The sequence below is a fragment of the Ochotona princeps genome, chromosome 2 (assembly GCF_030435755.1).
Source record: "Ochotona princeps isolate mOchPri1 chromosome 2, mOchPri1.hap1, whole genome shotgun sequence".
NCBI lineage: Eukaryota > Metazoa > Chordata > Mammalia > Lagomorpha > Ochotonidae > Ochotona > Ochotona princeps.
The window spans coordinates 22,849,588-22,910,535 of record NC_080833.1 but is presented as its reverse complement, the minus strand read 5'-3'; the positions used below and the strand labels follow the sequence as shown (position 1 = coordinate 22,910,535).

Genomic DNA, 60,948 nt, shown 5'->3' with positions numbered 1-60,948 from the left:
TGGACTCCAACCTTGGCGCCACCTGTGATAAGCAGACCCCGATCTTGAATTATTTATTGGTAAATAAGGCTGGGGCCTTGATTTATGGGGACTGGGGCCATTAGCATTAAAGGTCGCGTTGGCACTAATGGTCACATTAGGCCTGCAAGCTCACGCAATTTCTTAGCCAAGCAAGTAAAGCAGGTACAAAAAGAATTGCAGTTTGCAATGAGCCATGTTTACTCCATTTTGATTTCAACTCTACGCTTCGGAGCTGGAGCTAGCAGGGTGGTCAGCCCAGGGGAAAGCGGGGCTCGAGCACAAGTGTGGCCAACGTATGGAGCAAGAAGCACAACTCCCAAATTAGCGTGTTTTTGGCAGCTGAGAACCCTGAGACTTAGAGTGCTGAAACAACTTGCCCACGGATTTACATCCCACTTCACGTCAACTGTCACAAGTACTTCCGCCATCGCCCGTATCCCTTTCAGGAGGCCTCACTCAGTTCCCTGTTGTCACGGCAACAGACCTGGACCTCCTGGGCGGAAACCTGGAGTGACGATAAGTACGTCACTATCATGCGTCCCCCTTTGCCAGGTTATAATATGGCCACCTCAGCTACGCACGAACCAGATTTCTCAGGAAACACTCGGGCTTAACCATCCTTGGAATTGACTCCAAGTCAAAAAAGGGAAGAACACACGCGCCACGGCACCCACCCGGGCTTCCGGAAACCTCCACCTTGCCCTTAGTGTCTTGGGTTCGTCAGGCAGTGGCCCCCACTCTTGGCGTCACTTCCGTCGGCCGTCACGGTTTAGGATTGACTACTGCGGGAGTCCAGTCAGAAGCGGGCTCGCCCTCCAGGTCCGGGCGAAGGGCGGGTTTGACAGCAGGAAACCCCGCCCATCACCGGCGGGTGACGTTGGAAGCGCCATGGCCAGCTATCCGTACGGGCAGGTGAGTGTGTGAGGGGGCCTGTCGATCTAGGTTCGGGAAGTGACAAACCCAAATCCGGGGTCCTCCCGGTTCTGCTTCCTCTCCGCTTTCACCGCGTCCCTTCCACGCTGTCAGCAGGGGAAGGGGATCGTCGGTCGCGCCCGCTCACGTCACGCGGGACTGCGTGTTTTGGGATGTCTTGTCGCGCTGGTCTGACGTACCCCCCGGCGCCCCGATAACTTGGGGGACCGTGAACCCCGCCTGGGCTTTGCGCCCTGCTTCTCCGCCCCGGCTTTCGCGGGGGACCTGGGCTCCTCAACCTCCACCAGACGTTGGGAGCGCTGTTTCCGTTGGTATCATTGGGGGCGTGGGCTCCTCAGCCTCCACCAGACGTTGGGAGCGCTGTTTCCGTTGGTATCATTGGGGGCGTGGGCTCCCAACGCGGGTTCCCGGATCCACCTACGCGCACTGCGTCCAGAGCACGCGGGAATCTGCGGCTGAGCTAGTTTGACCACTGTGCAGCACCTGGATTTCACAGAGCGAGAGGGCAACGCCAAAGTCACTGGGCGGGGCGGTTTAGGTAGCCCTGCTGAGGTCTGCGCTTGCCTCCCCCGCACCTACACTCCCCCTGCAGCGCCCCAGCAAGGCGACCCTGTCACCAGAACCCTTTTTTGAGTGACAGAATGGCGGATGGATGAAAACAGTTTGGAGTCAGCGGTGGGTTTGCACCCGACTCCAGCAGTAATTTTGAGCCCTTGAGCGCAAGAATGTTGCCTGTCTGAGCCAAAGGGGCCTTCTCTGAAATAGCACCGGATAGTGGGGTCTGGTCATCCAGCTGTTAGCAAGAGCGTGGGATGGTGCTTGCAAAGCGTGCTGCTGTTGGGTGCTTTGCTTCCTTACTGGACTTCTGGCCCCTCACTTTACAGAGAAAGTCCAGAGAGGGATCCTGGCTTTCTTTGCCCAGGACCACTCTGCAGTGGAGGAGATGAAAACCCCCATGCAGGAAGCAGCAGGAATGTTAGGGAGCACGTGAGTGTAGTTTCGTCGCATGCCAGAAGATATAGTCAGGGACACTACAGGGTGTGCATCCCTTTGTGGCTTACACAGCCATGGAGGCCCTGAAGGCAAGCAGGGGCTATTACCACCCTTCCCTCCCTTTACAGCTGAGGGAAAATAAGTTGAGTGGCTTGGCAGAGGCCAGTGCTAGAACATAGCTTCTCCCTGCGCCCAGTGCCTGGCTGGCAGAAGTAGGAAGGAGAGAAGCCGATGAGGGCTGGGATCAGGAGGACGTGTGATGACGCAGCCGTGTTGGCCGGACTGTGTTCCTTTGCTGTGTTGCGAGTGTAATAGAGGAGGACCCTAGGGTCAAGTAAGAATGTCAGGATCCTCTGTCGGTTTTTAACATTATTTTCAGTTCATTGCAAAGGCAGAAAGAAAGAGACATTTTCTACCTGATGCGGGCTCACCTTCCGCTAGTGCCCACAGCAGTCTGGGATAGGCCAGGCCAAAGCTAGATACTCAGAAGTTCCAGAATTCAATCAGGAATCTCCCAGGGGTGTGGCAGGGCCCCAGGTACCTCCCAGGTTGTGCGTCAGCAGAAAACTGGAGGCCAACCTGAGTGGCCAAGACTGGAGCCAGGCACTTCCATACAGGTGTCTGAACCAAGGTTTAACTGCCTCCCCTTTTTCCTTGTAATGACTGGTCGTTGTTTTGGGGACTTTAGGATTCCTGAGTGACACAGTTTGGAGAAGCACAGCCATCACACACTGATGCTCAGAGGTCGGTCGTAAGTGAGAGCCTGTTCAAAGCGTACTTTTGGGGTCCCCTCTCAGGCTTGCTTGGGGCCTAGACATGGCCCAGGCAGCTGCATTTTAATGAGCTTTAGGGATAATTTTGTATGAGTCTAAGAAGCTATGATAGGTTAGGCAGGGATGGGCTAGAATCCCAACTGCCATGTGCCTTACGCAAGCTCAGGCCTCCAAGCCTCAGCATCTTCCTGTAACTGTGGTGGTTCCTGTCAGAAGGCTGGGGCCAGGGGGAACTGTGCTGAAGCCTGCGGGGGACTTGGTGCACTGTTGGTGCCCAGTGATGCCAGGGTGTGGCGGCAGCTGTCTGTGCCACAGGTGCTGTTCTGCTGCCATGCTGCCTGGGCTCTTCCCAGAGTGAAATCAGGGAGCTGTGTCTGGAAACGCTCCTAGTGGGAGCGGATTGCAGATACGCAGATCGGGAACTGGGTGATTGTGGTTAGGTGGATGTGCAGGTGCTAGGCATACCTAAATGGGCCTAGGGGTGCGAGGAGTTGTTTGTTTTTTTAAGAGGATTTTTTCCCATTTTTTATATTATTTTATGATGCAGTTCATCGGCTCTGGGATTTCCCTTACCCCCTTCCCAAGCCGCCTTCCCCGCCATTGATTTCCCCTATATTATTACAATAGTATAGTTCTTCATAAGCAGTCATATGTCCATCATTGCGGGCATGGGCAGTGGCAGAGTCCAGCATCCTATTGTAAAGATAGAGTTAACAGTTTCATTGGGAGTCCATCTTTGAAGTGATAGTAGAGATGCATACGGCATTGTATCCTCACATCTGGATATGATAGTCTCCATTACACAGTTACTATACATCCCCTTAAATGAAAAGCCACAAACAAAATCAACAGGAAGAAAAATAGAAACTTACAATGCCAGGAAGTTAAATAACATGTTACTGAATGATTAATGGGTTTCTGGAGAACTGAAAAAAAAATCAAGAACCTTCTTGAAGAAAATGATGTAACTATGATCTACGAGTTAGTGAAGAAATATGAGAAAAATATGAAAAAAAACTTTGGAAGAAATGAAACTAAAAACAAAAACATCAAAATTCATGAGATATGCTTTCCGCTGATCTTTGTTGGTGAGATGTATCTCCTGTAGGCAACAAATAGATGAGTTTTGTATTTTTTAATCCAGTCTGCTGATCTATGAAGTTTGATGGGTTTAAGCCATTTGCATTCAGTGTTAATATGAATAGGTGGTAATTTGGCCCTGTCCTTTTAGCAGTGGGTTGTTCATTGTTTGATTTAGTCTTCTGTTGTTATTTTACTGGGATGCTCTTCACATTTGCCTTTGGTTTTGGTGGATGTTATAAGAGTTATGGGAGTTCCAGAAGGTTCAGAAAGAGAAGCTTGGTTTAAAGCTGTATTCAAAGAAATAATAAATGAAAACTTCCCTAATATGGAGAAAGAATTAGGAAACAACATCCAGGAGGGGCACAGAACTCACAACAGGGTAGACCAAAAGTAATCTTCACCACAACATATGATAATCAAACTCTCTCTAATCGAACATAAGGAAAAGATCCTTACATATGCATGTGGGAAAAAAATCAATTGCCGTATAGAGGAGTGGCAATCAGAGTCACAGCTGGTCTGTCATAGGACACTCTGCAGGCCAAAAGAGAATGGAGCTACATATTCCATATTCTAAGATGAAAAAATTGTCGACCCAGAATAATGTGCCCAGCAAAGCTTTTCTTTGTCTTTGAAAAAGAAATAAAATTCTTGGGTGGTAGGGACCCAAGCACTTGGGCTGCCTTCCACTGCTTTCCCAGGCAGATCACAAATGGAGCAGCTAGGACTGGAACCTGCTTTTTTTGTTGTTGTTGTTAAGAATAACCACCTCCGGGCCCGGCGGCGTGGCCCAGCGGCTAAAGTCCCGCCTTGAAAGCCCCGGGATCCCATATGGGCGCCAGTTCTAATCCCAGCAGCTCCACTTCCCATCCAGCTCCCTGCTTGTGGCCTGGGAAAGCAGTTGAGGATGGCCCAATGCATTGGGACACTGCACCCGCGTGGGAGACCCGGAAGAGGTTCCAGGTTCCCGGCTTCGGATCGGTGCGCATCGGCCCTTTGCGGCTCACTTGGGGAGTGAATCATCGGACGGAAGATCTTCCTCTCTGTTTCTCCTCCTCTGTGTATATCTGGCTGTAATAAAATGAATAAATCTTTAAAAAAAAAAAAAGAATAACCACCTTTATTACTCCCTTCCGGGCTTTGATTTTCCTTAGGTAGAACTCTAGTTCCTTGCCCTCTAGCACAAAGCCATCTGCTTGGCCACGCTGACCGCGGCCTGATACAATGCAGCCAAGCAGCCTTCCCTGCTGGAACTGCTCCTCCAGAGGACTGCTGATCTTGGTGGTCTTTTTCCTTTCATCGTATTTCCTCTTTTTGTTTGAGACTCCTCCCCCTCAGGAGTCAGCTTGGCCCCCTCCTTGCGGCCCAGGGGCAGTGCTTAGTGAGACTCCCAGTACTTGTAGCAAGCATTGTAGATGACCTCGATGAGCCTGGTTTTGTGAGTACAAGTCGGAGCCCCAGAAGAAGTTGCCCACATCCAGCCTCAGGGCCCAGTACTTCTTGTTGCCACCCCTTGTGCACTGTATGACTGTGGCAGAGGCCGATCTTAGTGCACAGCTCATACTTGCACTTCTTGTGGCAGGACTTTCTCTTGTGCCCAGTCTTGCGGTGCTTGTGCCAGTTGTCCTGAGAGATACCCATCGCTTGGTGCTGGCTGGAAAGAGTGGAACCTGCATTTTGATACAGGATGCCAATGCTGGGCCTAGCCCACGGTGCCACCATGCTGGCCCTAGAGAGAATTCTTAGATGGTGCTTAAGCCCAGAATTGCCTTACCAGTAGGAGGCAGCTGGGTGAAGGCAAAATTGTATCCCAGGAGAGGAACTACTGCACAAAAACCAGGCAGCAGGTCAGAGCCTGAGAGTTGGGAGGGACTTGAAGGAGGCCAGTGTAGTTGTGATGAGAAGGAAAAGAGATATGATACAAGACTGGAAAGGGCAACACTCAGCAGATGCCCCCGGAGCTCATGTGCTTCTGGGGAAGGCTGCTTCATCCCGAGCAGACCAAGGGAGTGGGTGAGAGGGTTCGTCACATTTGTGCTGCTGCACATGGGGGGAATTTTGAAGCTCTTGAGGGGAGGTAAGTAAGGGTGCCTAACCGAGGGTCTGGGAGGGCACTGGGTGAAGAAGGTCCCGCTCCCTGAGGCGGAAGAGAGAGATAAATAACTTTGGGAAGAAGGTGTGCAGGCCGGAGAGATGAAGCAGGAGCTGGTACAGTGGCGGCGGCCACTCAAATCTTGGGACATTCTGAGCTTGTTGTGTATTGATTGTGGTTCTGTCTTGTAAATACTTGAGGAGGCTCTGCTGGTGCATGCCTGAACCTTGTGTCCTCTTAGCTTGGACTCCTGCCTCTTCAGCAGGCCCTAACATGATAATCTTGGGGGCACAGACTGTCTCGGCCTTGTCGTTTCCTTCCCTTCCTCCCTCCCTCCTTCGGACTTGGCATGGACTGTGATATCTCTGGCTTTCACCAGGGTCTTGGGGGCAGAAGGAGGAGGCCTTGGTGCTGAAAGAAACCAGAAGGGTCTGGAAGCAGTGCATGCCCCACTGTTTGCTGGAGTGCAAATGGAGATCCCAGGGATTCCATGATCCCCCCAGAGAATGGACAGAAAATTCTTTGAGAGTTTGTCAAACTGGTGAGGTGCTGGGGCAGAGTGTAAGTCAGCGTTCTGAGACTCCCTGGCTTCTGGGCATGGAGCCACCACCTACTGCAGCCTTGCCTTTCCCTGCCACTTCTGTGCAATTTCATGAACTACAGCCCCTGGCGCCCACACAGGCTGCATACTCACTGAATGGACAGAAGGGGGTGTGCAGTAGGGTCCTGAAGACCCCGTTTGGAATCCCCGCTCTCCCATACTCTTACTGTGAAATGTCGGACCCTTCAGTCAACTCTCCGCACCTTCACTTTCTCTTCTGTTAAGTGGGAATAATAACACTAGCTCCCAGGACAGAGGATCGGTGAACTGACTGAGCCAGGATCACTGGCAGAGTCCTTGCGCCAGTATACCAGACGTAGCTCATTGGGAATCAGCTAAAGACCTACAGAGTTTTTCTAGGATGCTTTGGAAGTCGTGGCTACTGAACGCATGCTTTCTCCTTCCACAGTCTTGTGTTAATATGAAATACTGTTGGAAAGACTCGGAAGGGTTGGCAGCCTGGGTTGGTGTAAGGCCTTGGTTGTCTTGGTTGACTCAGACTTTTGCTAACAAGTCAGTGGCCCTGGGGACTCTCTCACTGTCTCCCCCAACTTCCTCCCCAGCCCTGATATCGCCTAGCTTGGTGGCTGTCCCTGCTGGATCTTGTGTAAGCTAGAGACCTGAGTCATTGTAGATACTTCCCTCCCTCCACTCCCCCTCCATCTCTGCTAATCTAATTAGTTGCCAGGTCATGTCTAGTCTATCTCTGAAATAGCTTCAGAATCCAGCCCGTTGTTCCAGCCCCACGCCTACTGTCTGGGTCAGGACCTGCCTGCCCAGCGCCTGGGCTGCTGCCTCCCCCCAGGGGCTCATCTTGCACCGCCACAAGGCCCCGATCGCGGTCCCCTCCCTGTCTGAAACTCTCCATGGAGCCCGAACTCTTTAGTGTTGTGTGCATTTGTTCAGATATATTGTGGAGACCTGTGGGTGCCAGGCATTATGCTGGGTCCTGGCATACTGGGATGATTGGGGTCCTGGGAAGGCACTGGTGGGTGGGGGACTGTGGGCAGAAGCCACTCTCACTGCGGCCTGGAATGCAGCAGAGACTGCCTGGCCAGGGCCACATGGAGACCTCTGACCCTCATGGGGTTCTTGCTTCTGCCCTTGAGCTTGTTGCTGACTGCTCTGTGCATGCCCCTAAGCCTGTGCCTTGGTCTTCTCTTCGTGGGGAGTGCCGCTCCCTCCCCATCTTTTGGGGAATGCCTGTGCACCCTTCAAGGACCAACTCCCAGAGTCACTGCTGCCCCTTCCAGGAATCAGTCCTTGACTCACTTCATGCATTATTCATCTGGTTGCTCATTTATGCATTCGGCAAACAAGCTGAATTCCTGTGTCCACACTTCCTTCGTGGTGTGTAAGCAGGTTTGCTAATGCCACTGATTGCATCATAATTACCCGTGGGCTCCCCGGAGGACAAGGACCTGCTTGGTTTTGTGCACAGCATTGCTGTGCTCAGAATCTGCTGAATGAGAACGTTCAATAACTGTCCATTTCTTTTCTTTCTTTCATTTTTTTAAAAAAAAGGTTTATTTTATTTTTTTGAAAGGCAGAGTTACAGAAAGGAGAGACAGAGGGAGATCTTGCATCTGCTGGTTCACACCATATACTTGCATTGGCTGAAGCTGAGCTTTTTGGAAGCCAGGAGCTTCTTCCAGGTCTCCCATGTGGATGCAGGGACCCAATGATTTGGGCTATCCTTCTCTGCTTAACAAGTAGAGAGCTGAATTGGAAATGGAACGGCCGGGACATGAACCAGTGCCCATTTGGGCTGCCAACCCTGCAGGAGGAGGCTTAGCCTTCTAGAGCACAGTGCTGGCCCCACCTGCTTCTTTATCTGAGAAATAGGCCTACTGATGTCTTCACCTTTTCAGTAGGGAGATTGTAGGCCACGTTGTGCCAGTTGTGCTTCTGTAGGTAGAAGTACTTTCAGCTATTTGTGGGCTTATTTTTTCTGTGTATGTATGTATGTGTTTTAAAGGCAGAGCTGTCGAGAGGGAGAGATCATCTATCTGCTGGTTCACTCCCCAAATGCCTGTGATGGCTCAGGTTGGAGCATGCCAGAGCCAGGAACCTGGAACTCCATCCGGGTCTCCCGTGTGAGTGAGCAGCTCAGGCATTTGGGCCATCATCCCCTGTTTCCTCAAGATATTGGAGCTGGATCAGAAGTGGAGCAGCTAAAGCTTGGACTGGCGCTCATATGATATGCCAGCATTTCAGGCAGCGGCTTAACGTGCTGTGCTACAATGCCTGCCTTCCTGGAAACTTCAGTGCAGGGCATGAGCTACTGCCAGCTCGCAGCCGACCCAGCATACTCCTGGGATGTGACAGCAGGAAGGCAGAGGGCCTGCCTGCAGCACCTGGAATTGCATCCCACATGGGAAAGTCGTGCTGTGGGTGCTCTGTCATCTACAGAGTTCCCAGGGCTTGTAAGGGGCCAGTTCCTCCTGGCTTGTTTCCGGCCAGAGCTTTGGGTGATGCCCAGACCTGCAGGGTTCCCCCCACCCTTTTTTTTTTCATTCTGGGATCCTCAGCGCTATTGCCTAAAGTTAGCAGCTCAGTGATGGAATACCAAGGGCACCACTTGGTGGGGGTCTGGTGTTGGGGACTAGCCCCAGCCCTGTCTCTGCTTCCAGTTCAGTGTGACTTGGCCGGGTCCCTCCCCTGATTTTCTCCTTGGCTTTGTGGTCCCCTAAGTGGCTGGTGTATCTGTGTTAAATACCTCTCTCTGTGTGTACTATTTTATTAGATGCTAAGGAGAGTGTGTCCTGGTCACAGCAGCGTGGCCTAGCGGCTAAAGTCCTCGCCTTGAATGCGCCAGGATCCCATATGGGCGCCAATTCTAATCCCGGCAGCTCCACTTCCCATCCAGCTCCCTGCTTGTGGCCTGGGAAAGCAGTTGAGGACGGCCCAAAGCCTTGGGACCCTGCACCTATGTGGGAGACCTGGAAGAAGTTCCTGGCTCCTGGTTTCGGGTTGGCACAGCACCGTCTGTTGCGGCCACTTGGGGAGTGAATCATTGGACGGAAGACCTTTCTCTCTGTCTCTCCTCCTCTCTGTGTATCTGCCTTTCCAATAAAAATAAATTCTTTAAAAAAAAGAGAGAGAGTGTGTCCAGGGCCCTTGTATTAACTGGGAGCTCCTTCAGCATGTTTCACTCTGCTTTAGCAGCCACCCCCCACCCCTATCCCAGGGCCCTGTTGATAATGTATACTGTTAACGCTGGCAGCTATGAGTCGGTGTGCTCACTGTTGGAAGATGTGTATTTCTTTTTTTTTCTTTTTAAGATTTATTTATTTATTTTATTGGAAAGGTGGATACACAGAGAGGAAAGACAGAGAGGAAGATCTTCCGTCTAATGGTTGACTCCCCAAGCGGCCGCAACAGCTGGAGCTGAGCCAATCTGAAGCCGGGAGATTCCCAGTCTCCCACGTGGGTGCAGGGTCCCAAAGTCTTGGGCCGTCCTCAACTGCATTCCCAGGCCACAGGCAGGAAGCTGGATGAGAAGCAGGGCCGCCGAGATTAGAACCGGTGCCCATATGGGATCCCTGTGCGTGCAAGGCGAGGATCTTAACCTCTACGCTATTGTGCCAGCCCGGAAGATGTGTATTTCTTGTGTCAGTGGTTTTCTGTGTTTTTGGATCACTGTGGCATCCTTCAGAGCCCCCTAGACCTAGCAGGGGAAGCAGAACCCTTGTCAGGGCCCTGGTACCCTCAGTTTGCTTCAGCTGGATCAGCTTTCTTCTATTGGTTATATTTATCTTACTTCACGGAGGAGTTATTTAGTTAACATGTAAAGTGCAGACTTTGGCTGAGTTCATTTCTTGCCATCAGGTGGAGAGGGTACTGTTTGTTTGTGAGGAAGCTGGAAGCTGGCTCAGATTAAGTTCGTGTCTGGGGAGATCAGCTTTGAATCGAAACCGTGACTTCACTGTGTGCCAGTTGGCTGTGGCAGCTTCCAGAGGCAGAAGGTCCCATGATGCCCGTGCCCTCTCTGCTCCCTTTCAATGAGGCGTGAATCTGGCCTTAAGCCTGAGGTGCACTATCTTGGAAACAAGCTAAAAGGAGAGAGCCCCAACTGTCCGTCCTAGATCAGTGGGTCTCCTGGTGATTGATCTGAACGTGTCTTGGTGACATGGACCTCAAGCTGGGCCATCTGCCCTCACTGCCTCCAGCTCGTTCATCTGCTTGGTTCAGTGCTGGCCTCTGAAGGTGGTGGTAGCAGAGACACTGAGCCCCAGGGAGCCCCAGCCAGGGGCAGAGAAGGTGGACATGAGAGGAAAGGCCCCACGTACCCTGCAGTGCACAGTTGCTCCGGACATGGAGCCGGGAGACCTGGGAGCTGTGACCAGCAGGCCGTGTGTGACCTTTGCTGTTGTCACTGGTGGTTGATGGGCACTGAGTGCCTGCGCTGTGCCTGGTCCCGTATCACAGTGCCTCCCACCACTGCTTCTGACTCACTCACATAGCAGCCCCAGACAGGCACTGTTTGTTATTAATTCCACTTCACAGTAGAAGATGCTGACACACAGGGACAACAAGGTTTGAACTTGAGCTTTATTTTTTTTTAATTTCTGTGCTCATTTAAAAGACAGAATGGCAAAGTTCTTCTGTCTGCTAATTGACTGCCCAAATAGCTGCAAGAGCAGCTTGGACCAGGCCAGGCTGAAGGCAGGGCTCCAGCTCCCTGGGCCATCCTCTGCTGCGGTCCCAGGCACATGAACAGGGAGCTGGGTCAGAGTTGGAGCGGCCGGGGAACCCCAGCCTGCTCTCACATAGGAGGCTTCTGTCGGAGGCAGTGATTTAACCCCCTTTACAGTCCTGACCCCTTGAACTGGTCCTTTTAGCCATTGTGCTGGTTAACCACTGCCTTAGGAATCCATTACCCTGCTTGTCTCACAGGCAGTGTGGCTAGGGAAACGTTTTTGCTCTGTGAGGTGAAGTGGGGTGAGGAAGTTGTGCTCAGAGGAATCTGTGCCATGGAAACATCATTTGTGATTGATGAGGATGTGTGGCAGAGCCTATCTGTGCTGTAAATTCTGCAGACAGAGATGGGGATGCCTCGGGGTGAACATTGGGAATTCTGTCTGATGCATTAGCTCTTCCAGCAATGAACACAAAGCAGACAGCCTTCCTGTGCTGGGAGCTGGGGCAAAAGTGGCGAATTGGACATCCCGGTCCTTATGAAGCCCTCGGTGTGCCGGAGAGGGGAGTCAGGCAGGAGGCCATCAGTGCTGTGGCCCCGTATAACTCCTAGCTCCTTTAGCAGGCTTGGGCTGCCTCCTTGAGCTGTGGGGTTGTAAGGTCAGTGGGATCGTGGCCTGTCTGAGCAAGGATGGCCGTGGAAGTGCTTTAAAGCTATGCAGTACTGCCCACTGCTTAGGTCTGGCATGTTCCTTCTGACTGGTACTTCTTTCCGCAGGGCTGCCCAGGAGCTGCAGGACAAGCGCCCGGAGCCCCTCCAGGTGGCTACTACTCTGGACCCCCCCACGGTGGAGGACAGTATGGCAGTGGGCTGCCCCCTGGGGGTGGTTATGGGGGTCCTGCTCCTGGAGGGCCATATGGACCACCAGCTGGTGGAGGGCCCTATGGACACCCCACCCCAGGGGGCGTCCCACCTGGAGGACCCTATGGTGGGGCAGCCCCAGGAGGCCCCTATGGGCCACCACCTCCAAGCGCCTATGGAGCCCAGCAGCCCGGGGCTTATGGACAGGGTAAGTAGGGTGCCTCTGACCTGGTTCTGCATGGTCCAGAGCCAACCCCTGGCCATCCTGTGAGTATGCAGGCACCCTGGTCCCTGACGCCATGGCATTATTTTTTTTTTTTTTTTTAATTTTAAACATCTCTTTATTACCAAAAATTTAGCATGGCATTATTCTTTCAGCATCAACTCATGTCAGCAGAACAAGGAGTCTGAGTTGCAGCAGCATTACTTTTCTGTTGTTTGCTTGTACATGTGTGCTGCATGCGTGTCGGCAGCTGCAGTTGGCTGCTGAACTTCTCCGTGTCTTTTCCTTCTGTACCAGGTGGAAGGAGCAGCCCCGTTTGGCATGTTGTCCTTGTGACAGGGTAGAGCAGGAAGCAGGTGGGAAGGCTCATGCCCACTGAAAGTCCTGCTCTGACACACCAGGCGTCTTGTCTGCTCACAGGCATTTGGCTGAAGCACATCGCCTGGTCAAGCCCGCCATCAGTAGCATGGGAGTGGATGCTGCTGTGGAGCGAAGGGTATTTAACAGCTAACCTGCCCGAGGGGAGTTCCCTCCAGGGGTGGGGGCACCTGACTGCTGGCTGCAGAAAGACAGCACAGTGTCATCATGGGAATCCTGGCCTTTGACATCAGACCTGACCAGATGACTGTGAGCCTAACATCCTCGTGTAAGATGGGGCAGTGCTGCCACCTCACAGGGTTGTTGACAAGGATTGAGTGAGAACGTGCAGGTCAGCCCTGGGCACTCTTTGGCCCGTAGGAAGTACTTAATCAACAGCACTGCACCAGAGCTCTCAGCAAAGAGGGACTTGACATCTGATGTGATGTTGGGCACAGCCAGGGCATTGGCACTGTGAGATGCGGAGAAAGGCAGGTGGGAAACTGAGGGCAAGGAGGAGACAAGGGAGGTCCTGGGCAGGATGGCAGGATGGCAGGGCCAGGGCTCAGGTCACAGTGGAGACTTCCAGGCAGCTCAGACAGAGGTGAGGGGAAGCTAGTGTCTGTCCCTGCCCTGGCATCCCCCGCTCATTTCGGCTAGCTCCTTCTCAGGTGAGCCTGGGAGCTCCAAGTCCTAGTGCACCCGAAGGGCCTCCAGAAAGTAGCATAGCCCTCTGTGCACCCAGGCAGGGGCCCAGAGAGAGATGCTCAGCTGCTGGCCAAGCTCCGCAAGCTGGTGGCATTTATCTTGTTGGTGCCTAGAGCGTCTGGCCATTGGCTCAGCAACTTCAGGGTGGGTTTCCTCATCCCTTTAAAATCTTGTCCTTGAGCCTCCGTGCAGTCACTGTAGCAAAGCAGTCTCCGACCCTGAGGCCAAAGGTGATTTCCAGCGCTGGCGAGGAGAGGGTGGCTACTTCTCAGACTGAGCTGGTTCCTGGTCCTGCTGTTGCTGCTTTCCCCCCTCACTCCATCCCACAGCAGCCTTTCTTTTTTTTTTTTTTAAGATGTATTTATTTTTATTACAAAGTCAGATATACAGAGAGGAGGAGAGACAGAGAGAAAGATCTTCCGTCCAATGATTCACTCCCCAAGTGAGCGCAACGGGCCGGTGCTGCGCCGATCTGAAGCCAGGAACCAGGAACCTCTTCCGGGTCTCCCTCATGGGTGCAGGGTTCCAAGGCTTTGGGCCATCCTCAACTGCTTTCCCAGGCCACAAGCAGGGAGCTGGATGGGAAGTGGAGCTGCCAGGATTAGAACCGGCGCCCATATGGGATCCTGGCACGTTCAAGGCGAGGACTTTAGCCACTAGTCCACGCTGCTGGGCCCCCCACAGCAGCCTTTCTTAAAGCACCTGCCATGAAGTTACCTGTGAGGTCTGAGGCCCCACCCCACTAAATCCAAATGTAAAGGATGTGACCATTTACTGCCGTGCTGTTCTCAGCAGAGGGCCTACAAGGCCTCTAACCTCCTCCACTGTAATCACCTCTCAAGCCAAGCCTCCTTGGGGTGCTGGAACCCCCACTGGCTACCTTCACACTTTGCCACATGCTGTTCTCCCCACCTCAGCTCTGTGTAATGAGGCTGTCCTCTGTGAAGACCACACGTGGTCTTGGCCTTTTCCTGTTGCCTCATTGAATCTTCACACCAGCCTTGGGAAGTGGTTCTGTTTGGCAATGAGCAGTCAGTACTCGGGAAAGTATGCACTTTGCCTAATATCACACAAGTGAGTAAAGATCACAGGTGTTTAATTCCAAACCTGAGCTCTTCTCCTCACAGACCACAGCTGACACAGCACTTGTGCCTGGAGCAGTGGGCCTTGTCCCCTCACCTCCATGGCACTGCTGATTTGGGAGGGTGAGTGGAACCTGGATTTTCCCATCCTGGAACATCAGGCAGGCCACACCATGGAGCGTGGGTCGCTGGCTCTGCATGGCTGCCCAGCTGTCCCTGGCTGTCTTTGATGATTTCCTGTCTGAAGGGGCCTTGGATGTGGCCTGTCAGCTCGGGGATGGGGCTATAGCAGGACCACTTCACTTGGGCCTTTTCCTCTGGTAGACGGGGTGCTGCTGCTTCACTGCCTCCACCATCCTTTCCCCGTCCCTAGCTTACCTTCTCCTGGCAGTTCCTGATGTGCTGGAAGGGACTGGTAGGACCCTGTTCCTTAGCAACAACAAGTTGAATAGAGAAGTGACTGTACAGAAGTCTAAGGGAGCCTTGGTATACATACCAGCTGCAAATGCACGTTTGTCCATGCAGAAGGCTGGCAACTGACAAGAGGCAGGGCAGGGAGCCTTTGCAGGCGAGGTGGGTAAGGGTGATCCCGGGGCCAGGAAGGCCCTGAGGGCTGCCTGTTCACATGGGCGGTGCCCCAGTGCTGTCCTCTCTTCCAGGCGGTGCCCCTCCCGGTGTGGATCCTGAGGCCTACTCCTGGTTCCAGTCAGTGGACTCCGATCACAGTGGTTACATCTCCATCAAGGAGCTAAAGCAGGCGCTGGTCAACTCCAACTGGTCCTCATTCAATGACGAGACATGTCTCATGATGATCAGTGAGTTCCAGGCCTGCTCTCTGGGCTTGGGCAGGGCCAGAGCCACCTGCTGGTAGACATTCCCAGGACGCAGATTTTGGCCAGCGAGGCTTTCAGGGAGGAAGCTGGGTTCAAGACTGAGAATTCTTCTTGGCCCTGTCTCAAGTTAACCCTACTGTGGTAAAGGTGTCTCAGTTTTCCCTTCTGTAGAATGGGACCAAGGGCCTGGGGCTCAACTGCCAAGCCTGTGGGGAAAGTACAGTTTTGGATGGGGTGGGGCTGGGGTGGTGTCCAGTGGAGGAAGCTGCTGCACCTGATACAGATGGGACCCTTGGCCTGTGATGTAGTTTCTTAAACTAGCCTGGGGGAAGGGCCGTGTCCGTGGCTCCTGAGAACCTTTGGCCATGCCCCCACCCTGCCGTCTTGAAGCCTTCCTGTCCTCCTCTCCCTCAGACATGTTTGACAAGACCAAGTCAGGCCGCATTGATGTCTACGGATTCTCGGCCTTGTGGAAGTTCATCCAGCAGTGGAAGAACCTCTTCCAGCAGTATGACCGTGACCACTCCGGCTCCATCAGCTACACAGAGCTGCAGCAAGGTGGGGACCGGGGCAGGGCATGGTGGGGAGAGCAAAACATGTCCCTCTCATTCCACAGATGCCATGTGTCCACCTGCATGCCACAATGCTGTCCTCAGGGCTGACCCACTGCTGCCACCCTTTCTGTGATCTGGCTGTGGCACCAAGCCAAGATCCAGGGCAGAGAAACACTTAAACTCCCCATTGTAGGGTAACAGCTTCAATCTCTGGGAGCCTTGGGGTGGAAACCTGGTACCCCAGGGTACTAGTCAGTGTGTATGGCTGGGGTGGCTCCATCCCCTGCAGTATGCAGCTGATGGAATGGAACAAGCCCTGCCCAGAAACATAGGTTCTGTTGTCACTTCTGCCAAAAGCATCTCCTTGCCAACTCAGAGACCCAGCACCTTAAAAGCATATGGGTAAGTTGATCTGAGGCCGCAGCTGCAGGTGTGATTCCAGTGCAGCTGCAGGACTGGAGCCTGTGGCTTGGGCTCAGGCCCATGGGTGAGAGGACAGGTGGCTGGTGGGGTTATAGGAAGCCAACAGGGAGCATTGCCTCCTGGGAGCGGGAAGGAACTGCCTGGAGTGGACTTTGGTCACACCAGGGAGCTCTGAGTGGAGGTGAGCACTCTGCACCTGCCCCTGGTTGAAGGGAGAGAAGATGACTGGTACTCTCTGCCCACTCTTGTGCCAGTTTCTGTTCTGGGTGTTGGTAAGGGTGAAGCTTACCACAGCTGCTGTTTATGCACTGCTTTGTCATAAACATTTGAGTAGATTTATATAATTGATTCCCGTGTACTAGCTATGGCTACCATTTAGTATTTCTGGACCCTGTGATGAAGGGTTCCTTGCTGCTCCCTTCTGTACGTGAGAAGCTGAGACTTAGTGTAGGTGACTTGCCCAAGGGCCCCCGATGGGGAGGTTTTAGCCTGGGTGGGTCTGTGGCAGGGATGGGGAGCAAGTTAGCATCCTGGTGGAGGATGGGGAGCAGCCTCTTCTGTGGGGACCTGGTGCTGATTTTATCCAAGTAGCAGTCACTGATTGCCAGGCCCTGGGTTACTTGTTTTAATGATCCCTCCACTAATCCTCGCTGGCACCTGCCAAGCTGAGCATCATCCACACTTCAGGGTAAGAGAGAGGCAGTGAGGCTGAGCAGCTTGCCCAGGAATTGACTGCAGAATAGGCCCTCAGAACCTCTGTGCTGCGGCAGCTGCCTTAATGCCCACCTGCAGTGAGGTGGACCTAGAGGACTTAGACCTCTTTTTAATGTGGAGTCAGGTGACAACAGGACCTTATCACCTATGGGCTGTATGAGCTCCGGTGGAACAAACCACAGGGAATGTGGAGGAAGAGGGCTGTGGCCTTCTGGCTGTGGGAGCGCCCACCTAGAGCCCCACCTAGGAGCTCCTAATACCTGGGGCAGAGCGTTAGGGCTCCTCTGTCCTTTGTCCTGGGAGCTCCTGTGTGTCCCCTGAGCTGCTTGCCTCACGGCAGGTTTCTCTGTGTTCCATGTGTCCTTCTCCAGCTCTCTCCCAGATGGGCTACAACCTGAGCCCCCAATTCACCCAGCTTCTGGTCTCCCGCTACTGCCCGCGTTCTGCCAGTCCTGCCATGCAGCTTGACCGCTTCATCCAGGTGTGCACCCAGCTGCAGGTGCTGACTGAGGCCTTCCGGGAGAAGGACACCGCCGTACAGGGCAACATCCGGCTCAGCTTTGAGGACTTTGTTACCATGACAGCCTCACGGATGCTCTGACCCAGCGTGTCTGCCGCGTGGATTGCCCTGGGGGCCTCTTCTGGCTCCTTAGAGCAGGGGGAAGGATGTGGGCCTCTTCTCTTTTCCTGCCCCTCCTAGAAAAAGATTCTCCTTTGCTGATGCAGCACACTCAGAGAGGCGAAAGAGTCCTGTGTGTCCACCAAATAGTGGGGAACCTAGGTTGAGGCCACACAGTTAAGGACCTGACTTAGGAGAAAACTGAAGAAGGTCTGAGCAGTTGAGTGGCACAGCCTGGCCCCAGGAGCAGGAGCTGCAGCCACTGCAGTGTAGTTGGTATGTGGCCAGCTGGGCTTGGGCTCTGGCTTTCCCTTCCACACCCTGATGCCAGGGTAAGTGCACTGGTCTCTTAGCACTACTACCTGTTTCTTCCCCTAGACCGTCCTGTCAGATGAGTCCAGTTTTGCCAAAGTGGAGTTGATCCGGCATGATCATGGGACCAGTGGCTTGCACTGTCGCACCCCCACAGGTCCCTGTGAGTCAACCTTCTAGCTGCCTTGGGGCTGTTGCTGCCCTGGGAGCAAGAACAGGTTGCTCTGCACACCTTTGGCCGGGCTGTGCTCCTTGTGGATTGGACCTCTCCCTTTCCTGCAGGCTTTATTCCCCGGGGGGCAGTTGTCACCTCCCACTGCCAATGCTTTTTTGTTTGTTTGTTTCTAGTTTTTTCATTTGGGGCCAAAAGTCCAATGAAACTGTAAGCGTCAATAAAAGGATGAAACTCCAAGTTCCACATTTTCCACTGTGACTTCTCAGCTACACTTGCCCAGTCCATGAATGCTTAAGTCCATAGGATGTACTTAGCCATGCAGAACGCAGTGGGGAGCAGCAGGCCTGGCCTCCTGTGGTCATTTGCCAGCGCGAAGCTGCAGTGTCGGGCGTCTGGCAGGGAGCCCTGCCAGGTTCAACTCAGGACGATCGGGAGTTCAGCTCTGTGGGGTTCATGGCAGGGTTAGGGGTGGTCTTCTGGGTTGGAGGCAGCTATCCCGTCTCTTCACAACATGGCCTTTGTATCCTCCCCGGCCTTAGTTTTAACTTCCAGACAAACTCCATTTACGGAGTCCTAACCTCCCATTTTTATTAAGCACAGACATCTGTACCTGCCAGTCAGATCTCTAGATCAGCATGACACCCAGTCTCCTCAGAGCAGCTATAACGAGCTGACAAAATTTCAATCAAAAACTGAAGACACTAGCCATGCCCGTTTGCAGGGGGGCCTTATCGCAGGTAATGGTGTGATTATCCTTGGGCTTTTGGAGATGAAGATAAAAGCTCTGTATCCTAAGCCAGGTTCTCCCTGCACTGTGTAGCTGGGGAAGTGGTTGCAGCTGTTTGGCAGGTCAGGGAGGCCCAGTAGGCAAGTCGCTGGCGCAGCCGCTTTCCTCTGGGCTGTTGGAGTGCTGGAGTCTAGAATCAGCTGGAAGGCAGTCATCAGAGGCCAGGCTTTAGCCAGAGCTAAAAGCCCCCTGAGGGCCCCTTTGAGACTAGATGCTGCTGCCTCCAGCAGTAGAATTCAGTTCTGGGGTGGGTATTTGGCACACCATGTGGGATGCCCTTCGTCATCCCAATAGTAGTGCCTGAGTTCCAATTGTGACTCCACTTCCAGTTCCAACTGCCTGCTGTTGCACATCTGGGAGGCAGCAGGTGATGTTGGCTCAAGTGTTTGGGTCCCCACCACCCATCTGGAGACTCTCATTGAGGTCCAGGTTCCTGACATCAGCATGGCCCAGCCCTGGCCACTGCAGGCCTTGGGAGAGTGAACACCAGTGGATGGAAGGTCTCTGGCTTTTCGGTCTCTCTGATTCTTGGCCTTTCACATTAAATAAATTGAGAACTCTATTTAAAAAACCAAGCTGAGGTCTTTCCAGTAGTCCATTTGCTTCTCGATTGACATGCCTTTTGCTTAATGATTCTAAATCCTGCCACCTTGAAAACAGTGCTGTTGGCTCAGGCTTGGTCCCTTGGACCCTCTGTGATATACCACACCCCTTTCTGCACACCAGCCCTGTGCAGAGGGTCAGGCTGGCCTCTGCATCTCCCCTGGTGGGCTCCCCCCCTCGCCGAGTGCCACTGCTGGGCATCCTGGTCTCCTCCCCTGCATTTTTTCCAGTTTCTGAGACTTACAGATGGGTTGCCCTTGACTAACTGCAGGACAGAGCTACTGCTTGGTTTCCAAGGAGCTAGGGTATAGCCATGCCCATCTTTAGAAAGGTGCCAACCATTGTCCCTTGCCTTGGTGCTTAGCTGGACTTAGGAGCCCTGGACCTCTTGTCAGCCTTAAGCTGCCTCATTTCACACACTGCACCTCTGGGCTGGCTTGGGAGTATTGTGAACAGCTTTGGAGGCCAAGGCCAATGGGGGTGTGGACAGCCTGTCCCTTCTGGCAGCTGCTGGCCTGTGGGGAGTGGGTGACAGAGACCTTGCCCCCATGCATCTGCTGCAGGCAAAGCAGGTGCATGGGGAGAAGAGTGCAGCATCTGAACTCTCCTGAGCTGGACCCTTCCTGCCAGGTGAAGTCAGAAGGCACTCCTAGCTCCTTGGAGTAGGTGAAGCAGAGCTAGTGGCACGCCGGACTGCTCTGGCCACAGGAGCAGGGCCTCTGGCAACCCTGTAATCATCTCAGTGGCAGACAGAGCACGTCTGGCCAAGTCTGCGGCTTTTTTGTCTCATCCTGAGTTCACACAAGAAAAAAATACCCCAGAGATTTCCAAGAAGGTGAAGAGAATGGTAAATCAGTCCCCTAACCTGCTGAGCCTCCCTAACTGCCCACCCCCCCAGCCTCTGTCCTGGGTACCTTCCATAAACCACTGGACCCTGGGCAGACAGGCATGCCAGTGCTCAATGTCCCAGGAACCAGAGGCTTGGCATTGTGCCATGAGCACTTCCAGGCCTGCCTGTGAGTTCAGCTGGGATCTGGAGGGGTCAGCAGAGAATAGCATTCCATGGCCGCTGCTATGTCTTTTCCCCTCCTCCAGCTTCCGCACTTTCCTCTTAACCTTACGCGGAAGATCTTGTGCAATGACAAAGAAAGGGAACATTCAGTGCCAGGCTTTTAATTACAATTGCCCTGGGCTGCTGTCCTCTCTGCCAAATGGCCGCTTGAAGAGTTTTATCACACCACAAAGCTAACAAGGTCCAGTCTGTGGTGCCTGCATTTGGCACCTGGTAAGGGTGAAGCTGTGCTGGGGGCGCTCAGGGTGACACCAGAAAGGGGCTGTGCCCAGGTAGTACTGGGGCCCAGTGCAGCCCTGGGCTGTAAGGAACGGACTCCAGGGAAGGCTGTACTTGTTGGGGGGCGGTGAGGGGTGGTAAAGACTAAGCTGCAGCAGGATGATGCTGGGGGAGGGGGAAGTGACACTGGGGGTATAGCCATGGGTGGGAAGTACAAGAATCATGCCCATGACACTTCACACTTTACAGAGAGGTTTCTGCTTTCTGGGACATGCGTAATCCTCGCATCAACCCTGTGTAGGGCACACAGGCTCAGAGAGGGGGGGTGATTTTCCCAGAGGCACACAGGCAGGAAACCAGGACTGGAAAACCCCCTTCTCCCCAGCCTCTCGCTGCCTCCACCAGCGGCAGGGGCGGGTCCCTCAGGAGCTGCCAGGACAGGCCCCATTCAAGGCAGCACCGTGGTGACACTGGTGAGCACCACGTGCTCCGAGATTTTGGAGACGGAGCACCGGCTCTGCAAGGACAAAGACTTGTGGCTGGCAGAGGAGCGGGTCCCCAAGTCTGGCAGGCAGCAGGAGAAGGCAGCCTTAAACTGCTCCCGGAATTTGCCTTGGTTGAGAAACAAAAGACACAGCAATAAAGAGACAGATGCAGCCAGAAGAGGCCTTGAGCCCAGGGACACCCACGCATCTCCAGCCAAGCTGCCTGAAGGAAGGGGGAGTGGCTATGGAACCCCCCCTCCTGCCCTCCCCCCTCTGTGCCCTCCCCTAGGAGACTTGGGCACTGTTGTGGAATGTGTGGGAATATAGGCCTAGGGCAACAGACAACCCACCCACCAACAGACATCCCCCCCCCCCCACCTCATTGAGAAATGCAACTGTAATCTGATTCTTTGTGCTCAGGCTCAGAGCCTGGTTTTCTAGCTCAGGGGCCTCCGGTCACTTCTGCCCTCACCAACCCTGTAGGTGGAGGGTCTTGGAGCTCTCGCTGTTGCTAGGCTTTTCCCAGCTCTCCCTTGGGATGTTGGAGACTCCAGCAGCAGCAGCCCGTGGATGTGGCAGTCACTGTGCATGGGCCTGGTGCCTCAGCCCCTGTCCCCCAGAGCATCCCAACACCAGGAGAGATTGCAATCCTTTATCTTCAGTTCATGGATGAGCCACAGAGGGATATAGAAGCTTGTCCAAGGCCACCCAGCCAGCAACCTGATCCTGTTCTAATTGCAAACCCTTCTCTTAAAGGGGAAGGAGGGAGTGCCACACCACTTTGCGCGGTCCTAGAATGCCAGAGAACAGGCTGGGCTGGAATTGGCCCTACCTTGTCCACAATGTGTCATTAGTCGGCCAGCCTCTCTGGTGCCCTACAAGTGCTCAGTGGAGATGGGCTATTCAAAGGCATAGGTGTCAGAAGGCTGTCTGCCCTCTCCTCCCCCCAGTGCTTCCTCTCCTGTTCTGTCCCCTCCTCCGAGCTGGACTGCAGCTGGGCAGCCTTTGTTGAGAATAACCTGAATCTGATTGGGAGGTAGGCCATTGACCGTTATTCCTTCTTTAACCTTTTAACTGATTCTTAGAGATCGGTGTCTAAGCTATGATGCTCAGCTGGAGTAGCTTTTGAAGTCCAGACCACAGTCAGGTCTGGCGAGGTACAACTGCTGCTGAGCTGAGCCACCCTGAGCCTGAGAGGTAGGGGAAGGGGTAGGGACCTGGAAACAACAAAGGGGAAGCCTGAGGTGGGAGTGGGGTCTGGGGAAACTGGCCTTCAGAAGGAAGAGGGAGAAGAGTCAGTTGGATCCAGGACAGCCTCCAAGGTTCTGGCCACTCTGTTGGTATGACTTTGGCTGGGTCGGGGAGGCTATGTCCAGGGCCTGGGCTGCCTGTGACCCTGGCCGTGACCCCTGGATGCTCTGGGGTAAATAGCCCCCTGGGGAAGATGGATGGCTCTGCCTGTGCTGTGTCTCCCATACAGGCTCAGCTGCCTCTCCCTCCATCCCTGGCTTCTGCCAAGCTGTCCCCTGGCTACTGGCCCTGTGACACAAAGACCAGGGTTCTCAGAGCAGGTCTGTCCTCTCTGCCATCCTTTGGTCCTTGGATTCGGGAGAGGGAGAACACTGTCCCGAGCACTGTTGCCCATGCTTGGGCACACTGAGCATGTCCAGCCTACTCACCACTGAGGAAGTTGTAGATGATGGGGTTGGCGGCGCTGTTGGCATAAACTAGCCAGTGGGAGAATGTGAAGCAGGCATAGACAGCCTCTCGGTCACTGGCTTGGCGGAACATCCCGAACACCCTAGGGCCATGATGCAGGATGGTCAAAAATTCATGTGACTGTACGTGTGTGCATGTCTGTGTCTTTATGTGTGTGTATGTATATGTTGGTGTGTTTCTGTGTATGGCTGTGTGTCTCCATGTCTGTATGTGTGTGCATGTCTGTATGTTTGTGTATGGCTGTGAGTCTGTATGGCTGTGTGTGCATGTGTCTGAGTGTATGTATCTATGTATCTATGTCTCTGTGTGTGCCTATCTCTCTGTGTCTGTGACTTCATGTGCTCACACAACTCACAAGGCCAAGTGCAGGCGCTCCCACTGCTCACTCTGTCCAGCAGGTGGCCCTTGCCTTGGCTTCCCTGTTCTCAGGCACAGAAGTGTGCCCTGCTCCCACGCCCATCCATCTTTCCATCCATCCTCACAGGATGATTGTGAGTCAGATGTCACCCAACTTCCACTGACAGAAGCCGAGGCTGAGATGTCAAGCGACACTGTGATAGCCAGAGTGGCCAAGTGGCCAAGCACAAGCTCTAATATATATGGAAAAAGCTGTTATTTCTGAAACATAACCCTCCCACACTTCTTTTTCCAGCTCATGTTTCTTCATAGCAGCCACTACTGTCTTAACACTGCCATGGGTTTCCTCCCCGCCACACCAATTTCTTCTTCCCTCCCAGCTGATGTAACTACCAGGAAGGAAGGGACCTGGTCTTGCGCACTCACTGCCTGGTGATGCGTGAATGTGTGCAGGGGCCCTGAGAGGGTGGGACAGGTGCTATCTCATTTTATGGATGAGCAGATCCAGGCTCCGCATCTGGCCCCAAGACCCCAGGGTGACAAGTGGAGCTCCCTCCTCTGATCGCCACAGTCCTCCCTGGGGCTCTCACCTCTTGAGGACATTGAGGACGCTGATGGGCAGGTAGCAGAGGGCAAAGACCAGAAGTACCACCATCAGCATCTTGGCCGTCTTCCTCCGGGCTCGCATCTGCTTCACCTCAGCCAGGAAGGCGCGGGCCCGGGGCTGGGGCTCCAAGCCCAGGCCTGGGCCCTGGCTGTCCAGCTGGTCTGAGGGCCGCTTCCAGTTGCGCACCAGAGCTGAGGTGGTGCCAGGGATCTGTGCAGCATACAGCGGCAGGGGCTCAGTTCCCGAGAGGGCACTCTGCTGGGCCCTCTCCACTGAAGTACGGGGTGGTCAGAGAGATGGAGCTGGGCATTCCTGATCCCAGTGCACACCAGTGGCCATCGGCATGAACCCATGGGCCACCTGCTCTTGATATCACTGGTCCTCTGTTAACAGGTGCAGCTGTTGAGTCTGGGAGGGGTGCGGGCCTTTAACAAAGCCCCGGTCACCACCTGGGCTCTGACCGGCCTCCTAGCTGCTCCTCCATCCTCCTTCTTTGGGGTGGGGGTAGGGGTGAATTGTGCCAACCCCTGACTGTGGGGAGGCCTAGTCAAGGAGTCAACAGGATGGAATGGCTTGGGCCTCAGAGCACGGGCCCCACCTGGGCTGGTGCCCGTAATGCCCTGGGGTGGCCCTGAGTTTGCAGAGCAGCCATAGGCTCCTTTGCATTCTGTCCCATGGCTGGATGCTCTGGGGAACTTGGGTCTAGGCCAGCTCAGGCGTGGTGAGGCATGTGATCTTGCAGAGCACTGGTTTCCCATCCACCTGACAGGAGGAGGGGGGCGAGTGTGTGAAGCAGGTGGCACATGCTGGTGGACTATGCAGCTGGCTGAGCAGGAAGAACCTCAGTGTGCTGTGTGCTCATCCAAGGTAGGGCCTGGAGCTGACTACTTCGTCTCCTGATGCTCCCGGAGTGGGAACATCCCTGGGACAGCCTGGTGCCCTGTCACCACCCAGAGATGGAGCCAGGACTCTGTCCCACTAGTGTCAAGAACCTCTGAACATCCCCTTCCCCACAAAGGCCACCCACGGAAGCTGCCATGGGCTGGTCCTTAATGGCAGGAGGAAAATAGCCCTGGGACCAAGAGGCTCTGCCACTCCCTTACCTTGGCAGGTGGCTGCCCCAGGTTGGTGTGTGTGTGTGCACACGCTCATGCATGTGGCGTGGGCAGGACTGCTTCCCTTGGTAGCTGGTTGTTACGACTTAGATGCCAAGCACCTGATGTGGCTAGCAGTCCAAGTTACCGTCATTACTATGCTACTCAACAGCCCTGTACCTGTGCAGATCTCGGTTTTCTCCTATTGGTTTCTTCCTGATTGATCACACACCTGCTGAGTGGTCTGGGGGAAACTGCCTTGCTTCTTTCAGGCCCGATCTCCACATATGAAGAAGAGGAGATATGGTGGTCAAGAGTGTATGAGGCCAAGCTACTGATTGCTTCAAGGTGGATGTGGACACTTTTGGCCTTGAGTTTGTGACACATCCCTAGGACTTGGCCTTGTCTAGCTATACCTGGATGGCAGGTTGTGAAGGCAGAGATCTGTCCGTGCCCTCAGATCAGAAGCTCCAACCCCCCACCACCTCCGCAGCATGCACTCACCTGGCGGCCCCAGAGTTTGCGGAAGATCTGGAAATAGGCCATGGCCATGAGGCCCAGTGGGGCCAGGTAGGTGACAATGAAGAAGCAGCTGTGGTAGATCTTGGGGTACAGATCATCTGCAGGGGCCAAGGGATGCAAGGGTCAGGCCAAGGTTGGGAGTCCCAGGCTGTCCTGGTTAGCCAGGCGAGGCCTAGGGCTTCCCCATCCCTACCACAGGCATCAGGGAGTGCAGAGACCCCAGATCCGCCCCACCTGGCAGTGCCCATCCTGGAGAGACTTCAGCAGATGTCTATCAAAGGAGGTGTCCTCTTGGACCCACCCCACCCCCTGGCAATGCTCCAAATTGAGAGCCCACCCTAGAGGCATTCCAGGGTGCCCACTTCAGGGATGCCTGCCAGGGGCGCCCACTATTACCTGCCCAGTGTTCATCACACACGGAGAAGAGCCGAGTACGGTTGGCCAACTCGGGCAGCACGCTGCTACACTCCATGACAGCAGCCTGGGGCACCATGACAGCCAGTGACACAGCCCATATGCCCAGGATGGAGCCACGGGCACGCCGGGCGGTGCTCTTGAACAGCAGCGGGTGGCAGATGGCATACCAGCGGTCCAGGGCGATAGAGCTCAGAGTCAAAACCACCACTGACACGGACACGGCCTGCCACATGGGGACACAGGGTCAGTCCCCAGGTCGCCAGGGACATGGTGTATGTGTGTGTGTGTGTGTGTGTGTGTGTGTGTGTGTGTGTCTGGGAAAGGGGGAGGTGAGTTAGGGGGTGGGTTAGAGCCCGGTGATGACAGACTGCTAGGTGCAGGACAGACTGGTCACTGGTTAACCTCTGAACAGTGGGATATGCAGGAAACACCTCTGTCTTCCCTGGACAACATTCCTCCCTTAGGGGAGCAGAGATACATCTGGGCCAGCATGTGGGTGGGCACTGCCTCCAGAGGTGCCCTCGGGCAGCAGGCAGAGTGCCAAGGACACTAGGGAGAGGCTCTCCTTCTGCCCCACTCACCCATCTGGTCACGGTGGTTCTTACTGCTCGGGGGAGAAGGACCAGTCATGGAGGCGGAGAGGGGCCGTTACCCTTGGGGGTCCTCCCTTCTGTCCTTGGGATTAAGGGTAATGGTGTGTATACACATGTGTGCATGTGTGTACATGTATGTGCATATGAGTGTGTATCACTGTAGGCTTCTGTGTCTCCTCCACTGCATGCCACATCCCTAGGGGTACCTGTGTAAGTCCAAGAGTGGGACCAGGATGAGATTGCTGCATGAGTATGTGGGCCTGGGTCTGTGTGGGTCTGGGCCCTGGTGCCATCCTGATGGCCTGCCCTTCCTGGCTGTAGGGGATGGCATCGCCAGGGTCCTAAGCCACTGAAAGGCAGGTCTGAGGGTCACTGGGATCACCAGAAGGCAGAGAACTTGGTCCAAGTATGGCATGCTCGTGCAAGGTGCCTGGGCATGCTCACCTGTAGATAGGGGATGACCTTGCAGAGGGTGTGGCCAAAGAGCCAGGACTCAGTGATATCCACCAGGAGGCTGGCCGGCAGGCAGATTGCCGTCACCAACACATCAGCCAGGGACAGGTTGACGATGAAGTAGTTGGTGACCGTCCTCATGTGGTGGTTCCGCCACACGGCCAGACAGACTGTGGGGGTGTGGCCAGAATGAGGGGCAGGAAGTCCCCCCCAACTGAGACCCCTCCCTGGATGCCACATAGCCCGCAGGAGGTAGGCAGGTGCAGGCAAGGGCGAGGCCTAGACTTACCCAGCGTGTTGCCCACCAGAGCCACCAGGAACACGGCCACATAGGCAGCGATGAGAACCCACTCGTATTGCTTCGGGTACAGGTAGTCACGCCACAGGTAGCGGAGAAACTCATCCTCATAGTCTGGAGGCCCAGGGGTCACCTGCCCCCCGCCAGAGGGAACCCCAGTCTGGGCCCCCGGGGCAGCCGAGGGTTCCATGAATTCAGGGGCTGCTGCAGCCGAGGAACATCGTGGGTGCTGTGGAGGGAGGGGGGCCCAGGCCAGCCAGTCCTTGGAGTCCCAGCCTCTACGCCTCCTTTAGGAAGGACAGTGAGAGGGACAGGAGGGGCACTAGAGAGGTGCCAGGTGCTTCACCCATAAGCTTTGCCTTCATTCTCATAGCCGTACGACACGAGGAGGAAGGTACCCCAGCTTCACAAGTGGCTCTTGTACCTGGCTGCACTCTGCCTCTCTTTCTCCATCTGTCCCCTGAAGTACCTACCTCACGGGGCCGCAGGGAGGAACCCAGGGCACGGCTGGGGAGGCGGGCTTCACCACCAGCAGCTGCTGGGAGCAGCGAGTCCTGCTTTTGCAGAGAGATGCAAGCTCAGAGAGGAGTGCTACCTGCTCAAGGTCACAGCGACTGAGCCAGGTCTGTCTGAATTCGCCAGCCCGCCCAAGCTGCGAGGGGAAGTCATCCCTCTTGCACCCGCTCTTTATCCAGTCAGTTCATATCCAGTCATTTCTGGTCCCGGTGGAGGGCAGGGTGGGCTGTGGGGTCCGAAGAGGTGTTGGAGACCCAGGCCATGCCCACCAGAACCCGGGACCCTCCCCGGTGAACGTGTGCGTGCACACATAGGAAGGAGTGCGGAGTGGGGGGTTGTAGGGACTGACCACCCTTTCCAGAGCCACTGCCTGAGCCAGACCCAGCAGAGCCGCCTTCTGCACGCCCCCCCCCCTCCCGGGGCACCCAGGGAGTCCCTTCGGCCGCGATGCTCCTTCGCAGCCGCCAGGGGCCGCTGGGCCGATCATCTGCCACTTCCATTCATAAATCCGGCCTCGCTCCCGGCGCCTCCCTCCTCCCACCTTCAGACCCCTCCCTCTCCGACTGGGCCAGGACGACCCCGGACGCGCCAGGCATACTTGACGCTCCCAAGAGACCCCAGGCGCAGGCGACTTGGACGCCTCCCCACCCGGCCGAGGGCCTGCGGTTGCACTCCCACCTCGGGACCTGATTCTTCCGCGGGACACCCCCTCCCCCCGGCACCTCGCGGGCTGCGGGGGGCTGCGGCGTAGGACAGCCAGGAGGGTTCCGTAGGAGCCCTTCGAGAGGAAGCCAGGGCCGGCGAGGGGCTCAGTCTCCAGAACCCAGGTTACCCCTCCAGACCCCTGACTCCCCCTAATCAGGTCCCTTGGATCCCCCCATCCCGGCCTCGGGGGTCTCCCAATGCCCCCGCACCTGTTGGCTTCCGGACCCGGGCGCTCTCCGCCGCTAGTCTCCGGACCTCACGCTGGGGACTTCGCCTTCCCGCGGGAGAGGCTGGACCCTTGGGGACCGTGACGGGAGGAGGGGCCAGGGCAGCCCCCTCCTCAGGCTGTGCTGCCTCGGTTCTCCGGACAGCAGCGCCGGCTGTGGCTCGCGCGGGCTCCGCCGGGCTGTGCGCCGCGGGGAGGGGAGCCCCCAGCCGGCCTCGGTTCCGTGTTTCCCGGCCCCGAGACCTGGAGGGCGGAGGGACGCCGCTCATCCCTCTTCGCCGCCCCCTTCTTCGCACTTGCATCCCACCTCCATTCATGCGTCTATGCGTTCATTCACCCCCGTGTGCCTTCATTCAACATTTATGCCCGTGACCACTGGACATTGAGGGCGTGCCTAATGGGTGCCGGAGTGCCCCGAGCTGCTTCTAAGGCCCCAGGACAGAGGAGGACACCGGCCTCTCCTCTCCCTGCCACCTCACCTGGCTGACGAGGACGATGGCACAGGTGGGTCACGGGGGTGAGAGGGCGCCCATGCTGCCATCCACAGGGCTCCTAACTGCCCTTCAACAACAGCTGGCTCCCAACCACGCCACACAGCCCTGCGCACTGGTTTCAGTCCACACTTACACCTGCCTCGAATCCTGCTTCATCCCTACTTTCCCCCTGCGGAGACAAGGACGCGAGGCAGAGACAGGAGACGGGAGAGATGGAATGGCTCATTAACTTCGCAAATATTTGCTAAGCCTGTGTGCCAGGTACCGAACCGCAGTTGCGGTTTGTGTAGCGCACTGGTCTCAGCCCATCTTCAAATCCACCTGGGGGAGGGGGAGCAGTGGTTTTTGGCTCCATTTTATGGACTCGAATGGGTCGGTCATAGGCAGAGCTGGAGTTCAAACCTGTGCTCCTCTGAGATTATCCCAGCCTCCGGCAGCAGGCCGAGGCACCCTGCCCTGCAGAAGGCTGCTAGGGAGAAGCAGGTGCACAGCCAGGCACCCAGTAGAGCCAGGAACCAGGCCTGGAACTGTGGGGCATGGAGGGGCAGAATGATCCAGCCAGGGCACCAGGTCAGGCTCCTGAAGCCTAAGACTAAGATGATGCTAAGTATCTGAGGAATGATATACAAGGGAGAGGAAATAGCAGGTGCAAAGGTGTCTAGGCTGGGCCCCTCTGAGGATCACAGGTAGGTGAAGGGTGACCTGCCAGGCATCAGGTAATCGCCCTAGTTGTCCCATGCCTCGGGGCAATCTTGGCTAACACACTGAAGCCCCCTCACCCACTCTCCTTCCTTGTTAGGCATACAGGGTTTGGGAGGGGAGCTAGGGGGCCAGGGCCAATGCCCGTGACTCTTCCCTCTGCAGAGCTGGAGAGCTGAAGTTAAACCTGAGTCACACCTGTGCCTCCAAAACCCAGTCCTGCCTACCCTGGGTGATGGCGGGGGCAGGAGGATGGAGGAGGGGACTCGAGAGAGGAGGGCTGGTGTGTGTGTGTGTGTGTGTGTGTGTGTGTGTGTGTGTGTCCACGTGAGGGTTGAGAAGGACTCCATGGTGTGGCTGTGTATGTTTACAGCTTTCTGGCTGTGCCTGTGGAGAGGGGACAAGGCTCTGGGTTGGTGGCCGGGGCTCACCCTGGTGGAATGTGTTTATCTGGATTTGGTATCTGTGCCTGTAAGGAATGTGTGTGCAGGGTGTGTCTGAGTGTGCCACTCTGGCTGTGAGCAGCATTAGCCTCCTGGTGTGTGTTCCTGTGCGTGTGGGAATGTGAGTGTGGTCTGCCTTTGTGTCCAGCGCTCTGGGAGTGTGTGAGTGGTGGAAATCGGTACATCTGCTCCCACGCGATGACTCATCCTCTCACATCCACCACCACCACCACCACCTAGTACTGCATGGAGGAGCTGGGGAGGGGGCTGAGCATGAGGGGGATGGGTGGCAGATAATGCAGGGATGCTCGAAGGATGGCTGCAGCAAGCAGGGTGCAGCCAGTGACGCGGAAGGTGTAGATCCACGAATGCACGTGTATGAGTGCATGAGCGTGGGCACCCACTGAGCCCAGTACAGCTCTGGCTTAGAATACAGCCCAGGGTGCCAAGCTTTGTAATTCAGGCTCTCCCAGGCACCCTGGGGTGGAGTGAGCAAAGGGCTCCAGATCTCCCCAGATCATTACAGAAGAATCTTGGCTGCTCATCCCCCCGCCAGGTCTAATTTTGTATAATTTCCTTCCCTTACTTTATCTCCCAAAGAGAACTGCTTACAGGAACCTGGATGCTGACAGTGACACCTTTGGCCAGGCCCTGGTCAGGCAAGGAAGCCCCTGGGACCCTATGTCCCTCTGGGCCTAGTTTGGCATGAGAGACACCCCTGGGCACATGCTTTGAGGAATTTTGGGAGGGGAAGATCACAGGAAACTGCAATTGTTGGGTCCCTGGCCCTGACAGCATTGGTTCCTGAGAACTCTGGGCAAAAGGCCTGTGCTCAGGGGGTGGAACCAGGGACCTGGGCCCTTGGACTGGTGCCTTCTCTGCCTGGGCATGGCTGACCTGAGGCCTTGGCTCTGCCCATGATGTCTGTCATCCAAGGCCCAGATGACCTCTTCCCTGGAACCAGCCGTTCCCTGCTGTGTTGATCTAATCTGGAGCCTCCAAGCCACAGGTCCCTGTCACATCCATCTTCATGTGTCAGCCTAGGGCCCTGGCCCGAGGGGCTACCTCCCCCTTTCTCCCAATCCCAGTATGACTTACAGTAACCTCTGTCTGGCTTGGACTAGAGTAATTGAAATGTAATTGGGTTTTCAACTTGCTAATGCTGCTGCAGTACAGTGGGATTGCAGATGGGAGAAATCAGGGCTGAGCAGGGGTGAATGGAGACCAGGAAAGGCTGGGGCACAGGAACACCTGTGGGCCCAGAGGAGGGGCTCTGAGGACCGAGTCCAGGGAGGCCACCGAGGCAGTTGTGGTTTCGTGGTTCTTGAACCCAACAGCACTGACTTCTGGGAACTTCTGGCAAAATGCTCATGTCCTGGGGAGGGCCCCACAGGCCTCGGGTCCTCTAGCTCCAGGATTTTCTGCTTCTTCTGCCCAGGATGGCCCCATATCAGGTCTGGGGGGACTTGAAGGGACCAGAGAGAGGTGGGGTTCAGGGCTAGGCATCCACAGTGACAATAAAAGCAAGAGCACAGCCAAGGAGAGGGGTTAGGGCCAAGGAGAAGGAGCTGGAAACAGCAGCCTTCCAGCTGTCCTACCCAGAACTCAGCAAGCACTGGAGGACTTGTGGGTGGGCTGCAGACCCTCCTGGACCCTGGGATGTGTTAGGGGTCTGGAGCCAAGGGAGGTGAGGCAGTGGCAGCAGGACTGACAATGCTACTGCACGTGAACCCAGAGACACCATGGGAACCCTACAAAACGTGGAACTGCAGTATACAGGGGCCGTCAGGAGCACAGGGTGGGGAGGGGGCACAACGCCCTGGGTTGGACCATCATCCACTCTGCCTCTCACTACTGGTGGTCTCACCTGGTTCCTTTCCCTCGCCTCTCTTCTAGGCTGATAATGGTCCCCCCAAGAGATTTGCATCCTAAGCCCTAAAACCGGGAACATGTTACAAGAACTGGCCCATTTTCCTTACTGGAGCAGAATACAGAGCCAGGTGAACTTTCTAAAGGGGCTTGTTGGGCTGACAGTTCTAGGGGTTGAAGGGCCTGCAGGTGATGGCAAGCAGCGATGAGGATGGCAGGTGTGTGTCCTTATAAAGTGGCCGGGATTCAGTCATGGAGCCACTGCCCTGGTGACCTTGTCCAGTCCTGAGCCCCTCCCCCAGGCTCCAGCATCATGGCGAGGTCAGTCAAGTGGCTGTCCTCCTGATTGTCCCCACGGAGGTGAAACTCTGCTACACAAGCTCCCGGGGAACACACAAACCACATCCAAACCACAGCACGTGGCAAGAAAATCCTGCGATGGGAAGGTTGTCCTGGATTAGCTAGCTGGGCTCCTGGTACCCACAGGAACCCTTATCAGCAGGCGGCTGGGGGTTGGAGAGAGAAGGTAATGGAAGCAGAGGTCAGAGGGAGGCACCGCCAGCAGGGCCAGCAGCTGGGCCACGGGGGGCATCCTGGAAAGAACGAGAAATAGAAGACCCCAGAGCCCCCAGGAGGAATGCAGCCCCGCTGGTGCTTCACTCTATTTTATTTTTTGCATGCGCATGGGATACCCGGAAGAAGTTCATGGCTTCCCCCTGGCCAAGTCCTGCTGTTGTGGCCTCTGGGGAGTCAATCAGCAGATAGAAGATCTCTTTCTCTTTCTGTCTCTTCTTCTTGCTCTGTAAACCTGACTTTCAAATAAATATTAAAAATAATACACACATCATAAGCCCAACATGGTAGCCTAGTGGCTAAAGTCCTTGCCTTGCATATGCTGGTATCCCGTATGGGTGCCAGTTCATATCCCGGCTGCTCCACTTCCCTTCCAGCTCCCTGTGTGTGGCCTGGGAAAGCAAAAGAGGACAGGCCAAGGCCTTGGGACCCTGTTTGTGGGAGACCCAGAAGAAGTGCCTGGCTCCTGGCTTCAGATTGGCTCAGCATTGACCATTGTGTCTACTTAGGAAGTGAATCATTGGATGGAGGATCTTTTCTCTCTGTCTCTGCTTCACTCTGTACATCTGTCTTTCCAATTACAAAAAAAATTTTTTTTAAAATACATAAATCATGAGTCTGTCACTTAGCGGTCATGTGATTCTGGCCCTACTGCTTAACATGTGGGTGCTGTGGTTTAGTCATCCATAACATGGACTTAAGATACTATTGAGTATCAAGTAGGGAAACCAATGTGCCTCCAAAGACATCTGTGTCCTAGCCACTAGGACCTGTGAATGTAACATCATACAGCAGGAAGAACTTTGCAGAAACTCTGACATTCAGAATTTTGCTATGAAGCTGGGGGCCTGGCTTGCCCAGACGGATCCAATACGATCCCAAGGGAGCTTGTGAGAGGGAGGCAGAAGTCAGAGGGGTGGTAGGAGTTGTGATCTTAGAAACACGAGACTGCGGGGGCCAGGGGAAGGAATCCTGTGCTGAGCAAAGCATGTGGCCACCAGAAACCATGAGGGGTCGGGGTAAAGGCTTCCCAAGGCTCCAGGGTGATTCAGGCCCGGCTCATGCATCCGCTGCAAGTGTCCTACCTCCAGAGTTATAAGAGGACAAAGGAAGTGCTGTTGTTAAGCTGTGAAACACATAGCTGTTTGGCAAATAAGCATATAGCAATTGATTATAGTAGCAACAGTTAGCTAATAGGCACACACCCAGTTAGCACATACCTAAGCGTGAGCTGTTGTTATTCAAGGCAAATATGGTAGTGAAAAGACAGACACTTCTGCTTGCATTCAGCCAGCCTGAATTTGGACAACTGGTCATCTGTAGCTGCAAGGAAGGATGAGAAATAAAGTTTCTCCCTGATAGCTATTTCTGCTGAGACCTTCTTGAATATAAAGGGCCAGAGGAGGGAGATGAGGTGTTATCGGTGAATTGACAGTGTCTGGCATGGCTCCTGTCAGGAAAAATGACACATTTAGGGGCTGGTGTGGTGGCGCAGCACGTTAAGCTGCAGCCTATAATGCGAACATCCCATATGGTCACCAGTTCTAGTCCTGGCTACTCCGTTTTCAATCCAGCTCCCTGCTAAAGTGCTTGGGAAAGCAGCAGAAGATGGCTCAAGTGTTTAGGCCCCTGCCACTCACATGGAAGACACAGGCAGTTTCCCTGCTCCTGGCTTTGGTCTGGTGTAGCCCTGATCTTTTACAATCATTTGGAAAGTGAACCAGAGGATAGCAAACTCTCTTTCTACCTCTCTTCCTATTTCTGTAATTCAGCATTTCAAATAAATAAAAAAGGGCCTGGTGCAATGGCTTAGTGGCTAAATCCTTGCCTTGCATGTGCTAAGATCCCATATGGGTGCCAGTTTGTGTTCCAGCTGCTCCACTTTCTTTTTTTTTTTTTTTTTTTAAAGATTTATTCATTTTATTACAGCCAGATATATACAGAGGAGAGACAGAGAGGAAGATCTTCCGTCCGATGTTTCACTCCCCAAGTGAGCCGCAACGGGCCGATGCGCACCAATCCGAAGCCGGGAACCAGGAACCTCTTCCAGGTCTCCCACGCGGGTGCAGTGTCCCAATGCATTGGGCCGTCCTCAACTGCTTTCCCAGGCCACAGGCAGGGAGCTGGATGGGAAGTGGAGCTGCCGGGATTAGAACCGGCGCCCATATGGGATCCCGGGGCTTTCAAGGCGAGGACTTTAGCCGCTAGACCACGCCGTCGGGCCCTGCTCCACTTTCCATCCAGCTCTCTGTGGCCTGGAAAAGCAAGCACAGGATGGTTCAAATCCTTACAACCTGTGTGGGAGACCTGGAAGAAGCTCCTGGCCCCTGGCTTTGGGTCAGCTCAGCTGTGGCCATGGCAGCCATTTGGGGAATGAACCAACAAATGGAAGATTTTTCTGTCTCTCCTTCTATCTGTAAATCTGCCTTTCCAATAAAATTAAATAAAAAATGGCTCAAACAAATAAAGAAATAAATATTTTTTAAAAGCAGAGAAAGATGAGAAGTTCAAAAAAGTAATCTTCCTCTAAAGTTTGGTCAGATTAAAGTTCTCCCAACAATTGTTTCTTGTGCGATCAATTTTGTGTAATTTTTAAAAATTGTATTTCTTTTTATTAAGAAGGCAGATTTACAGAGGAGAGACAGAAGATCTTCCACCAGCTGGTTCACTCTCCAAACAGCCACTACGGCCAGAGCTGAGCCAGGAGCCGGGTGCAGGGTACCAAGATTTTGGGCCATCCATTTCTGCTTTCCCAGGTCACAAGCAGGGAGCTGGATGGAAAGTGAAAGAGCTGGAACATGAAACAGTGCCATATGGGATGCTGGTGCTCGCAGGTGGAGGATTAGCCAGTTGATCCATCATGGGCCCCCTTGTGTAATATTTCTTGACGCCTGCCATGGAGGATGAGATATTCTTTATCAGTCATCACTGGCTCCGCTCTCTACACTGCTACACTCGAATCTAGTTCTTGCTCATGATTGGAATCTCTAGCCTCCTGTTTTGTCTATCTGAATTTCTAATACTGAAAAAAATCAGTATTTTTAACATGCTATCAATGATGTAAGTGTTGTTCCCTGCAGAGCCACATAGCCGTCTAAGACTCACAGAAAGAACTATTGTCCTATGATTTAGATGCTTTCTGAAGGGCAATCTTACAGGTTTCAAGTTCAAGTTATTCTCCTACCCTCCTTCAGATACTCAAAAAATTATGTTAGATCTTAATTGGCTTCTTACTTGGACTGTGACTTTATTATACATTTTTTTGTTCTGGAATTTCTAATGGCTTTTTTCTTTTCTTCAGGAGGGAAGAAACATATGCCTTTTCCATTGGGTCATTAAAATCTCCCAGCTTCTTAATTATATTATCTGCTGAATGAAGCCCATTCTCCTCTTGGAGATGTTCCCTCAAAACCTCCAACTTCCTGTTCTAATTCTGACTGATGGCTCTAGGGGTCCCTGGGATTCCTGGTGATTGTTAGTGTATGTGCTGCCGAAGTGAGCACGGCATTCCTAGTCATTAGGCTCTTTCTTGGGTTTTGTCTCTGTATTGCTGCTTTACATCTTCCGATCACAAGTGCAGAAGGGATGCATGGAGCAAGAGCTGGCTGAATCCCTGCACGGGTGAAAACCTCTTGTATTTCTCCTACTTGCTTGGTAACTTCAGTTTGGAAGTGGAGCATCTGGGAGTTGAACCAGTGCTGACGTAGGATGATTTAACTTGTTGCCCTACAATACTGGCCTCTTGCATCTTAATTTTTACCATATTTTTTGTTACATTATTAGTATTCACCGAAGATATTTTTCTTGAACTATTCCAGCCCTAGGCCATCTCTGCAAGTTTGCAAGTTTGGTTTTAGCAATATCTTTTATGGTTTGTAATTACAGATTTTCCTAACTTATATTAAAAGCAAAACAAATCATAAAACAACAGAGGCTTATCACCTACCACTCAACGCTGGCCAGAGGGTAACGGACCAAAGCCAGGAATGGGCAGCTTCATTCAGCTTTCCCATGGGGCTGGCAGGAGCCCAATCACCTGAGTCGTTGCCACTACTTCTGAGGGTTCACGTTAGCCGGAAGCTGTGGCGTCAGGAGCCAGAAGTGGGAAACAGACTCCTGTACCTTGATGTGGGGTATGCGTGTCTCAGTTAGTGTCTCAGTGACCAGGCCAAATGCCTGCCCCCGAAACATCACCTTTATTGTTGATGACATGGAGCACGAGGCCTTAGCTAAGAGCGAGTGCCAAGGGCTCTGTCGCCTGACCTCCCTGCTGCCCAGGGAAGCAGGCACTCCGGCCCTGCCCCATGGGGAGTGGGCTTGAAGCCACAGCTGGGCTTGTCCAGTTCACTCTTGGTGTCCCAGCACAGCTGGCTGTGGTGTCGGGGAATGGCCTGAGAGCAGAAGTTATAGAAACTTCTGGAAGACAGAACCTCCCACGGACCAGAGAACTGGGTGTGGAGAACTCTGAGCCAGCCTTGGTTGTCACAGGGAGAGGTCTGAGGAAGCTGCACAGAGCCACGATGGTCAGGTACCTTGGGCTGTGTTACACACCTAAGGAGCAGACAGTTACACCTTACACAGGTTGCTTTAAATAACAGGAGAGCAGGGAAGAGTATCCGCTGATCTGTGTGGCTGGTATAGTCTTGGTGCCCAGCCTAGATTAGGATGCACTGAAGCAAGAAAACCTTAGGTTAGTTTCAATTATGGACACTGATGCACATGTACTGAAGACATTATTATCAAACTAAATACAAATAGATAAGTCAAGGTATATCAATAAGAGGGTGACACTTTGATATAGGACTTGCATGTTCCAATCTGTGGCTTGACTGTTAGATCAGACGGTTGGCCCCTTCATGTGTATTTTTCATCATTTTTTAAAAAGCTCTCTTCTGGGTCCAGCACAGTAGCCTAGTGGCTAAAGTTCCCACCTTGCAAGTGCCAGCATCCCATATGGGCATCGGTTCATAAACCAGCAGCTCCACTTCCCTTCCAGCTCCCTGTGTGTGGCCTGGGAAAGCAAAAGAGGATGGGCCAAGGCCTTGAGACCCTGTATGTGGGAGACTCAGAAGAAGCTCCTGGCTTCTGGCTTCAGATTGGCTCAGCATTGATCATTGTGCCTAGTTAGGAAGTGAACCAGCAGATGGAAGATCTTTCTCTCTGTCTCTCCTTCACTCTGTATATCTGCCTTTCCAATAAAAATAAATAACTATTAAAAAAAAAAGACCTATGCCAACCACCTCTCAAATTCAGAGCTAGCGTCTCCCCCCCTGGAGCATAAGGCAACTTTGCTGACTGTCCTGAAGTGGAATAAAGCCAGCATCTCCTGGGTGGCGAGCAGCTGCACGCGTGTTCCCTGCGCTTGGCGTCTCGGGCAGTTACGCAGGCTCGCTACCTGCACTTCATTCCTTCAGTCCTCTCTCCCCCACTCTGCAGCGTTCCTGTGGCACCCAAGAGTGGACGGCCTGAGTGTGAACAGTAGCAGATTATTCACACCCTTTATAGTCCCACCATCTCACTTCCAAATACTAACAACAAATTATTTTTTAAATGCCATTTATAGAAGCATAAAGCACCATGTCTAAGAGATGCATAAGATTTTTATGGAGAAAATTCTGAAACTTGTTTGAGAGACTTAGACAAGAGGAGAGGTAGGACTTTCTTGGAGAAGACAAGACTTGATGTAAGGATGTCAGTTGCTGGTCCTGGCATGGTAGCCTAGTGGCTAAAGTCCTTGCCTTGAACGTGCCAGGATCCTGTATGGGTGCCAGTTCATGTCCTAGCTGCTCCATTTCCCATCCAACTCCCTGCTTGTGGCCTGGGAAAGCAGCTGGGGACGGCCCAAAGTCTTGGGCCACTGCACCTGTGTGGGAAAGGCTCCGTGTTCCTGGCTTCAGTTCAGCTCAGCTCCGACTGTTTTGGATACTTGGGGAGTGAACCAGTGGATGGAGGATTCTTCTCTCTGTCTTTTCTTCTCTCTGTAGATCTGACTTTCCACTAACAATAAATAAATATTTCAAAATAAAGATGTCAGTTGCCCATAAAATTACACTGGATAGTGAGCTGTATTTCAATAGAGAGCTTTAAAAATTAACAAAGGCCTTTAAAAAGTAATGTTTGGGGAAACATGTCCAGCTTATCCTGAAGAATAATGTAAGGATGGTTTGTCTTTAAAGAATAAATAGCCAAGAATAAGCAGCCAAGGCAGTCCTGAAAACAGTGAACGAAGGGAAACTCACTGGCTGCTTATCCAGATTTCGTATGTAACCAATAAGGAGGGGGTGGGGATTGTCATGGACTGATGGACTGGCACTCTGCCTTAAACATTATTTGGCCCCCAAACTCACGCAGATGTTTAACCTCCAAAGTCATGAACCAATGGTGAGCAAGTAGAGTGTAATACAATTATGGTGCTTAGAAGTGGACCGAGGAGGGTCTCAGGTCACTGTGTCATATCCTCCAGAGGGGGAGTCTTCAGACAGGCCTCCTTGTAAGCCTGAGTGGGGCCCGGCCACTTTGCTGCCTCACCATGTGGGATCCTCCCCCTATCCCTGCTTGGCCATTGTCCGCCACTGCCCTAGTCGGAGGCCAAATCAACAGGGACACTTGATCTTGAATGTGAACCTCTCAAACTGTGAGTGAAATGAAGCTGTTCTCTTTATGAAGTCCCAGGCTTCAGGTAATCTGTTGCAGTTATGAGAAGTGAAGATGAAGCATCTTCAACAAGGTTACAGAGAATGTACATTAGGAAACAACCGTGCACGGCTTCAGGGTTTTTGTGATGTAAAAATGTGGGGCTTTTCCATGGGACTTTGGAGGTGCCCCTGTGTATAAATAAGCAGTGGGGGCAGAACTGAGCGTTCAGGACCAGTTCTGTGAGGACTTGCAGGTTACACAGGGCAAAGGTGACACTTAAACCAGTTTCCTCCAAGAAATGGTGGTAGGAAATCAGTTTTCCATGTGGGAAAAAAAGAATTCCATGCTCATAACATTTTTTTCACAGAATTCCTAAGGAACCAAGCCACCATGACTGAGAATTAGGTAGATGTAACAAACAAACAAATAAACAAACAATAAACTCAGATACCTAGGACTTCAGATATTTGATTGGGTACAGAATATAAAATAATCGTATATCAAATGTTTTAATGAGAATACTGTAAAACTATAAAACTTAACAAGCAGCTAGAGACTACCAAAAGTGATCAGGCAGATGTGGAAAAAATTAAATAGAGCCAATAAAAATCTCATGCTGAAATTTAAAATAAAAAGAAAATTCAGTGACTGAATTAAATAGAAGATTAGAAATAACATCGTAATAACCACAAGATGGAAATAGAGTCCAACATGGGAGAACGTGTGACAGTCATACAGCAGGGTAATAGTGTTGTACCCAAGCAAGCTGGTACAGGGGAGCACCACACGCTAGTAAGATCTGAAAGTCCTCTATTGCCAGAGATGGAACGTACACTCATGCCCCAAAGACCTTTCTACCTTGAACTACAGGAAAGCAGGGTTTACAAAGGCAAAAACCTCAAACTGGGAGGAGCTCAGGGGAGTTGATCTAAAGTGGAACTTCCCTAGGGATAAAAGTCACTAATTTTGTAAGCTGTTGTTGCTGAACCAGATGAAGCTCATTTTTGTTCTACTCGTGTTTGACCAGCCTAGCCATGGGTTCCAAAGTTCTTGCCAAGCAGGATATAGTTTTCTCATGAGTCAGGGTTGGGATACCTCATCTAAGACGGAGCCCAGCTCAACCTAAAGTCCCTCATATCAAGCCTGTTGTTTCAACAGGAATTAACAAAAATAAATTTTAATAATCTACAATAATAAAAGTAAATTTTAGAAACACAACATAGAGTAAAAAATGCGTACTGTGTGGTACTACCATCAATCCAGGCAACTAGATTCCTCTGTGGGAGAAAAGAAAAACGTTATGATGGAGTGGTTACAGGGAGACTCGGGGAGAGCTGACTGCCTTCCACTTTATGATTGATTGGGATTTGCACAGGTGTTTATTATTATTATTGCCATGCAATTGCACTTGGACTTTTCTATTTATGTGCTCTATTTCACATAAGAAAGAGCTGGAAAGCATGGTAGATTAGATATAGATGAAGAGAGAATCAATGAGTTGGAAAAAAGTGCTCCAGAAATTAGCCAGAGTGCAGAAAAGGAAAAATAGGAGAAACAGGGATATGGAGGCTGGAACGATGGGCTCTAACATGTTAAAACATAGAGCTGCAGGAAGAGAAGAATGCAGTGGAATGGGAGACTGGTGAAAAGCCAGCACAACCACCTTCCCCTAGGAACATCAAACTACAGCTGACAACCAGAGGGAAAAGGTAGATGCCATACAAAGGAGCTGTAATCAAGCAGTTGGCAAATTTCTGATTAAGACGTTGCAACTAAGATAGGAGAGTAATTCCTTCAAAATTCCCAATGAAACTATCAACTTGGATATGGACACACAGAAGAAGCTATCATATAAAAATGAGGTTTAATGTCATTTGCAAGTTAAAAGAACACAAGGCTGGGCCTGGCATAGTAGCCTAGCGGCTAAAGTCCTCACCTTGAATGTTCTAGAATCCTATATGGGCAGTGGTTCTAATCCTGGTGGCTCTGCTTCCCATCCAGCTCCATACTTGTGACCTGGGAAAGCAGTCAAGGACAGCCCAAAGCTTTGGGACCCTGCACCCATGTGGGAGACCCAGAAGGAGCTTCGGGCTCCTGGCTTCAGATCGGCTTAGCTCCAACCATTGAGGTCACTTGGTGAGTGAATCAATGGATGGAAGATCTTCCTCTCTGTCTCTCCTCCTCTCTATATATCTGCCCTTCCATAAAAATAAATAAATCTTTAAAAAAAAAAAAGAAAGAACACAGGGCTGTGATCCAGCCATTGCAATCTTGGATTTTAATTCCAGGAATGTGAAAATGTACACTCGTATGAAATCAGTGCAAGAATGTTGAGAGCAGCTTTGTCTGCAATGGTTAGAACAGGGAAATGACAAATATCCTCAACGGTTAAATGATTAGACAAACCATGATACATCTACACCTCCAAATACTGCTCAGCAGTGAAAATTAAACAACCATAAAAACACGCAGAAACTCAGATCTCAAAGGGAATTTTACGCAGCGGAAAAGAACCAAAAACCAGTGTTAAGAGATGCCTTGCTATGGGATTCCATCTATAACACAGTTTGTTTTTGCAAGATTTATTTATTTACTTGGAAGGCTGTTACAGAGAGAGAGAGAGAGAGAGAGAGAGAGCGCGAGCGAGAGAGAGAGAGATCTCCCATACAGTGGTTTATGTCCCAGATGGCCAGAACTGTCAGGACTAAGGCAAGGCAGTAGCTTGCCACTGCACCTGAGTCTTCCATGTAAGTTGCAGGGGCCCAGGCGCTTGGGTCACCCACTGCTGCTTTCCCAGATGTGTTAGAGGGAGCTGGGTTAGAAACAGAGCAGCTGGGATTCAAACAAGCCCTTTGATGTGCAGTACCAGTATCATAGGCAAGGGCTTAACACGCTGCATTGGACACCAGCCCCTCTACAACACTTTTTTTAATGTATAAATTTTATTTTTTATGATGATTGTATTGTGGATCAGGATGGGAAAGATTGAGGTTTAGGGAAAATTGGGTGTACTCATTGCTTCCAAATTTGCTATTTCTTCTTGTTGTTCCTGAGGGAAGGAGAGAGACAAAGAGGGAAACCACTCATGACTTTCCACGTGTTCCAGTACCCAGGGATGAGGAACCGCCACCTCATATCAACCCAGAGTCTCAATGTGTACATATTCCGAGGGTATGCCCAAGTGGTTTGGATAGTTCTGAAATGCTGATGACTTCACCGGTCTGAGGATGATGTCACCCTCCCAGCGTCCATTGGCTCCATTCACTGAGATTTTTTTGCTGTCATCATTTACCTGGGGGTAGTTGTCCAGTTAGTTCTGTTCTGCTACAGCACCAAATGAGCTGCCATATTCGCCTTTTACAACAGGGCCTGTGTCCATTGCTCTGCCTTTTTCATTGTCTTCGACAACATTCTTGAATTGATAAAAGCTGTAGAGTTAGAAAATAGCTCGATGGCTGCCAGGGGCTGAGACATGGGGGAGGAGGGAAGTAGTTATTCTGCAAAGGCACAGCCTGTTCCAGTGAGGGAGCTGTCTGTATTCTGTGATCACAACACATCCTAAAGGTGATTGCATAGAATTAAGCACACGAAGTGCACATGAAACTGACAAAATGTGAATGAGAGTGATCTCATCAAAATCAATATTGTGCCATCTTTAACCCAAATATTGTTGAGGGAAATGGGGAGCAAGATTTGGTGACATTTCTGATTCTGATTATGATTATTCGAAAGGCAGATTTTACAGAGAAGGAGAGACAGAATCACCCATCTACTGGTTCACTCCCCCAAATAGCTATAGTGACCAGAGCTGAGCTAATCCAAAGCCAGGAACCTGGAGCTGCTTCCAGGTCTCCCATGTGGGTGCTGACGCCCAAGAATTTAGGCCATCGTCTGCTGCTTTCCCAGGCACATTAACAGGGAGCTGGATAGGAAGTGGAGCAGTGATGGCCCCACACTGCCTGGTTGTTGGAAGTTTACCCCAAGGACTGCTTGCAATGGGGGCACTGCCAATTGCCTGGGAAGGGGATTTGCGGATGTGTGGGAGTGGGAGCATTGAAGCAGCATCCTCTGGCGAGTGCTGGGACTGGGTGCAGTTCATGTCAGGCTGGACCACAGTACCTGTGGCAAGCACAGACCCGGAGCTAGGAGTGATCATGATAGGGGAACTGTAGATACTTTCCTGCTAGTCTGTAGCTCTCACTGGTGAGCATTAGAACCAGGGCCGGGGGAGGGTCAGGCTGGATAGGCAGCAGCACCTGTTGGAATATGTGTGGGCCAGGTCTGGGAGTGGGATGGGATAAGTTAAGCCGCAACACCAATGGGTGCTGGATGGGATGTGTGCTGGGCTAGGCTAGGTCACAGCACCAACTGGTTCTCATTAGAGATGGGGCTGGGGGTGGAACTGACCAGGTAACTGCACCCACTGCTATGTGCTCTGGCTACAGCTATGACATACTGAACTGGACCTTGCACAAGCTGATGCTCAGAAGTGTCAAATCCAACGTCACCACAGGAAAGGTTTCTCGAGGGACTCCCCAACTAGACCATTGGACTCAAATCCTGGCCACAGGGAAGAATCATAAGACATATGGTCTGACCTTGGAGTACATGTATTGGGATTGGGCCTCCTCAGTTGTGATGCCTGTGTAGTGAACAGCATGCCCAGATGCACACGGGGAACATGACAGCCAGCTCATCTAGGCCAGCAGAGGATGTTGAGTGCCACATCAGAACAGGTTGAACCACTCTCCTGGCTAAGCTTTGCAGTGAGTGTCTGGGTCTGCGGATGCACTAAGGTGGACTTTATTAGTCAGTAGACCTTGGAAGGTTTTTTCAACCTTGGAACAACAAAACCGACAGTGTTTCAGAACTATCAAAACCATGTAAGTAACACCCTTGGAACACTTGTCCCCCCCATCAGGGTCTCTAAGGGGTCATCATATTATTGTGTGCCATTCCCAGGTGCTGCCTTTCAAATAAATAAATAAGTCTTTGAAAATAGGATTACAATGAAATTTAGCAAACAGGAAAGAGCCAGGCGTCAGAGTCATACTTGGTCCTTGCGCTGTTTGGAAGAAGGATTGGGTGGGATATGAAGCTTGGGCTGTGTTCAGCATGCAGGGTAAAATTTCACAGGGAGTCACTCCAAGAACAGGAACAGGGCCAGTGCTTCAGTCTCCAAGCAGGAGACAGATGGTGTGGACTAAGACAAGAAAGAGGGGTGGTGTTTCCTTAGGACACCTGTGCTCCTACTTAGAGCACCTGAGATCAGTTTTCAGGTCCAGCTCCTGGCTCCTGCTCATGCAGTCCCTGGGAGGCCAGCCTGAGACTCAAGAAGCTCCTGCCACCCTCTTAGGACACCTGCCAGCTTTAGCCTTGGCCCAGCCCTGGCCATGAAAGCATTAGGGAGTGGGCTGGTGGGTAGGAGCTCTTTCTCTCAATAGGAAAAACAAAGGAACAGATAAAGGAATACAATACACTTCAGTCTGCTATTTAAAGGCAAGAATGGAGAGAAAGAAGATCACAGCTGGGCAAGTGAAATAACGAAAATGTTAAAGACAACGTTAGACACATCAGTAGTAGTCATAAATTGACAATATGCAGTTCCAATTGCAAATGTTCAAATACCTCTTCTTATTACTGACTCATCAGCCAGCAATCAGCAAAGATGTACAGGAGTTAACATAATTAATAAGCTTGATTTTCTGAAGCAAAGAGAACTTGGCACTCAACACTTCTTAAGGACGTGTGAAACACTTACAAACACTGCCACACACCAAGCCTGAAAGGTAGACTTCATTTCTTCCCTTTGAAAAAAAAACTATTTCTTTATTTGAAAGATATAGAGACAGAGAGGGAGAGCTGGAAAGAGAGATGCCCTTTGTTCACTGATTCACTCCCTAAAAGACCTTAATAGCTAGAGCTGGGCCAGGCAAAAACCAGGAGCCTGGGACCTGGAGCTTCTTCTGAGATTCTCACAAGATCAGCAGGGATCCAAAGACTTGAGCGAGCTTTCACTACTGTCCCAGGGAGGTGGAACAGAAGTGGGGCGGCTGGGACTCCACCTGGCACCCATTTGGGATGGCCTATGTCACATGTGGCTTAACCCATTACGTCACGACGCTGTCCCCTTAGTTTCAGAACTCATACACACTGCTCTTGGTTCAGATCAGTTAAGGCTAGAATTGATTAAACAGAGATAAGCAATTCTCTTTTGTAGAAACTTAAAAGCACACATCTGAAAAGAACTTAGATGTTGAACAACAGCTGAATGGATGCACTGGCTGCCGTGTATCTGTACAGTGAGAGGCTACACACTAACACACATCACACACAAGCACACGGACGCAGCTGCTGGAACAGAGAGCAGCACAGAAGAGCCTCGGAGAAATACTGTTGAGTGAAAGAAGCCAGAAACAGATGATACTCTATCATTCCATTTGTACAAAATTCAGAAACAGGCAAAACTCATCTATAGTGATGAAGGTGGAATTGTTGGGGGCACAGTTGATTTTGAGCAGGGTGCTGAAAATAGTTTCTGTCTTGGGCTATAACACCTGTTGGCCTACATGTGAACTGGGTTAGGGGGAAAGTCAGGCTGGGCTAATCGATTGTATTCACCGTGCAGGGACGAGTCAGAGTAAAGGCAGGCGGGCTGAGCTTTGCCACAGCATCAGTTGGTAAGTGCTGGGACTCGGGCAAGTCTTGATTAGCTAAACTGTAGAACCATCTGCAGAGTGCAAGAGCCAGGACAGGGATTGGGTCCAATGTGGAGGTTTTGGGCACCCCTCTGATGGGCTGTGACTCCCACTGGTGAGCATGAGAACCGGAACTGGGGGGCGGGACAGGCTAGACAGGTGGTGGTACCTGGTGGGCATGAGTGTGGTCTATAGGGTGGAGACAGTTGGGTTGAGTTAGGCTTCAATACCCATTGATGTGTACAAGATCTGAATGGAATGTGGGGCAGACTGGATCAGTCCACTGCACATGCTGGCAGGCATTGGTTAGTCCAGTGGCGATTTTTGAGGGGTGGTTCTAACTGGATTGTAGCTCCCCCTGGTGTACATGAGAGCTGAGCATGTGGTGAACAGGGTTGGGCTGGGCCACCGCACCCATTGGTTTGCAGAACAAATTGATCAACTACCCTAGTGAAACTTGATAGCAAATTTCTGGACGAATGGAGACTCAGAGGTGGACTATGACAGCCAATGGACCTTGGAAGTATTTCCTCATCCTTGGAGCAGTGATATCAACAACATCTCAGAATTATCAAAATCACTTGAACAGACCCCTTCGAACATGCTCCACAATGGGGACCCTGGATGACATCATGTATTGGGGAGGCTGGGTGTGGTCTCTCCCATTGTATCCTCCCCTCCCCAGATACATGAAGAAGAAAAAGAAATTGTGTAAACAATGGTCTTGCCCACTTTCTCCTGATCCTCAACCCTTCCAACCCTGATCAACTATGTAATCATCATCAAAAATAAAAATTTAAAAAAATAAGTAAAAAAATAGTCTCTGTCTTACTTAGTCTTAAGAACTAAGAATCCTAGGATAAATCTAAAGTAGAACAGGAGAAATGAACAGCAAAAGTTGTAAACCAAGATGTAATTGGGAGGATAAATGAAATCAAAAGTTGATTGAAAGAACTTAATGAACAGTCAAACCTGTGAGGCTGATTGAAAAAAAAAAAAAAAACAACACAAAGATGGGTAGGGGAGGCGGGTATTGTGAAATAGGTTAAGATGCCACCTGGCAGGCTGGCATCCTGCTTCAGAGCACCATCCTTCTCTCTGTTTATGTTCCTGGGAAGGCAGTGCAAGTTGGCTCATGTGCTTGGGCCCCAGAGAGCCAGGTGGGAGACCTGAATGGAGGTCTAGGCTGCTGGCTTTGACGTGGCCCAACCATGGCCATTGTTCTTATTTGTGGAGGTGAACCAGCACATGGAAGACTTTGAAATACATAGCTATATGTACCTTTTTAAAAATGTAAACAATGAAAGGCACAGATAAATACATGTAAAGAATGAAGAGACCACAATAGCTACAGATCCAAGAGAGACTTTGAAGACAGAAATAGAAAACCGGAATAATCATTCCTTTCATTTTATTATTTATCTCTCATTTCCATTTCCAGTTTTGAAAAGCTATATTTTTGTAGGCATTCATCCATATATTTACATTTATTTGCATGCGGTTGTTCTATACTTTTAAAAACTGCTGTTTTAATGCATGCATGTGAGAGGCAGACAGGAAGATAGACTGTGCAAGCTGCCACCTGCTGATTCATCCTCTGTGTACCCACAGCAGCCGGAGCTGGGCCAGTCTGAAACCTGCAGCCAGAAACTCAGTTCGCGTCTCCTCCTGGACCCAGCTACTTGAGCCATCACTGCCTGCCTCCCAGGGTGCACATGAGTGGAAAGCTTGAATCAGGAGCAGAGATGGAATTCAAATCCAGCGATTCCCCTAAGAATACAAGCATCTTCACCACTAGCCCAAGCACTCACCCCTATTCATAATTTTTCTTTTATTGGAAAAGCAGATTTATAGATTCTCTCTACAATACAGAAAGAGAACAATTTTTTATCCACTGGTTCACTCTCCAAGATGCTGCAATGGACAGAGCCAAGCCGAGCTGATCCAATCTGAAGCCAGGGACCAGGAGCTTCTGTCGAGTCTCCCATGTGAGTACAGGGTCCGAGGGCCTTGGGCCATCCTCTACTGCTTTCCAGGCCACAAGCAGGAAGCTAGATGGGAAGTTAAGACACTGGGACATGAACAAGTGCCCATGTGGGATCCCGGCACGTACACTATATTGTGGTATTTTCATTGTCAGCCAATCCCTGGGAATTGGTATCTTTCTTTGCCTTAAAAAAAAAAAATTGGTTTTTCTTTTTTTCCTGGAAGTTCTTTTAAAAGCAGTGGGGAGAGAAATTTATCTTATTTATTTGAAAGGCAGAGTGACAAAGATGAGAGATGGATCTTCCAACCACTGGTCCACTCCCCAAATGGCCACAAAAGCTAGCGCTGAGCCATTCCGAAGCCAGAAGCCTGAGGCTGTCTTCAGCTCTCCCCTGAGGATAGCAGAGGTCTATGCACTTGGGCCATATTCCTACTGCTTTCCCAGGCACGTTAGTAGGGAGCTGCACAGGAAGTGAAATAGCCAGGTCTCCATCTGGCGCTCCCATATGGAATGCTGGCACTGCAGATGGTGGCCTCACCCTCTTTGCCACAATGCTGGCCCTGCTCTAGTAAATATTTGAAAAGATGATTTTAACTTTCAAATAAGGTTATCTTTTTGTTCTGGTTTTCTTGCTTTATTGTGGTCCCAACAAAGTGACTTAGACAATATCAATTTCTTCCTCTGTAAAAGACTTGCTTCGTGACTCGATACGAGACCAACTTTTGTAAATGTTCCTATTGCACAAAAAGAATTCAGGTCTCTGATGATCCCAGCAGGCTCCTCTGCAGTGTTTTCCAGTCACAGTGCAAGCTGCTGATTGGCTGTTCCAGTTAGTGACGAGGCAGAGGGGACAGCTCAAAGCCATCCTCTGGGCAATTGTCCCAAGGTTTGTTTGATATCAGCGATCATCACAATGCAATCCCGGCGCCAAATTTGGCCATGTTTTGTCTCTGGAAAGCCGTGTTGGCACGTGCCCATCCTTTTGTGTGCGGCTGCCTTTGCACTGTGGTGGCCAAGTGTGATGGCTGAGATGGACTGCACCGCCTGCAAGGTCAACGACTCTTGCTCTGTCCCTTCACAGGAAAGGGTTGCTGACTCCGTTCTGTACACACGGTCCTGTCATGCAGTGATTGATAATGTTGTTATTTTGCAAGGGTGTGAAAGGATGGTCATTCGGGGGAAGCTGTACTCTTAAGTTTTTGGACTTCATTCTTTTCCTGCGCTCATTAGGTGCAATGTGAATCTCTCTAGCAAGGCTGGGCAAGAAGCCACAGCTGACATCCCACGGTGACCACATGACCCTGTGGTGCTGAGCTGGGACATTAGGCGAAGGGTTGAGAGCATTAACAGCCTTTTCTACTTTTACCATAGTTTCATCTTGCAATGGATGTGACTCTGTTATGAAGCAAGGCACAGCCATCCTTGCAAGGTTGTACTGCCAGCTTCAAAGGGGTTCTCAATCGTACTTTCTGCATAGCATTTTCCTTATGTGTCATGGCTTCGAGTCTGTTCTGGCTGATGTGTGTGAAGTGACCCCAGGTCTCTTTGCTGAGTGTTTTCCTGATGTGTCCTTTAAGCTAACCAAGGCCAGCCACCAGGATGGAACACACGGGGCGGGGGGGGAGTGTTTTCTTTAAACAATAAGGCTGTTACTGGCATTATTGAATTGCCTGTGATGCCATTGGGGGAACAGGTGCACCCTGTGTCTCTGTTTCATCAGCATTGGCTTGTGGGCCATTGTGGTTTTGCTTAGAAGTCAACATAGTAAAAAGGTTGCTGCATGGTCAGGCAGTGGTTGTGTCCCTGGACCAGACTGAAACAAGAAACGAGCAGTCCTTTCCAGAAGATTCCCTCCTGTGTCTCAGTCTATAGACCAGGACCCCACAAACACACCTTTCCCAGTCACTGACCAAGGGACAGGCGATTTCCTGTCTGGCTGAGTCCTGACCATGCTCATGTCTTGGGTCTAATCCTTGCACTTTCTGAGAAGTAAGGAGCATTTGAACCTTCTTGGACTCAACAGACTCTTGCCTGCTAACTGACCAATATGGGGACCCTGTGGCAGAGCACAAAGGGGTTAGCGCCCTCTGCTGGCCAGCCAATGGACGGGGTCCGTGGTATCTGGGGTATCTTCCACATCTTTGCTTCATTGTGTTTATATTTTTGTTTTAGATGTGTCTCTTATGCATAACGCCTTCCTGGATTGTGTGTTTCCGTTCACCTTGACGTGGTGAGATTGGCCCATTGACGCGCTTCATGATCGTCTGTATTTTAAAGTTGATTTCCACCATCTTTCAGTAATGTAGTGGTCTATTACTGGGTACCAAATTACCCTCAAACAGAGCAGCTCAAAACAGACATTTGTCTTCTTACACAGTCTCTTGGGGCCTGGGAGCTGGGAGACATGTGGTACACAGTTCAGGTGCAGATGCTTGTGAAGGTTTCGACCAAGCTCTTGGCCAAAGCCACAGCTTCCTGAAGGATCTGCTAAGATCTGCTTTCAAGTTCACTCACATGGCTGGTTCCTCCCCTCATGGGCCTCTCCACAGGGCTGTGCAGTACACGGTGTCCCCAGAATGAGATCCAAGACAGAGAGAGGACAGCATAAAACCAGGATGGAAGCCAAGGACCACCAGAGTTAGCCAATACTGACACAGGATGCCCAGGCTCGCCGAAATGTCTAAGTAAGTGGTATTCTGGCTTAGATACTGATCTGCTTTAAAAGAAAAAAAGAAATATTCATTTGTTTATTTGTAAAATCAGAGTGATGGAAAGATATCTTCCATCTGCTGGCTCACTCCCCTGATAACCATAACAGCCAAAGCTGAGCCCAGCCAAAGCCAAGAGCTTTATCTGTGTCTCCAAATTGGTGCAGAGACCCAAACACTTGAACCATCTTCTATTGATTTCCCAGGTGGATTAGCAGGGAACCGCATCAGAAGTGGAGCAGCTGAGACTTGAACTGGTGCCCACAAGTGATGCCAGAGTCACAGGCAGAGTCCACAATGCTGGCCCCTTAAACTTCAATATTTGTACGAGAGACACACTAAAATATAATTCACTGTTATTTAGATTCAGATTGGGCTGCAATTTCTGCATTTTGCCTGATAACCCTATTTATAGCTGGATCCTGAGCACAGGACTGGCTACGTGATTGGGATTTGAGAGTGCTCCCTTATTAAAATGATATATTCAGAACTTCAAGTCAGTAAAAGCAGAGTGGTACACCAAGCACAGACCCTTCATTTTAAAAAAGATTGATTTATTTAGCTGAAAGGAGTAGCAGAGACAAAGAGAGGAATGGAATGAACCACCTGCCAGTTCACTCCCCAAGTGGTCACTACAGCCGATGGGGAACCAGGCTGAACCTAGGAACCCAACGCTCCACACACGTCTCCCACATGGGTGACACCTGGATCATCCTCTGCTTTCCTATGCTCATTAGCGGGAATCTGGCGCGGAAGTAGAGGGGCGTCATGGGAGGTGCTGGCTTGACCCACTGTACCACAACGCTGGCACCAGCATAGAACTCTTGTGACAACATTGCCCAAGAAGCTGGCTCTGCTGGGCAGAGACATACCATCATCCCCTCTGCCTGATCCTATCCTACAAAAACAAGTTACCCCCTCCAGAAAACCCACCATGGGAGAAGACGTGCAGTCATGGGTCCCAGCAGGCCGGGATCTCAGGAGCTGTCTTGGGAACTGGCACCCCCACCAATGTATGCTTTGTTCTTTGTTTGTCATCTCCTGCCTGCTGGACTGTGTTTTTTTCATTGCTGTTTGTTTCCTCTCAACAGGTTTGGGAACACTTTCTAGGAGGGTATTTGAAAACATGTATGGAAAAGTAAAATTGAAAGGCAAGTTTATGTTGGTGTCAAAAATTTCAAAATCCTTGCATAGCTTTTTCATGATATGCATTTTCCATGGATTTTTAAAACCCCTTCACTTTCCATCCTTGCATTAGTCATTCTTAAATGTTTAATCTACACACTTCAATGAACAACTCTGACGTTTGTCAATACACTCTTCTGGAATGCTTATCATGTCTGTGAACGCTGGTCCAGGCTTCCTGCCTGTCACTACGGGGTTTCATGGCATTTTAGTCTTATCTGGCTCAGTTTTGAAATCTGACCTTAAATGTTGTCTTTCTAGTACAGTCTGTGCTCGCCTGAATCTCCCACGTCGAATAACGTTATTGTTCTGCTCTTCTCCTTGCAAGCGGCTTTATCCTTCGGAGTTTGTTTCTTGGGCTTTTTAAATCCTGTTGGCCTGATGCCATGCCAGAACCAGAGGTCCCCACGGTGGTTCCTAGCGACTTTTATAGCACGGTGATTACATCTCCAGTCACATCCTTTGTTCTCCGTGTTATGTATTCTGTGCCAGTGATGACTTTATCAAGGCTTTGAAAAGGCACGACTCAGCGTCTCGTTGTTTTCTGCTCTCTCGGGATCATTTGTGCCCTTCTGGGCCTTCTGGCTGTCTCTTTCCAGCATCCTGCGTTAGATACTGAACTCACTGGTTATCAGTTCCTGTTCTTAATAAATGCATTTAAGGCTATAATTTTTCCTCCAAGTTCCACTTTAGCTTATTATTACTCAGTTTTAAATATCTTGTAATTTCCTCTCTCATTTTCTGCTTTCCCTATGAATTATTCAGAAATGAGCTTTTAAATCACCAAATCTATTGGATTTCTTTGGCTAACTTCTTATTATTGATTCCTAATTCTATTATATTGAGATTAGAGAATGTGACTGAATACTATTGTGTTTTTTTTAAGATATTTATTGATTTATTTGAAAGGCAGAGTTATCAAGAAAGGGGGAGAGAGATAGACACTGACAGGCTCAGAGAGGGCAGAGGGAAGAGCCTTCCATCCCTGTTCATTCTCTAAATGGCCACGGCAGCCAGGACTAAGCCAGAGCCGGGCAGGAGTCAGGAATTCCATCTGGTTAGCTCACGTGAATGACAAGGACCCAGTCACTTGGGTCATCCTCTCATTACTTTTCTAGACCCAATAGCAGTTATACTGGAGGTGGGGCAGCCTGGGCTTGAACCAACGTCCATATGTGAAACTGGCATTGTAGATTATGATCAATTTCTACTGGGAAGGCAAATTTACAGAGAGAAGAGACAGAAAGATCTTCCATCTGCTGAGTCATTCCCCAAATGGTCACAACAGCCACAACTAGGCAGATCCGAAGGTGGGAGCCTAGAGCTACTTCTGGGTCTCTCATATGGGTGCAGGATCCCAAGGCTTTGGGCCACTCCACTGCTTTTGTCAGGCTATAAGCAGGGAGCTGGGTGGGAAGTAGAGCAGCCAGGACTTAAACTGGTACTTGTAAGTAGAGAGTTAACCAGTTGAGCTATTACGTCCCCCCTCCCCCCAGTACTGATTCTTTGAAAAGTTTTTAGGGTCTCCTCCATTTCCAATCTAGTTTCCTACTAATGCACATCTTGGGAGACAGCAGGGGGCTGCTTAGGTATATGGGTCCCAGTCACCCTGTGGGAGACCTAGACTGTGATCACACCTCCTGGCTTCTGCCCAGGGCAGCTCTGGCTGTTGCAGACATTTGAGGAATAAACTAGCAGATGAAAGATCTCTCTCTCTTTCTCTCTGTCTTTCAAATAAATAAAAAGAACTTCAGGCATTTTAAGATAGGATATTTGTGGTGCAAATTCTTATGAGTTTTATTTATTTAAAAGAGCCATCAGATCTGGGGGCGGGCCAGGCTGGGCTAGTTCATAACACCACTGCTCCTATTGCTACTACTGCTGAGCATGAGAGCTGGGACTGGGGGCAGACCAACCTGGGCAGGGCTATAACACCTGTTGGTCTACATGTGAACTGGGTTAGGGGGAGAGCCAGGCTGGGCTAATCGATCGTATTCACTGTGCAGGGATGAATCAGAGTAAAGGCAGGCGGGCTGAGCTTTGCCACAGCATCAGTTGGCAAGTGCTGGGACTCGGGCAAGTCTTGATGAGCTGGACTGTAGAACCATCTGCAGAGTGCAAGAGTCAGGACAGGGATTGGGTCCAATGTGGAGGTTTTGGGCACCCCTCTGATGGGCTGTGACTCCCACTGGTGAGCATGAGAACCGGAACTGGGGGGCGGGACAGGCTAGACTGGTCGTGGCACCTGCAGGCATGAGCATGTTCTATAGGATGGAGTCAGTTGGTTGAGTTAGGCTTCAATACCCATTGATGTGTACAAGATCTGAATGGGGGCCCGGTGGTGTGGCCTAGTGGCTTAAGTCCTCGCCTTGAACGCGCCAGGATCCCATATGGGCACCAGTTCTAATCCAGACAGTTCCATTTCCCATCCAGCTCCCTGCTTGTGGCCTGGGAAAAAGCCGTCAAGGACGGTCCAAGACTTTGGGACCCTGCAACTGTATGGGAGACCTGGAAGAGGCTCCTGGTTCCCGATTTCGGATTGGCACAGCACCAGCCGTTGCACTCACTTGGGGAGTGAATCATCGATTGAAGATCTTCCTCTCTGTCTCTCCTCCTCTCTGTATATCTGACTGTGTAATAAAAATAAATAAATCTTAAAAAAAAAAAAAAAAAGATCTGAATGGGGATGTGGGGCAGACTGCACATGCTGGCAGGCACAGGAATCAGAGCTTGGAGGCTGGTCCAGTGGCAATTTTTGAGGGGTGGCTCTAACTGGATTGTAGCTCCCCCGGGTGAACATGAGGGCTGAGCATGTGGTGGACAAGGTTGGGCTGGGCCACAGCACCCACTGGTTTGCAGAGGAAGGAGGGCAGAACAAATTGATCAACTACCCCAGTGAAACTTGACAGCAAATTTCTAGGTGAATGAAGATTTGGAAGATATGTCAGCCAGTGGCCCTTGGAAGTATTTCCTCATCCTTGGAGCAGTGATATTAACAGCATCTCAGAACTATCAAAACCACATGAGCAGAACCCTTAGAACATGCTCCACGTGGGGGATTCTGGGTTGATATCGGGTGGCCAGTCCCCATCCCTGGGTACTGAGGTGGTTGGGAGGCTGGACTTTATTTCTTCCCTTGTACCACCACCATCCCTGTCCCCAGATACATGAAGAAGAAAAAGAAATTGTGTGAACAATGGTCTTGCTCACTTTCTCCTGACCCACGACCCTTCCCACCCTGATCAATTATGTAAACATAATGTAAATAAAATTTGAATAAATAAATAAAACGCAGAGCCACAGAGAGACAGACAGAGGTCCTCCATCCCCGGACTCACGCCCCAGCAGGCTACAGCACACCTGACCAGAGGTTTCCTGTTACAAGTGTACTGGTTAGGTCTTTAGTTAGTCAGCTATCACCACAGATCCTTTAAGAGATAGGGGCAGGGCTGGTATTGTGACACAGTGAATTAAACTCCGACCACCAGTATCCCGTATAGGAGTCCTGGCTGCTCCACCTCCACACCTGCTTCCTGCCGATACACCCAGGAAGGCAGCGGCTCACAGCTCAAGCACTTCCATGCCTGCCACCCACATGGGAGACCCGGATGGAGATCCTGCCTTCTGGTTTGCAGCCTAGCCCAGACCCGGCTCTCATGGCCATTTGGAGCGTGAACCAGTAAATGGAAGCTCTGTCTCTGTGTCGTTCTTCCTGTCCAGTACACATACAAATGAAGTGTTTACAATTCAGGTGCTTGTCTGCAGCCACCCCCAGCATCCTATGTGTGGGGGTGGGCTGGTAGTCTGGAAGTCCAGTGGGGATTGAGAGGGGGCAGTGATAGCCAGTGTGGGCACCATCTTCCCCAAGCCTCCAGAGCTCTGTTGCTCGCCCCCCCCCCCCCCCCGCCTCCCCAGTAACAGCCCTGTTGCTGCTAGCTCCTGTGAGCCACCACGCCCCACTCTGCTGAAAGCCTTTTGGAAGCAAACCCTGCCCTGTTCTCCTAGAGTTCACCATCTGTTTCCTGTTGAGACCCTGAGCGGTGCAGGCTGGCCCCATGTGTTTAAAAGTCACTGATTCTGAACACCGTTTGGCAAGTGTGAGCTCTCAATGCATGCTGACTAGAGACCCCTCGCTCCCTCTTCTGATCCTGGCTCACTGCTATGGGCGTTTGAGGTGCAGGCCCAGGCTTCAGGGCCCCCAGCTGAGAGCCTACCAATTCTGGGTCTCCAGAGTGCCACCCTGCTGTGGGGGAAAGGTGCTCCCCTAAATCCAGCAGTCACCCGTTCTACCATGACCATCTCAACACAGCTTGGTCTGGGGGTCTGGGTTGTCTCTCCCTAAACGACACTCAGAGACTTGGCGGCCATGGCACTCAACTCTGTCCGTGGATGCTGTCCCACTGCACCATGGTGCCTGCCTGAGCCTGGCCCTTCAAGGTGACATCGCACATGGCTGCTCTCATTTATTAGATTTCCCTCCCTGGTTCTCAGTGTTGAACTTGCTGTTCCGAGTTCCTCATTCTTAGAGAAGTCCTTCATTTGCTGACCTGTAGGGATAGCAGAATCATTACTTAAATTCTACAGACTGGGGAGCTTCTATTCAGAGTGGAAAATGACCTTCAGGGAAGCCAACAAGGCTGGGCTTGAACTTGAGCCTGGGTCTGTCTGGCTCCAAATAAGCAGACTGGGGGAAGACAACCTGACTGGAGGCACTGATGGTGGACCATGCCAGAAGTGATGGTAACCTTGAAGCCAAAGTTGGACCCTCTCTCAGCTGGGCTGGCCCATGGGTGAGGGGTGAATTGTTGGGACCACAATGAGTGGCCTTTGAGGTCACACCGCTGACCCTTCCATCTTGCTCCCTGCCTCAGGCTTGCTGGAGCGGTTCTGACTCCACCCTGAGAGGGATGTAGAGTGTGAAGGAGGCCACGGAGTCTCTGGTCCACCATCTGCACAGGTGACTTTGTGCGACACAGCAAGGCGTTGATCGTCCACCAGGGGGCACTGCGGCCGAGCTTGCCACACCAATAAACCCTACAGGGCTCCCTGAGTTACTCATTTCCTTCGCTCTCCCATCAGTCTGCTCTCTTCCACGCCCAGGGCTGTTCTGAGTAACACGGAGGGCACAAAGGGTGAGGCGAAGCCCTGTTCCGGAGAAGCTCACGTGAGGAAGGGTGTGGACATGGCCCTGCTGGACCACGATGGAGGAAACGGGCGGAGGCTGGGTGGTGACCGCTGGGGACCGCCACGGGAGGGGGAATCCAAGAAAGAGGCTCTTGACCTTGACTTCCCAGGATGAGCCAGTGAGTCAGCTCCCACTCTGCAGGCCTCGGCACTTCCTCACAACCCCGGCCAAGCCCACCCGAGGGCTGCACACCCCTTACCACCGCCATCCTCCCAGCTCCTGCTTCTTTGACTCCCCCTCCAGCTGTCTGGGCGGCTGTGCGGACACCCGAACACAGTACAAAAATGGCTGGGACATCGCAGTCTGAGGAATGCTGCTCCCAACACTTGCCAAGAAGGTGTCCGTGGCCAGGTTGCCTCCCATGCCCTGTAAGTAGGTGTAACGGCAGGCTTGCCTGCAGCGCAGAACATCAGTGGACTCAGTTCTGTGAGTGCTGCAGCCCCTTCTCCCGACCACCCTGTCCTGACCCAGGTGCTGGAACCCCTCGAGCAGGAAGTGGGGCGCTCTCCTGGGAGGCCTGCCCAGCCTTGGCTTGGTTTGGGAAGATGCTGCCTCAGGTGCGAGCCTTAGAGCCCCAGGAATCTTGTGGATGAGTGGGATCCTGGTGATTGCACCTGCCAGGGTCTAGGAGTGAGTCATCAGGGAGAAAAAGGGGCAGGGAGGACCTCTGCCTGGCTTGATCCACGAGTTTGGGGGGAAGATGGCACCATGTGTGTCTAGCTCTGTCAGCTGTGTGGCTCTCCTGGAGTCTCGTGCTGTTCACCTGTGAAGTGGAGGTTGTGGGTGCCCCAGCCGCTGGGAACAGGTGACTGGCTTGAGGACTCAGAGACAACAATCCTCTCCTACTGCTGGGACCTCCTCCTTCTGCAATGCTGGCTCAACACGGGCTGCCAAAGCCAGGGGAGACTGGCTAATCCAAAGGTGTTTTGAAGCAAAAGCTGAGAAAGTGCTTTGGACTAAGAGATGTGGCCACATGCCTGTCCTTATGGCAGCTAGTCCTGAAAGGAAGGAAGGCAGAGAGAAAGAGAGACTAGAAATCTCAGAGCCTGGTTGTCTAGGTCATCGGTTCCAGCTCTACTAAGGCCGGACTCACTGGCTCCCCACAATGTGGAGGTCCCCCCTCGCAGATTCTGGGAATCATTTTGCTGATTGGCGCTGACTTTCCAGGGATCTCTTTCCTGCCCGGGGCGTGGGCAGGAGAAAATGAGCCAGCGCGTGTGAAGCGCTCAGCCCCAGGCCTGACCCATGGCAGGCCCAGTGGGCATGAATTCCTTTCCTTAATGGGCACCAGGCAAGGATGGAGGTTTGGCAAGACACCAGGAAGATGTGAGCCATCAGCACCCACAGAGTGATGCAGCTTAGCAGCCCCTGGGAGATCAGCATCAGGTGCCCTGGGACCTGGCCGAGCACCCCCAGGGAACCAGAAGGATCAAATGGCACAGTTGGTGGTTAGGAAAGGAGAAAGCTAAGAAAAAAACTCCTTGCCACCCCTGCCCCCTTTGTGGAAAGAGAAGTTCTCAACAGGTACTCCCTCGGTGCTGGGGTTCCTGGGGATCCTTGAAGATGGGTGCCCAGAAAGGGGGACATTTGATCTGGGTTTTGAAGGATGAATAAGAGTTTGTCAGACTAGAGGAAGGATTTGGGGAGGGACACTGGACTATCACCTCTAGTCTTACCCACCATACTTTGTACAGAGCATGAGGATGCCATGCCCTGGGTTTGAATCTTGTCTCAATGATAGAACCTCCAGGCGCACCATTCTCTATGTTCTGACCTCCCATCTATGGAAGGAGCAAATGGAGCCTTTGTTTAGGCTTAAATAAGATCCTGTATATGCAACACACGGAGCAATGTGCAGACAGAAACCCGGGGCTACCCACCCGGTAAGGTCCAGCTCCAGTGAGAAGCCTTTAAAATGATCAAATCCAGGGACTTGAAATGACCACAGCTGGCCCCACATGGTGAGCTCTTATTAAAGCTCAAACACTGAACTACATATGTGCTTGGTATCATGCTTGTCACTGCTGATTCTCCCACCCACCCCCGGAAGTAGGCACCCTCCTCACCCCTGTGATAAATGGAGGTCACTCGCGGCCGGTGTGCGGCAAGCCAGAGGAGGGGTTACAACCTAGGCTTGCCTGAGACCTCCACCTGGCCCAGAGAAAGTTAGGGACTAGCCCAGGATGCCCCACAAGGACGGGCAGAGGGATTTTTATGGTTCAGATATTTTTATTTGAGAGGCAGAAATGCAGAGATCTCCCACCCTCTGGTTCACTGCACAAATGCCTACAACAGCCAGGACCCGCCAGAGCAACACCAGGAACTCAGTGTAGATTTCCTATGTGGGCAGCAGGGACCCAAGGACTCAGGCCAGCACCTGCTACCTCCCAGGGGGGGAGAGCAGCAGGAAGCTGGAATCCAAGCTGGTCTGGAGTCAAGATTTGAACCCCAGGAACTCCCGTATGAGAGGAAGGCATCTTAACCCCTAAGCCACCTCTCCACTTCTGCCCCTCAAGCGCACAACTCCAGGTTTGCTAGTTGCAAACACATCCGCTGGAGGAAACCAAGCACCTTCTGGGTCTCCCGGGATTCCGTACCCTCTCCCATTGCAGGACGGGGCTTCCAGGCCCAGGACGAGGCTGGGCCAACCCCACATGGCGCGCAGGGCCCAGCCAGAACCTCTGCTCTAAGCCCAGCCGCAGGCCTGCTCCCCTGCTCCCGCCCCGCCGCTTCCGCCCAAGGTCCTTGGAGAAAATTCCAGCCTCGCCTGACCCAGCGGCCCTCGCACTGGGTTTTTTTCCAAAGGGGCGAGTCCGGGGCTGGAGCTGACCCTTCGCCCCTCCACGGGGCTGCGGTCCCAGAGGCAGCATCCCAAGGCCGCTGCTCCTTGGGGACCGGTGGGCCGGCCGGAGGAGCGGGCTCGGGACGTCCCGGCAAACAGGAAGCCAAACAATGGCTGCTACTTATCGCGCCGCCCGCATTCCTTTCAGGTGATGCTCGCGTGCGCGCGGCGGGGGGGCGGGGGGGGGGGCGCTGTCCAGCGGGAGAACGGGACGCCCCTCCTCTTTGGCTCTTGCACTGGGGAAAGGCAGGGCCTCGACCCCCCCCCCCCGCCCCTACCCACCCGGCAGCCAGGGGCTTGAAGGGAAGTGGAGGTGACATGACAGGTTACCATCACTCCCGCATACCAGGATGCTGGTTCCTGAAGCCTCTAGTGAGTCAGGCCCAGTCCCAGCCCTTTGGGACCCCCAGCCCAGTGAGGGAGGTGATGCAGTGGGTGAAAGGGCATCAAGCAAATGAGTTGGGACAGGTGTGTGTCCACGCTGCTTGTGGGCAGGGGCCCTGGACCGGCACATTGGCAGGCACAGGTACTGTCTGGATCACATTCGGAAAGGGCGGACTGCGTGGAAGGACACTCAGGCTGGGGAATAATGTGAGCAGGACACATGAGGCACAGTGAGGGGGTTGCCTGGGCACGGATGACGGCCTGTGGAAGAGGCTGGTTGGGTAGGCTGTGTTGGCCTTGATGGCCAGACTGCTGCCTGGGCTGGTTTTGCTGGGAGTCTGGGGGGAGAGAGCTGTGGTCACAGGCCCAGGTTGATCCAAGGACAGGGAAGGCCATGTGGAGAGGCTGATGTGCCGAGGCTAAGGCTCCAGTGCCGTTGGGGCCAGCACCCCCTTGCCTGCTGGGCACAGGCACCGGTTCTGCTGATTGGTGGGCTGGGCTGCCCCCTCCGCCTGCCCAGGCAGTGCTGCTTCAGCACCTGAGAAGCAGATTCCCACGGCTTCATTCTCAGAA

General features: G+C 52.1%; 2 protein-coding genes and 1 pseudogene across 2 annotated transcripts; 1 reads left to right on the top strand and 2 right to left on the bottom strand.

Annotated features, from left to right (window-relative positions):
- The first annotated feature begins 777 nt into the window (after positions 1-777).
- On the top strand, positions 778-18,236 carry PEF1 (penta-EF-hand domain containing 1). Its single transcript, XM_004591641.3, has 5 exons — positions 778-933; positions 11,916-12,207; positions 15,029-15,184; positions 15,617-15,760; positions 17,265-18,236. Exons 1-5 carry the CDS (start codon positions 910-912, stop codon positions 17,492-17,494), a joined length of 846 nt encoding a protein of 281 aa, XP_004591698.2. The 5' UTR covers positions 778-909; the 3' UTR covers positions 17,495-18,236.
- On the bottom strand, positions 4,910-5,526 carry LOC118758576 (small ribosomal subunit protein eS8-like; annotated as a pseudogene).
- Positions 18,237-21,083: 2,847 nt separating the features above from the next.
- On the bottom strand, positions 21,084-28,765 carry HCRTR1 (hypocretin receptor 1). Its single transcript, XM_004591642.2, has 9 exons — positions 28,656-28,765; positions 27,699-27,779; positions 27,217-27,454; positions 26,919-27,097; positions 25,861-26,104; positions 25,447-25,562; positions 23,832-24,058; positions 22,845-22,966; positions 21,084-21,292 (listed from the first exon to the last, which is right to left on the bottom strand). The coding sequence occupies exons 3-9, from the start codon at positions 27,413-27,415 to the stop codon at positions 21,129-21,131; spliced, it is 1,251 nt and encodes a 416-aa protein (XP_004591699.2). The 5' UTR covers positions 27,416-27,454; positions 27,699-27,779; positions 28,656-28,765; the 3' UTR covers positions 21,084-21,128.
- Between the last annotated feature and the right edge of the window lie 32,183 nt (positions 28,766-60,948).

What these genes read in the sequence shown, in the direction of transcription:
- PEF1 (XM_004591641.3), top strand. Translation starts at nt 910, where the DNA reads ATGGCCAGCTATCCGTACGGGCAG. An exon ending in CCAGCTATCCGTACGGGCAG is followed by an intron (nt 934 to 11,915) that starts GTGAGTGTGTGA and finishes TTCTTTCCGCAG; the next exon opens with GGCTGCCCAGGAGCTGCAGG. An exon ending in GCCCGGGGCTTATGGACAGG is followed by an intron (nt 12,208 to 15,028) that starts GTAAGTAGGGTG and finishes CCTCTCTTCCAG; the next exon opens with GCGGTGCCCCTCCCGGTGTG.
- HCRTR1 (XM_004591642.2), bottom strand. Translation starts at nt 27,415, where the DNA reads ATGGAACCCTCGGCTGCCCCGGGGGCCCAGACTGGGGTTCCCTCTGGC. An exon ending in AGGTCATCCCCTATCTACAG is followed by an intron (nt 26,105 to 26,918) that starts GTGAGCATGCCC and finishes CCCATGTGGCAG; the next exon opens with GCCGTGTCCGTGTCAGTGGT. An exon ending in CATCTACAACTTCCTCAGTG is followed by an intron (nt 21,293 to 22,844) that starts GTGAGTAGGCTG and finishes TTCTCAACCAAG; the next exon opens with GCAAATTCCGGGAGCAGTTT.